General features: G+C 42.6%; 2 protein-coding genes across 2 annotated transcripts; one reads left to right on the top strand and one right to left on the bottom strand.

The window, feature by feature from the left end:
- Nucleotides 1–25,905: 25,905 nt before the first annotated feature.
- Nucleotides 25,906–29,061, bottom strand: tpbgb (trophoblast glycoprotein b). The gene has a single exon (XM_021596277.2). The coding sequence runs from the start codon at nt 28,499–28,501 to the stop codon at nt 27,365–27,367; it is 1,137 nt and encodes a 378-aa protein (XP_021451952.2). The 5' UTR covers nt 28,502–29,061; the 3' UTR covers nt 25,906–27,364.
- Nucleotides 29,062–33,186: 4,125 nt separating this feature from the next.
- On the top strand, nt 33,187–69,313 carry LOC110518895 (inhibitor of Bruton tyrosine kinase). Its single transcript, XM_021596266.2, has 26 exons — nt 33,187–33,365; nt 34,528–35,475; nt 37,059–37,155; nt 37,999–38,123; nt 42,399–42,509; nt 43,116–43,286; nt 43,572–43,689; nt 43,830–44,010; nt 45,737–45,860; nt 46,157–46,334; nt 46,662–46,815; nt 47,035–47,670; nt 49,029–49,115; nt 49,315–49,397; nt 49,689–49,726; nt 49,972–50,068; nt 50,371–50,472; nt 50,652–50,769; nt 56,419–56,479; nt 56,701–56,822; nt 57,026–57,138; nt 57,238–57,517; nt 57,593–57,847; nt 58,103–58,297; nt 67,767–67,899; nt 68,208–69,313. The coding sequence occupies exons 2-26, from the start codon at nt 35,146–35,148 to the stop codon at nt 68,331–68,333; spliced, it is 4,035 nt and encodes a 1,344-aa protein (XP_021451941.2). The 5' UTR covers nt 33,187–33,365; nt 34,528–35,145; the 3' UTR covers nt 68,334–69,313.
- Nucleotides 69,314–72,089: the final 2,776 nt, after the last annotated feature.

Here is a 72,089-nt window from a genome sequence, read left to right as displayed (position 1 = left end):
CTGCGGCCATTGTTTTAGAAGATTTCCTCCCCAGATCTTGGCATATTTGTTTTTTGTGATGTGATTAAAATGATTCATCTGAATTCAGCATTGTTCAAGTTGCTCTGGGGAAAGAGAGAAGAAAGAGAGAGACAGAAAACATAAGAGGGATATAAAGTAAGTTTTAGACCAGCCTAAATTCATTTTCAGTGGCAGAGAGCATACACAGCAGATTATTGGAATTACGTATTCCTGATTCTTATAGCTTATAACAGTATCCACAATATACAGTACAAGTTAAAAGTTAGGACACACCTACTCATTCAAGGGTTTTTCTTTATTTTTTTTACTATTTTCTACATTGTAGAATAATAGTGAAGACATCAAAACTATGAAATAACACATATGGAATCATGTAGTAACCAAAAAAGTGTTAAACAAATCAAAATATGTTTTCGATTTTATATTCTTCAAAGTAGCCACGCCTTAATGACAGCTTTGCACACTCTTGGCATTCTATCAACCAGCTTCACCTGGAATGCTTTTTCAACAGTCTTGAAGAAGTTCCCACATATGCCAACTCATCCCAAACCTTGGCTACTTTGAAGAATCTCAAATATAAAATATATTTTGATTTGTTTAACACATTTTTGGTTACTACATGGTTCCATATGTGTTGTTTCATAGTTGTGATGATCTTCACTATTATTCTACAATGTAGAAAATAGTACAAATAAAGAAAAAGCGTGGAATGAGTAGGTGTGTCCAAACTTTTGACTGGTACTGTACTTGTTATTGTTTAAGCTACAGATGCCAGTTAAGTTGGTGAATGACAGCATAACAATGATTGAAACCTATAGGCACAGATTCCTAAATACCCACTCAAGTACCATTAAAACCTCTTAGATGTCAAGTCTCCTATTTGGGGGACTTAGACCGGTTCCGGACTGGTTCCGACTGACATTTTGGTGTACAAAGTGCTCTGTGAACATAGTATGGTCCCGTGTCCTATATTGCAAGATAGCCCTCCCAAAATATTCATTTGTTTGGGGGAAATAAATTATTTAATGAAAAGGGAGAATCTGGCAGATGCAACAAAACTAGTTTAATCTCGCTGTGGATTTAGAGCTCTCAACATGAAGCAAATAGTCAATCATTTCATAGAATGAAATTAAGACCACTTTCTCTTGGTCACAGATAGATGAAACCCTTCATGCTTGAAGCTGAAGTTGTAATGAGTCTGGCCACATTTGAACGGTGTCTATGTGCAGTTCAGTGGACGTTTAGGAGAAAATTATTTTCCGGCGGTGATAAGAAATACTGCCAATTTGTACTGCCACTAATTTTACAGTTATAAGAAATGTGGAATCTTATAGTAAGTTGTATTGTTACTATATTTAGAAAGCATTCCAGTCATTTCAAGCACTATTGCCCTACTTTTGTTAAATAAGAATATTCATGTTTTCATCATATTTGTACTATGTACTTGAGCTTGGGTCCTCAAAAGTGAGTACACCTCAGCAATTTACTATTTTAGTTCCAGAAAGATTGATTGTTTATGGCCATCTCTTGGGGAAAAAAATACTTTTGGGGTGTCTATTTAGGTAGAAATAAAAATGTTGCCCTATCATTAAACTTTTTCTTTAATTTATTGAGTTTTTACAGGTACAGTGCACATGAATCAATGTTTCAGTAAAAGTGCCTGGTTTTAGCCAGCCGGCTAATTTTCAACTGCAGTCCCTGGACAGGTTATTGAATGAGGTTGGCTCATTCACCCCCCTCTTCTCTCCTGTAATTGTTCCCCAGGTCGTTGCTGTTTAGGGAGTTTTTCCTAGCCACCGTGCTTCTACACATGCATTGCTTGCTGTTTGGGGTTTTAGGCTGGGTTTCTGCACAGCACTTTGTGACATCAGGTGATGTAAGTAGGGCTTTATAAAAACATTTGATTGATTGATTGACTGTAAATGAGAATGTGTTCTCAGTCAACTTACCTGGTAAAATAAGGGTTAAATAAAATACATGTAAAAACTCAAGGCTAAGTTGTCGTATCGGGTTTAAAAAGAAACAGTTTAACCGTCTATTGGTCTATTCACCGTTTATTTTCACATAGTTAAGGGGATTTGTTGGAGAGCACAAGAGATTAATCCTCTCTACAGCTCTGCTCTACTCCAGCGGATTTCAGGAATTTGCTTTTATCAGGACAATTTGGATTTCCATTTTGAAATCACGAGTCGTGAGTACAACAGTCAACCCTTGCAACTGGAGAGCACTTATGTCAGTATTTGAAACAACAAAGTACCTGGGTGTGGTCTGTGGTTAGACATGGGCTGGCACAAGGGAGATAGGCAAGTCCCGGCAAACCTAAATTAGCTTTAATCCTTGTCATCTCCTCTGAGCTCATAGACTTTTATTTTGTATTTATTTACTTAACCCTTATTTTACCAGGTAAGTTGACTGACAACACATTCTCATTTACAGCAACGACCTGGGGAATAGTTACAGGGGAGAGGAGGGGGGAAGAATGAGCCAATTGGAAGGGGTTAGTAAGTGGAGAGGGGCATAATTGCACAAAACGTTGGATTGTAGACTATAGCGGGAGGTCTAGTCAAGTGCCACATAATTGATCTGATATCTACATGTAATACTCAGATTACACAGCACTTTAAGAATATTGCATTACATCTGTCGCGACTCGGGAGGCGGTCTGTGTCTGTGTCTCACTGTCCCAGGCCTATTTCATTATTCCCCGTGTCGACTGCCAGTAAGCTTCCCTGGTGAGGCGACTCGTCTCATTTCATAAAGAGAATGGAAAATGACAAGATGGAGATCAGGCGGGCGGAACGACGATGCAGTTGACAACAGGGAGCTGATATTGTAACCAGAGAAATGTAGTATGGGAGTGTTTCCACTAGCACTCAGGTTCCATGGATGGACTCGGGGGTTGTCATGAATGTGCAAGTGCATAAATGCATACACCACACACACAAAGATACACACCCACACACACACAAATGCACGTAAGTGGTGAATGGCATGGTATGTCGTTTCATGTCATTTCAGACATAGAACACTCCACACCTCTCAGATTCAGGCGGGAACTCGTTGGCACCTAAATAGAGAATAAGATCCGTGTTAATATATTCAACCGGGCTTACAAGTATGAGCCATAACGCCTTTGGGATAAGTGCATTTGAGTTGAATCAATTCGCACAGCATCTGTGTAGGACCAGTGTGTAACACTGTAAAACATCATAGTGTATCTCAAATAGAATATCACAGAGCCAGATTTCCGTAAGTAGCTTTAACCGTTCTCCAACATCCAGACAGACAGATCAATGGCAGGGACACAGCTTTTGTATTCAGGAGGGACTGCCGCATTGCCTCTTCAAGGTCTGTTGAGTATTTTAATTTGGAAGAAATACATTTTTTTAATATGATTGCCTCCATCTGGCCTTGGTAGCGGCTCCGCTGTGCCGTGCGGCGTGGTAGAGCTTCCTCCCTCTGACGCTCTAGCCTCCACCGCCATGCCTCTGTGGTGGTGATGTCATTATTCACTGTGACATGCACTGGTTTGCATCATATTACCAGAAGTTTAATAATACGTTTAATAACCTTTACTGGTTGAATAAACATTGTTTCAACGTAATTTGTCAATGTATTGCGACGTGGAATCAACGTGGGAATTGGATTTGAAAAAAGTAATCAATACTGTTCATCTAATTTCATCCAGTGTGGATGAAGGTAAAACGTGTATAAGTGTTGAACGGTGCACCTAATCAAAAAACATCAACCAGATCACAAAACAAAATGGTGCTTGTGGAGAGAGAGAAAGCCAGGACTGGGAAAGCCAGGATTGCCAAGGTAAATCCAGATGAAAGCTATGATCCCTTATTGATGTCACCTGTTAAATCCACTTCAATCAGTGTCGACGATGGGGAGGAGACAGGTTAAAGTAGGATTTTTAAGCGTTGAGACATGCTATGTCTATGTGTGCCATGCAAAGGGTGAATGGGCAAGACAAAAGATTTAAGTGCATTTGAACGGTGTATCTGAACATGCAAAATAGAGAAGACCAGCAAGGGGGCCATCATCAGCATTATGAAGACATGCCCTCGCTGTGAGCATTCCTATGAATGGAACAGTCAGCCACATGTTGGCAAGTATCCGGCCAGCAACCTTCACCCGTCAGTGGCAACAGCTTTCACAGACTCATAATTTGTACAAATACGAAAGGTAACCCACTTCATTACTTTCATACATTTAATAACCCAATTATGAAGCATAATTTATGTAATCTGACATTATTTGCTGCTTATTTTAGATGCAAAATGGTGCCGATATACATTTTTGTGTGTTATTTCTTACATTATTAGTCCAGAAAGTTTTTTTGCGTTATTACATACAGCCAGAAATAACTTTTGGATATCAGAGCGGCAGTAACTCACTAGCATTCCAACCAGAAATACGACTTTCACGAATTGGATTCTTTGTTCATAACCTCCAAGGCAATTTAACTTATCCCTAAGGTTGCTCCAAGACGCCACCGGAGAAGAAGAGGTATTTGGCTGTAAACTTCTACTTTGACTCAGGAGGCGTGCACACCATCTACGGCTTCCGAGTATATTACTCACTAATGTTAAAGTCCCTGGACAATAAAGTAGATGAGCTCAGGGCGAGAATCTCCTTCCAGAGAGACATCAGGGACTGTAACATAATCTGTTTCAAGGAATCATGGCCTTCTCTGGATATACTGTCCCCGTCTATACAGCCATTGGATTCTCAGTAAATGCAGATAGGAATAAAGAACTCTCTGCGAAAAAGAAAGGGGGAGGTATATGTTTCATGATTAACTGCTCATGGTGTATTTGTATTTATTATGGATCCCCATTAGCTGCTGCCAAGGCAGGTATTCTTCCCAGGGTCCAGCAAAATTACGTCAGTTATAACATTTTAAAAACATTATGATACATTCACAACAGATTTCACAACACATTAAGTTTGTACCCTCAGGCCCCTACTCTTCTACAACACAAAATCCAAAAGGTACGTGTGTGTATAGTGTGAATGTTAATTATACCCAATTGGTAGCTACAGTCCTATCCCATCGCTGCAACTCCCATACGGAGTTACAGGAGAGGCGAACATCAGGAGAGGCGAAGGTCGAGAGCCGTGCGTCCCCCAAAACAACCCAGCCAACAACTCAGCTTCTTGACACAACACCCACTTACCCCAGAAGCACCAATGCTTCGGAGGAAACACCGTACACCTGGCAACCGTTTCAGCGTGCATTGCGCCCATCCCGCCACAGGAGTTGCTAGTGCACAATGGGACAGGAACATCCCAACCAGCCAAAGCCTCCCCTAACCCAGACGATGCTGGGCCAATTGTGCGCCGCCCCATGGGTCTCCTGATCATGGCCGGCTGCAACAGAGCCTGGACCTCTAGTGGCGCAGCTAGCACTGAGATGCAGTGCCTTAGATCACTGCACCACTCGAGAGGAACTTGTCTGTGTAAATGTTTGTGTTGCTTCACAGTCCCCGCAGTTCCATAAGGTGTATTTTTATCTGTTTTTTAAATCTAATTTTACTGCTTGCATGTGTTACTTGATGTGGAATAGAGTTTCATGTAGTCATGGTTCTATGTAGTACTGTGCACCTCACATAGTCTGATCTGGACTTGAGGACTGTGAAGAGACCTCCGGTGGCGTGTCTTGTGGGGTATGCATGGCTGTCTGAGCTGTGTGCCAGGAGTTCAAACAGACAGCTCGGTGCACTCAACATGTCAATACCTCTCACAAATACAAGTAGTGATGAAGTCATGTCTCTCTTCCACTTTGAGCCAGGAGTGATTGACATGTATATTATTAACGTTACCTCTGTGTGTACATCTAAGGGCCAGCCAAACTACCATTTTCTGAGCCAATATACATTTTCCTAAGTCCCTCTTTGTGGCACCTGACAACATGACTGAACAGTAGTCCAGGTGCAACAAAACTAGGGCCTGTAGGACCTGCCTTATTGATAGTGATGTGAAGAAGGCAGAACAGCACTTTATTATGGACAGACTTCTCCGCTTCTCAACTACTGTATCAATATGTTTTGACCATAAGTTTACAATCTAGGGTTACTCCAAGAAGTTTAGTCTCCTCAACTTGCTCAATTTCCATATTATTAATTACAAGATTTAGTTGAGGATTAGTGAAATATTTGTCCTATATCGACATAACCTGAAAAGCCGCTCAGAAAGGAGGAAGCCACTGCTCCAAAACCGCCATAACAAAGCCAGACTACGGTTTGCAATTCCACATGGGGACAAAGATCATACTTTAAGAAATGTCCTCTGGTCTGATGAAACCAAAATAGAACTGTTTGGCTATAATGACCATCGTTATATTTGTAGGAAAAAGGGGGAGGCTTGCAAGCCGAAGAACACCATCCCAACTGTGAAGCACGGGGGTGCTTTGCTGCAGGAGGGACTGGTGCACTTCACAAAATAGATGACATCATGAGGATGGATAATTATGTGGATATATTGAAGCAACATCTCAAGACATCAGTCAGGAAGTTAAAGGTTGGTCGCAAATGGGTTTTTCCAAATGGACAATGACCCCAAACATACTTCCAAAGTTGTGGCAAAATGGCTTAAGGACAACAAAGTCAAGGTATTGGAATGGCCATCACAAAGCCCTGACCTCAATCCTAAAGAAAATTTGTGGGCAGAACTGAAAAAGTGTGTGTGAGCAAGGAAGCCTACAAACCTGACTCAGTTACACCAGCTCTGTCAGGAGAAATTCACCCAAGTTATTGTGGGAAGTTTGTGGAAGGCTTCCCAAAACATTTGACCCAAAGTTAAACAATTTAAAGGCAATGCTACCAAATACTAATTGAGTGTATGTAAACGTCTGACTCACTGGGAATGTGATGAAAGAAATAAAAGCTTAAATAAATCATTCTCTCTACTAATATTCTGACATTTCACATTCTTAAAATAAAGCGGTCATCATAACTGACCTAAGACAGGGAATTTTTACTAGGATTAAATGTCAGCAATTGTGAAAAACTGAGTTTAAATGTATTTGGCTAAGGTGTATGTAAACTTCCGACTTCAACTGTAGACACTTTGCTCAAAGCCAGTGACATGTCGTTAGTAAAGATTGAAATGAGTAAGGGTCCTAAACAGCTGCCCAGGGGAATTCCTGATTCAACCGGGATTATGTTGGATAGTCTTCCATTAAAGAACACCCCCTGTGTTCTGTTAAACAGGTAACTCTTTATCCACAATATTGCAGGGGGTGTAAAGCCATAACACTTTCATTTTTCCAGCAGCAGACTATGATCGATAATGTCAAAAGCCGCACTGAAGTCTAACAAAATAGCCCCCACAATCCTTTTTATCATCAGTTTCTCTCAGCCAATCATCAGTCATTTGTGTAAGTGCTGTGCTTTTTGAATGTCCTTCCCTATAAGCGTGCTGAAAGTCTTCTGTCAATTATTTTTACTGTAAAATAGCATTGTATCTGGTCAAACACATTAAGGGTTGGTAACAGGCTGATTGGTCAGCTATTTTATGTAACTAGGCTAGTCAGTTAAGAACAAATTCTTATTTTCAATGACGGCCTAGGCTTGTTCAGGGGCAGAATGACCGATTTTTACCTCGTCAGCTCAGGGATTCGATCTTGCAACCTTTCAGTTACTAGTCCAAAACTCTAACCACGAGGCTACCTGCCACCAGTAAAGGGGCTAGACAATTCTTAGGTAGGGGAATTACTTTTGCATCACTTCAAGCCTGAGAGCACACACTTTCTAGTAAGCCGAAATTGAAGATATGGCATATAGGAGTGGCAATATCGTCCATTATTATCATCAGTCATTTTCCATCCATGTTGTCATGGTGGCTTGTCATTGTTGATAGACAACAATTATTTTTTCACCTCTTCCACACTCACTTTATGGAATTCAAATTACAATGCTTGTATTTCATAATTTGGTCAGATATACTTGGATGTGTAGTGTCAGCATTTGTTGCTGGCATGACATGCCAAAGTTTGCTAATCTTGCAAATGAAGAAATCATTCATGTAGTTGGCAATATCAGTGGGTTTTGTGTGTTTGCTTATCGGTTGGGCAGCCAGACTTATTTGCTATTTCTTTTGCATCATCCCTCTCAACCATACACTTTTTAAATTCCTCATCAATCCACAGGGATTTAACCGTTTTTACAGTCATTTTTTAATGGGGGCATGCTTATTAGTAACTGGGTTAAGACATTTCTTAAAATGTGTAAAGTGCAGTAGCCGGTTGCTTCTCATAACACACTACTGCCCAACAAATATTCTTTACATCAACAACATAGGAATCACTACAAAACGTATTGTATGACCTCTTATACACTATATTAGGGCCAGCCTTTGGAACCTTGGTTTTCCTAGATATGGCTACTATATTGTGATCACTACATCCAATGGATTTGGATACTGCTTTCAAGCTAATTTCTGCAGCATTAGTAAAGATGTGATCAATACATGTGCTGTTTGTAACTACCCTGGTAGGTTGACTGATAACCTGATCTATGTTGCCGGCACTAGTTACAGTTTGAAGCTTTCTCTTGAGTGGGCAGCATGATGAAAGCCAGTCAATATTTAAATAATCCAGAAAATATACCCCTCTGTTGATATCACATACATTATCAAGCATTTGATTGTGGTAATGTACATCAACTCGAGTCCTTTTGTTCGCCCGACCTAAAATACCTCACAATCAAATGCCGACCGCATTACCTCCCAAGATAATTCTCTTCGGTTATTGTCACAGCCGTGTATATTCCCCCTCCAGCCGATACCACGAAGGCCCTCAAGAAACTACACTGAACTTTGGGCAAACTGGAAACCACATATCCTGAGGCCACATTTATTGTAGCAGGGGATTTTAACAAAGCAATTCTGAGAAAAACGCTAGCAAAGTTCTATCAACACGTTGCCTGTAGTACTCGCGCTTCAAAAACTCTCGACCATAGTTACTCTCCCTTCCGGGATGGCTACCAGGCCCTCCCCCGCCCTCCCTTCAGCAAATCAGATCATAACTCCATTCTGCTCTTCCCTTCCTATAGGCAAAAACTCAGACAGGAAGTACCAATGCTAAGGCTTATTCAATGCTGGTCTGACCAATTGGAATCCTGCTTCAAGATTGTTTTGATCACACAGACTGGGATATGGTCCAGGTTGCCTCTGAGAATAACATTGACATATACACTGACACGGTGACTGAGTTCATAGGGAAGTGTATCGGGGGTGTTGTTAGCCCTGTGACGACTACCCAAACCGTGGATTCACACAAAACTGAAAGCTCGAACCACCGCATTTAACCATGGCAAGGTGACTAGGAATATGGTTGAATACAAACAGTCTAGTTATGCCCTCCATAAGGCAATCAAACAGGCAAAACGTCAGTACAGAGTCAAAGTGGAGTCGTAATTTAGCGGCTCAGACACAAGACGTATGAGGCTGGGACTCCAGACAATCACGGATTACAAATGGAAAACCAGCCACATCACGGACACCGAAGTCTTGCTCCCAAAGAAGCTAAACACCTTTTTCGGCCACTGAGGATAACACTGTGCCATCGATACGGGCTGCTCCCAAGGACTGTGGGCCCTCGTTCTCCGTAGCAGACGTAAGACATTTAAGTGTGTTAACCCTCGCAAAGTTGCATGCCCAGGCGGCCTCCCTAGCCGCGTCCTCAGAGCATGCACAGACTAGCTGACTGGAGTGTTTACGGACATATTCAATCTCTCCATATCTCAGTCTGCTGTCCTCACTTGCTTCAAGATGTCCACCATTGTTCCTACAGTGCCTTGCAAAAGTGTTCATCCCCTTTGGCGTTTTTCCTATTTTGTTGCATTACAACCTGTAATTTAAATTGATTTTTATTTGGATTTCATGTAAAGCAACACTCAAGTGGTTAAGGAGAAACATTTAAATGTCTTTGAATGGCCTAGTCAAATCCCAGAATCTATGGTATGACATACACAAAATAGTCCACATTTGTGAAGTGAAATTTAAAAAATAACTTGTTTTAAAACAATTCACAAAAAAAAAAACATGAGAAAGGGGTGCATGCATGTGAGGCCCCTAAATAAGATCTGGTGCAACCAATTACCTTCAGACGTCGCATAATTAGTTATATTGCACACAGGTGGACTTTATTTAAGTGTCACATGATCTCAGTATATATACACCTGTTCTGAAAGGCCCAGAGTCTGCAACACCACTAAGCAAGGGGTACCAGCAAGCAAGCGGCACCATGAAGACCAATGAACTCTCCAAACAGGTCAGGGACAAAGTTGTGGGGCAGTACAGATCAGAGTTAGGTTGTAAAAAAATATCAGAAACTTTGAACATCTCAAAGAGCACCATTAAATCTCTTATTAGAAAAACAGAAATGGCACCACAACAAACCTGCAAAGAGAGGGCCGCCCACCAAAACTCATGGACCAGGCAAGGAGGGCATTAATCAGAGGCAACACAGAGAGCGAGGATAACCCTGAAGGAGCTGTAAAGCTCCACAGAGGAGGATGGAGTATCTGTCCATGGGACCACTTTAAGCCGTACTCTCCACAGAGCTGGGCTTTACGGAAGAGTGGCCAGAAAAAAAGCCATTGCTTAAAGAAAAAAATAAGCAAACATGTTTGGTGTTCGCCAAAAGGCATGTGGGAGACTCTCCAAACATATGGAAGAAGGTACTCGGGTCAAATGGGACAAAAATGTAGCTTTTTGTCCTTCCAGGAAACCGCTGTGTCTGGCGCAAACCCAACACCTCTCATCACCCCGAGAAACCCATCCCAGTGAAGCATGGTGGTGGCAGCATCATGCTGTGGGGATGTTGTGGGGACTGGGAAACTGGTCAGAATTGAAGGAATGATGGATGTTGCTAAATACAAGGAAATTCTTGAGGGAAACCTGTTTCAGTCTTCCAAAGATTTGAGACTGGGACGGAGGTTCACCTTCCAGCAGGACAGTGACCCTAAGCATACTGCTAAAGCAACACTCGAGTGGTTAAGGAGAAACATTTAAATGTCTTTGAATGGCCTAGTCAAATCCCATAATCTATGGTATGACTTAAAGATTGCTCTACACCAGTGGAACCCATCCAACTTGAAGGAGCTGGAGTAGATTTGCCTTAAAGAATGGGCAAAAATCACATTGGCTAGATGTGCCAAGCTTATAGAGACATACCCCAAGAGACTTGCATCTGTAATTGCTACAAAAGGTGGCTCCACAAAGTATTGACTTTGGTGAGGTGAATAGTTATGCACGCTCAAATGTTCTGTTTTTTTTGTGTTATTTCTTGTTTGTTTCACAATTTTAAAAAATGCATCTTCAAAGTGGTAGGCATGTCGTGTAAATCAAATGATACAACCCCCCCAAAAATCTATTTTAATTCCAGGTTGTAAAGCAACAAAATAGGGTAAATGCCAAGGGGGGTGAATACTTTCGCAAGCCACTGTATACCAAAGAAAGCAAAGGTGTCACACCCTGACCTTAGTAATCTTTGTTATTTTGGTTAGGTCAGGGTGTGACATGGGTGATGTATGTGTTTTAGTGTTGTCTAGGGGTTTTGTATGTTTATGGGGTTGTTTCCTATCTCTGTTTTTGTAAGTCTATGGTTGCCTAGATTGGTTCTCAATTAGAGGCAGCTGTCTATCGTTTGTCTCTGATTGGGAACCATATTTAGGCAGCCATATTCTTTGAGTATTTTGTGGGTGATTGTTCTTGTTCCAGTGTTCACGTTACGGGACTGTTTCGTCTTCGTTGCTTTTGTCGGTTTGTTGTTTTTGTTCTTTGTTTAAGTATTCCCATTAATATATGGATTATCATCACGCTGCATCTTGGTCCTCTTCACTTTCACCCAAAGACATTCGTTACAAAAGGTCACTGAACAAAATGACTATCGCCCGTACCACTCACTTCTGTCATCATGAAGTGCTTTGAGAGGCTAGTTAAGGATCATATCACCTCCACCTTACCTGACACCATAGACCCACTGCAATTTGCATACCGCCCCAATAGATCCACGGACAATGCAATCGCCATGGCACTGCACTCTGCCCTATCCCATCTGGACAAGAGGAATACCTTTGTAAGAATGCTGTTCATTGACATACAGCTCAGCCTTCAACCCCATAGATTGGGCGCAAGCACAAGGAGACTTGAAAGATGTGATGAAATCGAAAATGACAGACGGACTTGATACTGATGTCTCTGAATGGAGAGAGACCTGGCACTCGGCATAACAATTTTACTAGACACACCTTTTAATTGTATTGTCTAATTTTATTATTGAATTGAATGTTATCAGTTAATATGGGGAGGGAGAAACCCTGTGTATTCTGCGCCAGGATCAGGGAACTCCTGTTGAATACGGGACACCACGCAGGAAGGTATGACCACTCTGACATGTTTACCAAGTTAGCCCCAGTACCACCAGACAAAATGCCAATATGCACAGTATCTGATGAAAGGTGCACATTGTTATATTAGCAGAACACTGATTCTATGGTTTTATGTAAAGGGTTGTTTATTCTACATGGAACTGTTACAACATTTGCAAGTTATCAAAACACTTAGTTTAGAATATCTACATAAATTCAGCAATTGCAGTCTTCTCATATTACTCTGTAGGCTACTGACCTATTCAAAACTTCCTCCGGCATCAATACATGTGCCTGTAGTTATTGAACTCAACCTGCAGAAGTTTTTTTTGGTTGGGACTGAGTTGGGGGAAACAGCCTCAAGGTTCTGACAGATGGGTGTGTCTTGGTCGTGGCAGGGACACACCCAAGAAACATCCACATCAAACTGCACACCCAAGCCAACTCACGTTTGGTTTCTGTCACGAACCCCAGCATTTCTTGAGGAGCACACCCAAAAACAAGGCTAAATCAGCAGGTGCAGTTCTCCTTTAACCCATTTGACCTCTTTACCACTCCTGTTGTAAATAACTCCTAGCTTCCCCAGGCTTCAAAGCCATTAAATCGGTCACTGCTTATTTGGATTATTATTATTTTTGTTTAAATACAGTTGAGGTTCACTTAATCAGTCTTTCTCCCCTCTCTCTCTCTCTCTCTCTCTCTCTCTCTCTCTCTCTCTCTCTCTCTCTCTCTCTCTCTTCCCCTCTCTCTCTGTATTTCTTTCGCTTGCTGCTGTGTCCCTGTATTGACAAGACACTGGGGAAGGAAGGTGTGTGTGGGAGTGAAGTCCCTCCGCGGTTTCCTTCCCCTCCGGCAACTGAGTTAGGAAGGACACCTGCATGTAGTGACTGGGTGTATTGATACACCATCCAAAGTATAATTAATAACTTCACCATTTCTCAAAGGGATATTCAATGTCTGCTTTTTTTTACCCATCTAACAATAGGTGTCCTTCCTTGTGAGTCATTGGAAAAGCTCCCTGGTCTTTGTATTTGAATCTGTAAGGGACCTTACAGATAATTGTATGCGTGTGGGGTACAGAGATTAGGTAATTCAAAAATCATGTTAAACACTATTGCACACAGAGTGAGTCCATGCAACTTATGTCACTCGGCTCCCGAGTGGCGCAGTCTAAGGTACTGCATCTCAGTGCTAAAGGCGTCACTACAGACACCCTGGTTCAAATCCAGGCTGATTTTTAAAACTTTTTAAAAAACGTTTTTTTATTTTTTACTTTAGATTATTTAGTAAATATTTTCTTAAACTGTATTGTTGGTTAAGGGCTTGTAAGTAAACATTTCACGGTAAAGGTCTACACCTGTTGTATTCAGCGCATGTGACAAATACAATTTGATTAGATTTTTATTGAACAGTATTGAAAACAAGGGTGTCACTAGTTTTGACCCCTACTTTTTGAGAAAATAGATTATTACTTGTTAAACCAAATCTCTTTCTCTGAGCAATTGCAATAGTATAATACAATTTCCCAATTTTGGGGGGGCATACAATACCCACTGGGCAAAAACAGGTTGGAATCAATGTTTTTCGATGTCATTTCTACAACCACAAAAAATGTGATGTTGAATCAATGTGGAAAACTGATTGGATTTGTAAACAATCATTGACGTAAGGGAATTTAGTATTTTCACCCATCTTTTAAACTAAATTCAATGACACGATTAATTATTTAGTTGATTTCATGTTAAATTCACCTTATTTGATAAATAAAAACTAGACATTGAAATGTCTCAATGTGCCCTGTGGGTATAGCTAATTATTTGAGTTATTTATTTTATACAGTCATTTTTGCTAATCTTTATCAAGGGTTGCAATAATTTTGGACCCCACACTTACAGTACGTCTGACAGGAATCACATAACACAAGTATTTATGAGCTATTACATGGTAGGCCTACACTAATAAATTAGGCTACACTACCAAGATTTAAAAGCATGCTCTAAATGACATGTTGAAGTTAAATCAACAAGTGGTACATGCATGCAAAGTGGTACATGCATGTAACACTAATGTAGCTGATGCTGTTTTTACACAATGTCATAAAGTTTTGTGAGTTTTGTGAGAAAATGTCTTCCCCCTCAGCACTGGCACTAATTTCTGTTCTCTCCCCGCTCAGCTCTCTTCTTTCCTGGCTGGCAGGTGCTCAGTGGTGGCCTGGCAGGCCTGGGTCAGCGAGGCAGGGATGTCAGATCAAATTTGTCTTCATTTGGGAGGATGCATCTTTAATAAAGCCCAGCATGGCCCAACAGGAGGCTGCTGCCACAGCCCGCTAATGTGTGGCACCATAAATTCCCTTTTAGAATGGAAAGAATCATCCCATGTGGAGGGAGAGGCGTATTACAGAGAGGGGCTGGCTGGGGGTGACACCCATCATGGACTAGACCAGACACAACAACACCCAGCTAGAGAGAAGGCCAAAGTCAGAGGAGCTGCTACAGCCAGGGGCATTATGACCATTGAAAATGTGGGGGAGGGGGGACAAGGCCCCCTCAGTTTGATCAGAGCCCCTTCAAAGAAATGAGGTGTGTGACACCTCTGGCTGTAGCGACTAAACAAAATCAAATCTATTGTTCTAAGACTATTGTGTTTTGTTATCGTGTCACATGGCAATATTAATCCTGATTCCACCTAACTCAGTGTGTGTGCGCTCTGTGCATTCAAATTGCCATTAATAAAATGCAATTGTGTTAGTTGTTTGTAATTTATGCCTGCCCATACCATAACCCCACCGCACTCTGTTCAATACGTTGACATCAGCAAACTGCTCCCTCACACGATGCCATCTGCCCGGTACAGTTGAAACCAGGATTCATCTCCAGTGTGCCAGTGCCCATCGAAGGTGAGTATTTGCCCACTGAAGTCAGTTATGATGCCAAACTGCAGTCAGGTCAAGACCCTGTTGAGGACGATGAGCTGCCCTGAGACGGTTTCTGACAGTTTGTGCAGAATTATTTTGGCTGTGCAAACCCAGTTTCATTAGCTGTCCACGCGGCTGGTCTCAGATAATCCCGCAGGTAAGGCAGCAGAATGTGGAGGTCCTGGGCTGGCGTGGTTACACGAGGCCGGTTGGGCGGACTGCCAAATTCTCTCAAATTACACAGAGAGTTATGGTAGAGAAATTAACATTGGATTATCTGGCAACAGCTCTGGTGGACATTCCTGCAGTCAGCATGACAATTGCAAGCTCCCTCAAAACTTGTGACATCTGTGGCATTATGTTGTGTGACAAAACTGCACATTTTAGAAGTGGCCTTTTGTTGTCCTCTGCACAAGGTGCACCTGTGTAATGATCATGCTGTTTAATCAGCTTCGTGATATGCCACCCCTGTCAGTTGGATGAATTATCTTGGCAAAGAGAAAATGCTCACTAACAGGGATGTACCAAATTTGTGGACAAAATGTAAGAAAAATAAGCTTTTTGTGCAAATGGGAAATTTCAGGGATCTTTTATTTTAGCTCATGAAACATGGGACCAACACTTTCCATGTTAGGTTTATATTTTTGTTCAGTATAATTAGGGACTCTGACCATCTGATAACTTCAATTTTTCGACACTGGGAGAGAGCACTGGCATGTGAAATGTGGCTTGACAAACATGAGTGTGAGCAGGGCTGTGTGTGTGTGTGTGTTTATATATATATATATATCTTACTGGAAGTACAGTATATGTTCTGTTGAGGAGTGAGTAGACAAGGGGGATTGTATTAGTAGAAAGTGAAGACGAAGAGAGATGGAAATCTGTAGGGAACATATTGGGAAGGAGGATGGCAACAGGAGAGGCAAAAGAAGAAGGAGAATGTCTCACTGTCACTCTCCCTTCACCTAGTGTATCTGTAACAAGGCTTCTAGTCTGTGACAGGAACAACACCAGTCCTGCTTTCTCTGAATGTGAATTGGATTCTGTCAACAGGCTGGTGTTGGTGTGTGGTAATAAAAAACCCAGAGACAGCTTTCTCTTTGTCTGATAGACTCCTGCCTTTCTGGCCTGGCCTCAACAACATAAATCAAGCAGGTGTGATGAGGGACTTGTTGGAGCTGTTTGGAGACCTGTTTTAACAAGCACAAAAGGGGCACTGTCTGTGTGATTGAATCAGAACACTCCCTCTCATCAGTCTCACCTCTCTCCGCCCCCTGCCCCCGTTCAACTCCTCACATTGTCTCCCACGTAATTACACCTGCTCCTCCAAGTATGCCCAGGGGTGCGTAGAATACCCTTATTATAAAAAATAAGCAGAGTGCTGTTCCTCACAGAAAGTCATTGAGTGGTGTGAGTGAGGGCTGAGATGGTCGCTGTGGAAACGTGAGATAGTGTAGTATGGAGTGTGTATTGTGCAGCATACACCTGTATCTCCTCCCGGGACAGAAGGACAGAACACTCCCCAGTTGGGAGGAGAAGGTGGGGCTACTGTACGTGCGCTGGCATTCATTCACTGGTGCCTGCGCTAGGCTCCTCGCCAGTCTCCACATGCGCGCACGCACACACAGGGCTCTCTGCTATTAAAAAGACCCCATCCCAGCTGATTTTGGCGGGGGTTGATTTAGCAGACCCAAAAACCAACAAAGGAACAAGTGAAATCCTTTTCAAATGAGAGGTCAGACTACAATATTTTGGGTAACATAACTGAAATATGTTGACGTAATATTATTCCAATTCTGAGTGCTAACACAGACCAGTCCAGCCACATTAACAAAATACAGTGCCTTCAGAAAGTATTCACACCCCTTGACTTTTTCCAAATTTTGTTGTGTTACAAGGTAGGATTAAAATGGATTTAATTGTAATTTTGTTGTCAACAATCCACACAAAATATCCTGTAACGTCAATTTGGAAGAAAAATTCAAACATTTGTCAAAAAAATATGAAAAGTAAAACACAATTACATTTTGAAGACATGCAGTTGAAGTCGAAAGTTTACATACACCTTAGCCAAATACATTTAAACTCAGTTTCACAATTCCTGACATTTAATCCTAATAAGAATTCCCTGTCTTAGGTCAGTTAGGATCACCACTTTATTTTAAGAATGTGAAATGTCAGAATAATAGTAGAGATTTATTTCAGCTTTTATTTCTTTCATCACATTCCCAGTGGGTCAGAAGTTCACATACACTCAATTAGTATTTGGTAGCATTGCCTTTAAAATTGTTTAACTTGGGTCAAATGTTTCGGGTAGCCTTCCACCAGCTTCCCACAATAAGTTGGGTGAATTTTGGCCCATTCCACCTGACAGAGCTGGTGTAACCGAGTCAGGTTCGTAGGCCTCCTTACTCGCACACACTTTTTCAGTTCTGCTGTTCTGACTGATGTCTTGAGATGTTGCTTCAATATATCCACATAATTTTCCTTCCTCATGAGGCCATCTCTTTTGAGTAGTGCACTAGTCCCTCCTGCAGCAAAGCACCCCCACAACATGACGCTGCCACCCCCGTGCTTCACGGTTGGGATGGTGGGATAGGCTTGCAACTTTTTCCTCCAAACATAACGATAAGTCATCATGGCCAAACAGTTCTATTTTTGTTTCATCAGACCAGAGGACATTTCTCCAAAAAGTACCATCTTTGTCCCCCCCTGTGCAGTTGCAAACCGTAGTCTGGCTTTTTTATGGCGGTTTTGGAGCAGTGGCTTCTTCCTTGCTGAGCGGCCTTTCAGGTTATGTCAATTTTACTGTGGATATAGATACTTTTGTACCCGTTTCCTCCAGCATCTTCACAAGGTCCTTTGCTGTTGTTCTGGGATTGATTTGCACTTTTCACACCAAAGTGCATTCATCTCTAGGAGACAGAACGCGTCTCCTTCCTGAGCGGTATGGCGGCTGCGTGGTCCCATGGCGTTTACACTAGCGCACTATTGTTTGTACAAATGAACGTGGTGCCTTCACACATTTGGAAATTGCTCCCAAGGATGAACCAGACTTGTGGAGGTCTACAATTAATTGTTCCAAATGTGGCTGAGTTCTTTTGATTTTCCCATGATGTCAAGCAAAGAGGCACTGAGTTTGAAGGTAGGTCTTGACATACATCCACAGGTACACCTCCAATTGACTCAAATGATGTCAATTAGCCTCAGAAGCTTCTAAAGCCATTAAATAATTTTCTAGAATTTTACAAGCTGTTTAAAGGCACACTCACCTTAGTGTATGTAAACTTCTGACCCACTGGAATTGTGATACAGTGAATTATAAGTGAAATAATCTGTCTGTAAACAATTGTTGGAAAAATTACTTGTGTCATGCACAAAGTAGATAGTTACTCACATCTTGCCACAGCTCGCATTGATGTGCCATCCTGGATGAGCTGCACTACCTGAGCCACTTGTGTAGGTTGTAGACTCCGTCTCATGCTACCACTAGAGTGAAAGCACCGCCAGCATTCAAAAGTGACCAAAACATCAGCCAGGAAGCATAGGAACTGAGAAGTGGTCTGTGGTCACCACCTGCAGAACCACTCCTTTATTGGGGGTGTCTTGCTAATTGCCTATAATTTCCACCTGTTGTCTATTCCGTTTGTACAACAGCATGTGAAATTGATTGTCAATCAGTGTTGCTTCCTAAGTGGACAGTTTGATTTCACAGAAGTGTGATTGACTTGGAGTTACATTGTGCTGTTTAAGTGTTCCCTTTATTTTTTTGAGCAATGTATATATAGAGCATACAAATATATTTTGCTGCGAAGGGAGATGTTGCTTCTGGTCACATATTCAGGAATGTCAAAAACAATCACAACATTAATTTAAAATGAACCCTACAAATAGCATTGTTTGGTGATTTGGAAAGCCATAGTCAATCAATCACTTATATAATAATAGTTGTCAAGGTTGTCATCTTCAGCTCGAAATTGGTGGATACCATGCGATTACAAAGATAAAAAAATCATGTAAAACATCACAGCATAGTTGAAAAATATGGCACGATGGTGGTCTACGGTGATAGGTGGAATGCAGGGCCTGTCCTTGTCGTTCTGCCGCCCTTGGCGAAACCAAAAAAGTAAGCAAAATGACGTTGAAAAGATGTTAAACAATATACGTATTTTCCAGACGTTGAAGTTTGTATTCAGAACTTAAATTGAACCAATGTGAAAATGTATTTTCCATCTGTTTAAAATATATTTTACAGGATGTTGAAAAGGCGTCTTTTCCGGACGTTGAAAAATACATATTCTCCAGACATTGAAATCAGGTTCATTTTCAGATCTGAATGAAAGTTGTAAATAGGCTACGTATTTTCCGTATGTTGAAAATATGTATTTTGCAGATGTTGATCTTATCTATTTTGTGGATGCTGAAATCAGGCAAATTTGGGGTTCTGAATAAAAGTTGAAAATAAGTCATTTATAGACGTCTACGTTTGGGCCAAAATCACGGCTGATCCAGACGGACCAAAAACCAATGTCTGTGGATGTGGAAATTAAGTCTGGACTGCACCAAAACAAGCTGTTGGGCAGTACTTACTGAGGTGTCACCGACAGCGTTGCCTGAAATGCAATTTTATGAATGCCCATCCATGTTGTAGGCGCACCGTTTGTAAAACAGGCTGTTGCATTGGCTTTATTGGTCCTGATTCATGTTACTAAGCAATGTCTATTTAAGTTCTGAATATCAGCTACCCAACTTTCAAGCAATATTCGTGAGCCTATTTGCAATGTCTTTACACAGCGGGAAATGCAGGGGTATTTTCTTTTTTGCGATCAGCTTGTCAAAAATTGATGGACACAAACTTGAAACCACTGATCATGACAATGGGGTGAAACTCCTGGACAACAGTTGCGATTGTCTGTTCCATATGGTCCATTTGACTTTGATCTGTCCCGTTGTTAGGATATGTTGTTTGTTAACGTGACAGCACATTTCTTTATTTGATTGAGCGCCATTTAGGTTAGGCTATTTGATCACAGAAACCTGCATGATGTAAAAAAAAGCGTGCGTCTCATTGCATTGTCATACATTTTATCTCCAGCCTGTAGGCTTCAGAAAAGGCCACAATCGTTCTACCATATCCTATATCTGCTACATGATTTATGTTAGATTCTTTTTTTGACACAATGTTGGTGGAACGCCGCAGCGATGCGTATCTACAACAGCACCCTGGAGAGGCGCGCTGGGACTGGACAAACAAAATACTTTGCGCCCCTGCCTTTGATGAAGTGGGCACTGCTTGTCACAGAGCGGCATCAACTAAAAATCCCACATGCAACTGGTTAAGAGAAATTGTCATTGTTTTTTTGGCAGGTTGTGTGTTTCTGGAGATGCATCTTGGGTCAGTTTACCGCAGAAAATTCCGCCCTTGTCAATCTACCGCCATAGACGGCGTTCTAATCCTGCCTAATGAGCAGGCCGGACATGGTGGGATGGTCTGAGAGGAGCTGAGGGGTGGGATTAAGGAGCTCATGATCGGTAATGGTATTACTGAAAACACTACATACATTGTATACCAGAGTAACATCTAATGTATGCAGTGGCGACCCGTCATTGTTTTGAGCCCTACTTTTCACATCAGTTTGCAAACAATGTAACAAAAAATGTAACATATCATTGAGTTAATAAAGCTGCATACAAACATGGTATATGTTTTGTTTTCTTGAGTAAGGCATGTGTTTCAGCCTAGCTCGGTGCTTTCTGTGGTGATGGGGGCCAGCCAGCAGAAAATACTGACTTCTAAATAAATCACAGACCGTGTCACCAGCAAAGCACCCCCACGCTTCACGGTGGGAACTACACATGCAGAGATCATCCGTTCACCTACTCTGCATCTCACAAAGACACGGCAGTTTGAACCAAAAATCTCAAATTTGGACTCATCAGACCAAAGGACAGATTTCCCCCGCCCTAATGTCCATTCCTTGCATTTCTTGGCTTAAGCAAGTCTCTTCTTATTATTGATGTCCTTTAGTAGTGGTTTCTTTGCAGAAATTCGACCACGAAGGCCTGATTCACGCAGTCTCCTCTGAACTGTTGATGTTGAGATTTGTCTGTTACTTGAACTCTGTGAAGCATTTATTTGGGCTGCAATCTGAGGTGCAGTTAACTAATGACCTTCCGTTCCTATGGCGGTCCTCATGAGAGCCATTTATCATAGCGCTAGCTGGTTTTTGCGACTGCACTTGAAGAAACTTTCTTGAAATATTCCATATTGAGACTGACCTTCCTGACTTAAAGTATTAATGGACTGTCATTTCTCTTTGTTATTTGTGCTGTTCTTGCCATAATATGGACTTGGTCTTAAACCAAATAGGGCAATCTTCTGTATACCTCCCTACCTTGTCACAACACAACTGATTGGCTCAAACAAATTAAGGAATGAAATTCCACAAATGAACTTAACAAGGCACACCTGTTAATTGAAATGCATTCCAGGTGACTACCTCATGAAGCTGGTTGAGAGAATGCCAAGAGTATGCAAAGCAGTCAAGGCAAAGGGTGCCTACTTTGAAGAATCTCAAATTTAAGCATGAAGGGATTTCATTCATCTGTGACCAAGAAAGTGGTTTTAAATGAATTCTATGAAATGATTTATTATTTAGTTCTAAATCCGTCTGAAAATACCACAGAGATGAAACTAGTATTGTTGCATCTGCCAGATTCTCCCTTTAAATAAACATTTTTAAAAGTAATTTATTCCCCCCCTCAACAAATTAATATTTTTTGGGGGGGCTCTTGCACTATAGGACACGGGACCATACCACGTTCACAGAGCACCTTGTACACCAAAATGTCAGTCAGAACCGGTCAGTCACCCAAATAGGAGAATTGACATCTAAGAGGTTAATGGTACTTGAGCATGAAATAGGTTTTAAATCATTGTTCTGTCATTCACCAATTTAACTGGCATCTGTAGCTTAAACAATAAGTACAATACCAGTCAAATGTTGACACACCTACTCATTACAGGGTTTTATTTTTTACATTGTAAAATGAAAACAAACTATGAAATAACACATGGAATCACATAGTAACCAAAATTGTATTAAGCAAGTCAAAATACATTTTATATATGTAGAAAATAGTAAAAATATAGAAAGTCTGGAATGAGTAGGTGTCCAAACTTTTGACTTAGATATCAAATCACACACACAAATGGCGCTCAAAACGGTGCCCATAAACTGTTCGGGCCTACATAAGCTGTCCCAACACCTTACCACTGCTACACCTGGCTCTTAGTGGCGCCTTGTCTAGCAGCGAAACCGTTCATTCAGCCTCATTTACTGGATTATAAAAAACATATTTAACTTGCTTAAACAAATGTGATTTCTACTGACAATTGAGATGTACAAACTATGCCATAAGGGGATGACAAGCAGATAAGAGGCAATCCGTAATTTCGATTAAAACATGTACGAGTGAGCTAGGACGGACGTAGAGATCCGTATAACCATTTGTTCAGCACTTTTGAAATGTACAGCAACAGAATTCAGAACATGGTTAGTGTTCAACCTGCATACCAAGTCAGAACCGTAGGATAAATAAAAGGGGGCATATAAGCACTTGAGATATCTTTAGATAGTAGAGGCAGCCAGTGACCTCCATGAAACATCACCAGGAAACCAGACAGAAAGATAGTGCTACAAATCACTTCCCATCCCGTTTCAAAGAGGCAGTGCTACAAAACATTTCCCATCCCATTTCAAAAGGGGCACTGAGAAATACTGTCTCCACTAATAAATAAATCAAATATAGATCTCCAGCTGTTCAAAAGCTTGGGGTAAGTTAGAAATGTCATTTTTTTTAAAAGAAAAACTATTTGTCCATTAAAATAACATCAAATTGATCAGAAATAGTGTAGACATTGTTAATGTTGTAAATGACTACTGTAGCTGGAAACAGCTGATTGAATGGAATATGTACATAATGGGCCTCTGTACACCTATCAGCAACCATCACTCCTGTGTTCCAATGACACGTTGTGTTAATGAATCCAAGTTTATCATTTTAAAAAGGCTAATTGATAATTAGAAAACCCTTTTGCAATTACGTTTGCACAGCTAAAAACTGTTGTTCTGATTAAATAAGCAATAAAAACGGCCTTCTTTAGGCTCTTAAGTATTCACTCCTTTTTTTCAATTTTCGCCTAAAAAGACACACCCAAATCTAACTGCCTGAAGCTCGGGCCCTGAAGCAAGGATAAGCATATTCTTGGTACCATTTGAAAAGGAAACACTTACGTTTGTGGACATGTGAAAGGAAGGTAGAAGAATATAAAACAGATCTGGTAAAAAAACAAAAAAAAAAACATTGTTTCATCTTTTTTTGTACAATCATCTTTGAAATGCAAGACAAAGGACATAATGTATTTTCCACCACAGGAGCCATTTAGATTTTGGCCACTAGATGGCAGCAGTGTGTGCAAAGTGCAAAGTTTTAGACTGATCCAGTGAACCATTGCATTTCTGTTAAAAGTGATGCATCAAGCCTGCCCAAATGTGCCTAATTTGTTTATTAATAACTTTTCATGTTCAAAACTGTGCACTCTCAAACACTAGCATGGAATTATTTCACTGTAATAGCTACTGTAAATTGGACAGTTATTTGAACAAGAATTTAAGCTTTCGGCCAATATCAGATTTGTCTATGTCCTGGGAAATTCTCTTGTTACTTACAACCTCATGCTAATTGCATTAGCCTACGTTAGCTTAACTATCCCAAAGAAGTTAGACTAGCTGAGTATCTGGAGCATCAGCATGTGGGTTCGATTACAGGCTCAAAATGGCCAGAAACAAAATACCTTTCTTCTGAAACAGTCTATTTTTGTTCTGAGAAATGATGGCTATTCCATGCGAGAAATTGCCAACAAACTGAAGATCTCATACAACACCGTGTACTACTCCCTTCACAGAACAGCGCAAACGGTCTCTACCCAGAATAGAAAGAGGAGTGGGAGGCACCGGTGCACAACTGAGCAAGAGGACAAATACATTAGTGTGTAGTTTGAGAAACAGACACCTCAAGTCCTCAACTGGCAGCTTCATTAAATAGTACCAGCAAAACACCAGTCTCAACGTCGACAGTGAAGAGGCGACTCCGGGATGCTGGCCTTCTAGGCAGAGTTGCAAAGAAAAAGCAAAATCTCAGACTGGCCAATAAAAAGAAAAGATTAAGATGGGCAAAATAACACAGACAGTGGACAGACGAACTCTGCCTAGAAGGCTAGCATCCCGGAGTCATCTCTTTACTGTTGACGTTGAGACTGGTGTTGTGCAGCTGTGCTAACAATTGCAAAAGGGTTTTCTAATGATCAATTAGCCTTTTAAAGTGATAAACTTGGATTAGCTGACACAACATGCCATTGGAACACAAGAGTGATGGTTTTGCTGATAATGGGCCTCTGTACGTCTATGTAGATATTCCATTTTTTTTTTTTCATTCTTTTTTTTCTCATTCTGCCGTTTCCAGCTACAATAGTCATTTACAACACTAACAATGTCTACACTGTGCTTCTGATCAATTTGATGTTATTTTAAAATGGACAAAAAAAGTGTTTTTCTTTCAAATCATTTCTAAGTGACACCAAACTTTTGAACGGTAGTGTGTGTGTGTGTATCTCTCAACAGTGGTTGGCTGGAAACTAATTAAGATGACAAAACAATGTTTCCTGAAATGGATAGCTAGCCTCTACTCCTGATACCTTATTGGCTTATTTAAAAGGGACAGCAGGGTGGTTAGAGTGTTGGACTAGTAACCGGAAGGTTGCAAGTTCAAACCCCCGAGCTGACAAGGTACAAATCTGTCGTTCTGCCCCTGAACAGGCAGTTAACCCACTGTTCCAAGGCCGTCATTGAAAATAAGAATTTGTTCTTAACTGACGTGCCTGGTAAAAAGGTAAAGGTAAAATAAAAAGCAAACAATGCCTTGGGAAGATTGATTGCAGACATAAGAAATACGTGATAGGCCTACATATTTTAAACTCATCTCCATAAGTCAATCCGGGGTTAAAATGAATCTACTGTGTAATGGTTATAGTGCATTATCCTTGTTGGACCCTGCAAACAGACTGTCTTTATATTGAGAGTGAAGGACAAAGAAACATGGTTAACACCCACACACTGCATTCATTTGGACAATCGCTATGATCACAAACCTGGGAAATAAATAAAAAAATGTTTACACAAGAGCCACTTTAACATTCAAACACATTTCCCGAAAAGCACATACCACCAGTGACTGAATGAGGGATGTCTGGGCATTGTTATGGTAAGAGGATTTGTACAGTAGCTCGGGGCTATGCAAAGGTAGTAGTTAGTTGTGCACAGAGACTTAGTGCGTTTCTGTTTGTGCTCGTTAGCTCACACTACCTCCCGGGTGGTCTTCAATGTGCATGGTGAGGTAATGGCCAGGTGTTTTACTCAAACGTTCACCAACTCCGCAGTTACTTTATAATCCAGATTATGAACACTTGTCCTGTAAAATAATGTTCCACATTTGATATTTACTCGTACATACTTAACGACCAGAAAGAAAAAAAGAAGAGCACAGCATTTAGTTAGCAGGAAAGTAAACAATGCTTGAAAAACAAGATACTTTAAAACGCCACACACCTAAAACACTGCAGATTAAAGCAGATTATGAACTCATTTCCATACCATACTGCCTGTAGAGTGCCCTCCTGGTAACAACCTTGGGTACTGTGCACCTTCATTAGCATTTGTCAGGAAAGACAACCCTCAACTTTCCCCCTTTGGGCTCACAACGTCAGAATGCTTTGAATGGGTGCCAATCCTGTAACTGGTGTAGTTGGACCAAAGAGGATTTGGATAGAAATCCACTGACCATGGGCTACACCTCAAAATATTATTTTGGATGGTTCTGAGGTATGCAATCACTTGACTATCGCGCCAGGGATTTCTATCCGAATCCTAGTAGGGATTTAATTGGACAGGAACATTCAGTCACGTCTCGCTTCCCAAATAGAATGGAAGTTGACTTAACTTTAATTGGAAAGTAATTCAAATCAATTCATCTTCAAGGTCAATTCTGCCACCTTCAGAAGTCCCAGTTAGCCTTCTCACCTCTTCAGAGTAAAAATTGGAAAGTCAACAACGGCTGCTGCCTGTAAATGTCTCATCTGCACGAGCTGACAGAGAACGAGTTAATGTATAAAGGTGACATGTGAAGTCTTGCCTGTGTGGTATGGTCGGTGCTGGCTGTGGCATGATGACCTCTGTCTGCATGCATGTGTTTGAACCTGCAACGAGGGAGTGGGAACTTCTCCATTTCGTGACCGGGAATCTCTCTGGTGCCCAAATACCTGCACATTCCTCAGTCACTGGAGTTTAAAGGACCTCAGCCGAGAAAGGAAAACAGCAATGCAAGACATTTTATTCAGCTGTACATCATGAAAAATGTTGATAATGTCCACCTAACAAGTGCAATACTAGTGAGAGAAATTAGCAAGTGCTTTAATAATTATATTAAAAAGGAATAAATACAACCAAACAAGCATAGCAATACAAAAAAACAAAAAAGTGTTTAAAATATAACCAGCAGAAAGGATATATATATATCCTATGTATATAGCCTAGTTACTACCAGTCAAAATAAGTCTGTTTAGTTGGGAGTTTTACATACCATCCTCTTTTGCTCAAGGAAGGGAAAATGTTATATTACATAGAGCCCTCTCACAAACCCCATCTGAGTCATGATTCTCAGTCCATGGATCGTTGATCTACATGAAAAGGTGAAAAAACAAATAGACACTGCATTGCAGGGGCCAAGGGCATGCGTGGTGGCAGATTGTGGGTCGTCATGACTGAGGATACTAAGAGTCATGACTGGTGTAGAAGTCTGGACAGTACTATGGGGGGGGGGGTTGCAGGCCGGAGCCCCCCGGAACTACAGAGATACTCATGCATATCCTGCTCTTGACAAGTCATAATGCCTCAGTCACTGTGGGGCCCTGGCTCACATAGCGGTCCTCTTAAATGTCGGAGTTGAGACTGAGGTTGGCCAACCTGGGGTCCGAGCTGATCTCATACCTGTAATGGTAGCCCTCCATGTGGTCCCTGCACGCGTCCCGAATATTATATATCCAACGCTTTATCCCCTTCCTGTTGAGGTAGAGGACCAGCAGAAATATCACTCCGATCAAGGCCAGCACCATGCCCAGGAAGACATACGAGGTCTCCAGCACACTTTTCATTTCACCTGAAAAGGTACACTCCAACTCCAAGTCCTCTATCTGGAGCAACGGTAACTGCCGCAGAACCTCAGGGTCAGAACAGGTCATATTCTGCTTGTCTGTGACCTGCTCGGAGCTCCTCAGCCAGGCCACAAGGTCCTCAATATTGCAGTCACAGAGCCAAGGGTTCCCTGCCAGATGCACCTGAAGCCCAGGCTTGAGGCTGAAGTCCATCAGTGTAGTGTTGGGTAGTTGCCTCAGGGTATTGTCCCTCAAGTCTAGCTCACGGAGCGGAGGAACACTCAGCGTCCCGTTCCGGATGAAAATGAGGGAGTTGTTTTGTAGGTTGAGGATGGTGAGGTTGGGGAGGTGGGAGAACATGCCCTCAGGGAGGACAACCAGGTCATTGTTAGACAGGTCTAAGCGGGTAAGTTGAAGGGCTCCGCCACTCCGTAGCAGGCTGAAGAGCTCATCCATGAAAGAATGGTTGTAAAAAGCCCTGCTGAGGTTCAGATCCAGCAGTTTGTTGTAATCAGGGAAGGCTTGAGCACTAAAATTCAGAATCCTGTTGTTACTCAAGTCTAGCAGTCTGAGATTTGGCAAGTTGTTTAATACATTGTGGCCCACCAGCTCCACCTGGTTTCCCGTGAGATACAAGTCTGTTAACTGCTCAAGAGGCACAGGGAAAGACCCAGCTGTGAGATGAGAAATGTTGTTCCCAGTAATAAACAGGGTTTTAGTGTTTGCTGGCAATGGTTGCGGAACCATGAATAAGCCCTGGTTCACACATTTTACCGTGGATGTGAAACAGACGCATTTGTCAGGACAGGCTGAATCTGAAACAAGGATGGCAAAGAAAAACCACAAACGAAGCAGAGTCGTATTTTCCCGGGATTCTTCAAGTTTACAACATAACAATGAGCTCACAAAACGCATTTTTTCACCTGTGGTTCCAATGAATCTGATAGATGAAACGAAGCACAGTGCTTATTACAGTGCACAAATGTTTTTTTTTTCCCGAGTCAATCCACGTTCAAGTTCCTGTCCTCCACGTGGAAAAGGCTACTTTTCAACCTTTTTCCGGGAAATAGCTCTACTTCCGATTGAAACTGGGAGGCAGCGGTTACATTCATTAGCTAAACAGCATCCTCGCAATACATTTACACGCAGAGAAAAGTTTCGGTTGCCAATCAAGTCTCTCACCATGATCCTCGTGTTAGTGGGGGCTTTCAAATCCGCTTGCAGTTCGTTTGATCGCACCGTTCTCCCTCAAATATATTCGAGTCAACCTTTGAAGTGAAGTGCGTAAACAGCCATTAGATTTCGAGGAGATTTCCCAATAACGCCCAGAACACACGATACAACAAAAGCATCTGTGCACACACTTGGTCCAACACTGCTTCCCTCGAATCAACTGAATACACTCTTCTCCAAGTGGAGTATGAGAAAATTAGTCCGCGGCGGCACAAACCACTGCGAGGGCTATACCATGTTAAATTACAACGGGTGAGCAAGGAAACTTCAGTAAACGGATGTTGTAGTCCAACAAATGAAACATTAGTTATATATCCTTGTTATTGCTCACATTTCTTGTTTCCTTTATTTATTTAAATGCATACACAATCACAATATGCGCAGTTTCTATTGGGCATTTCACTGTGGTCAAGGAAATGACATGGGTGTGCGCCAAAATAAACCACAGCTTCATAGCTGAAGTAGCCTGGTCTAATCTAATGACAGGTATTCGATCCAAAATCAAATGCATCATCAACTGTACTCAATTATTAGGAAACTGTAAACAAGTATTGCATATGATTTAATATCGTAAATTACATCTCAGATACATTGTAGATATCAGGGCCACTCAGCCAATGTGCTGGAGAGCTAAGGGAATGCAATTTTAAACCTCAGAACACAAGAACCCATTAGTCTCAGACTTTATGTTTCGATTGAAAGATTATTGTCAAATGAAAATCCATCACTTGTTGTGTAATGCACTTCCTCACTTAGGCTATTATGTGCTTTTAGAGGGGAATGACAATCGAAAGCTAATGTGGGTGGTTTAATGTACTATATAGCCTACTGGGCTGCAATTTTTTTTAATAGCCAGCAGTAACATGTACGCATAGCCATGGGAAATAGGGGTGCTGATGGTGCTGCAGATAAATAAACAAAAAATATATAATAATTTATAAAATATTACTATATTTTTTGTCCCACAAAATGAGTGTACTAGATCCCCCTCACCCGACAGCACGGCCATACAGTACATGTGTTAATTTAGACAGTTATCATTAATTTAGATTAGTTAACAGCCGATATATAATCCTAATTGATTGAAGAGGAGCACATAGTCCCCTGGGTCCAGGGCATAACACTGATGAAGTTCTGGGTTGGAGAGAAACCAAGCACTGCTGTTAGTGTGAAGAAGCCTGCGTGTGTGTGTGTTTGAGAGAGACAGTACATAGGTTTACACAGTCAATTTCATGTTCTTATACATGTAGTTACATGTACGTCATTTAGCAGACGCTCTTATCCAAAGCGACTTACTGTAGCAATTAGGGCTAAGTGCCTTGATCAAGGGCACATCAACAGATTTTTCACCTAGTCAGCTAAAGGATTCAAACCAGTGACCTCTTGGTTACTGGCCCAACGCTCTTAACCGTTAGGCTACCTGCACTGTAATTACTCTTGTAACAACATTCTATTAAAATGTTAATTGATAATCATCTATTAACATAATTTTTAGTGATCCACTGTAATGTTTTTGTAATTACATAAGAGAAACGTATCCCCTTTTAAGATAGCTAAACTGCTGGTCACCAGGATCTTCCGGTTCCATGTCCGAACTTAATCTGGTCCAAATAAAGGAGAGCAGCATGAAAATAGTTTTTTTCCAAAACGGTTCAATATCCACCAATTTTTCCACATTTGTGTTTTTTCATCAGAAATAAATGCTTATGTGTACCTTTATGTGTGTGACAAATTTGACTGATTTTTAATTCATAGATTTTAGATGTGTATTAAAATGTTGTTGTTTTTTGTTGCAAAATGCTATATATATCCCATTGTTTAACTGGAATAGAATGTTTTTATCCTGTATATTTAATATGTAAATTCTATCCATAATAAATGTAGCCTCATGCTATAGCGTTTAGTTGGCCTCGTCCCAAGTAGCACCCTATTCGCTGTATTGTACACTACATGTGACCAGAGCCCAGATCTCATATGACTGTTAAATATAGGCAATTTTTTTCTGGGAAGGATTTCCACTAGATGTTGGAACATTGCTGCAGGGACTTCCTTCCGTTCAGCCACAAGAGCATTAGTGAGGTCGGGCACGGAAGTTGGGCGATTTGGCCTGGCTCGCAGTCGACATTCCAATTCATCCCAAAGGTGTTTGATGGGGTTGAGGTCAGTGCTCTGTGCAGGCCAGTCAAGTTATTCCACACCAATCTCGACTGACCATTTCTGTATGGACCTCGCTTTGTGCACGGGGGCATTGTCATGCTAAAACTGGAAAGGGCCTTTCGCAAACTGTTGCCACAAAGATAGAAGACACAGAATCGTCTAGAATATAATTTTATGCTGTAGCATTTAGATTTCCCTTCACTCAAATTAAGGGGCATAGCCCGAACCTTGAAAAACACCCCCAGACCATTATTCCTCCTCCACCAAACATTCGGGCATTCTCTTAGCATCAGCCAAACCCAGATTCGTCCGTCGGACTGCCAGGTGGTAAAGCGTGATTTATCACCCCAGAGAACGCATTTCCACTGCTCCAGAGTCCACGTGGGGCATTGCACATGGTGATGTTAGGCTTGTGTGTGGATGCTCGGCCATGTAAACCCATTTCATGAATCTCTTGACGAACAGTTCTTGTGCTGACATTGCTTTCAGAAGCAGTTTGGAAATCGGTAGTGAGTGTCACGACTGAGGAAAGATTATTTTTTACATGCTTTATGCTTCAGTACTTGTCGGTCCCGTTCTGTGAGCTTGTGTGTCCTACCACTTCGCGGCTGAACCTTTGTTGCTCCTAGAAGTTTCCACTTCACAATAACAGGACTTACAGTTAACCAGGGCAGTCTAGCAGGGCAGAAACTTGAGGAACTGACTTGTTGGAAAGCTGGAATCCTATGGCGGTGCCACATTCAAAGTCACTAATCTCTTCAGTAAAGCCATTCCACTGCTAATGTTTGTCTATAGAGATTGCATGGCTGTGTGCTCAATTTTATACACCTGTCAGCAACGAGTATGGCTGAAATAGCCAAATTCATTCATTTGAAAGGTTGTCCACATACTTTTGGACATGTATTGTATCTCATTTTGCAACAAAATGTGATTGTTTGTCTCTATGAAATAAAATCATCTAGTGATAGATTTAAAACAAATACATGTCTGTCCTTAAAAAACAACAACATTTATTTAACCAGACAAGTCAGTTAAGAACAAATTATTATTTACAATGACGGCCTACCAGGGAACAGTGGGTTAACTGCCTTGTTCAGGGACAGAACGACACATTTTTATCACGTCAGCTCAGGGATTCGATCCAGCAACCTTTTGGTCATTGGCCCAGCACTCTAACCACTAAGCTACTTGCTGCCCCATTTAGCAATCCCATAACATGATAAGATTCTGAAAAAACACACCAATCTCCTTCCTACATTCTTTAAACTTAAAAAGCCTATTTACCAACATTTCTGAAAATTGATATATAGCGTTTTGCATTGAAACTATTCTTAACTACACAGGCATAGGCACTGAAGAATAACCTAATGTGAAGTTTTACCAAAGTATTGTACCAAAGTCTTTCTGGCTGCACTCTTTCCTCATTAGTGGTGGTTTCTGAGGACTGGCCTCCTGATCTTAGTCAGTAGCAGAACTGTTCTCCTGGGATTATGCAGGATAATGCTGCTATTGTAGCAAAAAAAGAGAAGGAAATATTCATCCATATATAATCATGTGTCAAGCCCTGGTGGGAACCAAATTTATAACCCTAGCTCTACCCTTGACCCCTTACATATTCTTAACTGGAGCCCACATGACCATCAATTGAAACTAAGAGATGTGGAGGAGAAATAATTTTTCCTTTTCAGTAACCTTCATGCATTTATTAATTAAAGTCATTATTTATTATTTTCAAGTTGAAAACCAGTGGCCCAAGGGTAGGCAAACCTGGACCTACTCTGCCCCCCCCAATCAATACATTAATGTAACTAGTCTACTCCCAGCTCTTAACTCAGAATATGTGTCACTTTTCATTTATTTAAAGACAGCCAATTTCTCCAAAGCAGTGACGTTAATCAATCGAGTGGAATGATTTTGACGGTGTGCCAATCATCTGTGACAGGGGGCGCTATCAAGGACCTACATGTGTGTCTAGAAGATATACGCTCTCCCGTGACTGCTGCACATATCGGTGTTAATATTTTTAATGCAGTCATTCAGTACATGTGCCGAGTTTACCATTTAAAGTGCTTAATCAACTCGACATTGGCAAATGCAACCAGACCTCTGAGGTCTCGATCAGACTTTCGTATGGTAATTTCACTATGACGCAATGACACTGTCCAATTGAAAACGGGATTGCAAGATCTCTCAACCAATCGGAAATCTCCGTGTTACCCAGCCACCCTCCTTTTTTGGATCCTTACATAACTGCGGAGTAGGTTTGTTCTGGCCAAATATCCAGGTTTAATAAGAGCTTTTAGCGATGTATATTTTTGAAAAGATGACACAGTCGGTGTGTACCTTTGGAGCAAGCTTCATCACCACTTTCTTCTTCATCTAGCGGCAGGTGAGAAAGCGAAATGTGATCGTGGCAATCTATTTTCACTGCAACTCGCTAGCATTGGTAATTTAACTGAGTTTAGCGATGATGTGTCAGTAGCATCATTCAGATCTCGATGGTCACATCAGGGTAACAAGCCAACAATACGCATATAACAAGTTTTAATTTAGTTTAAAGTATTTGAGATTGTCCAATATGTTAATGGTTTGTAGCTAATTTACAGTTAGCCAAGTTCAAATGCTCGCTAGCTGTCAATGTAGTAGGTAACTAGCCAGGATTTAGAGAATGAACGCTTCATTCGCTTGTAGGAAACTGTTAAATCATGGTGTACATGCATATAACTAGTTGTAATACCACTGGATTACATTGTAGCTAGCTGCCCAGTGAGTAAAAAAATTGTAGGCCTAATGTCTGGTGCTAGTCTCCTAAGAGGCTTAACGTCAGCTAACTAGTTAATAACATAGTTGTACTAAGTAGCAAGTATGCTAGATGGAAGCAGCAACGACTGGATCCGCTACTTACTTCGCTACGTAGCTAATCAACATATGTTAGCTATGTTAACTACACCGTGGACATCTAATGCACACCATACAGCTGACAAGTATTTGGCAGACCAATGCATCTTTATTTAAATACCCTTTTTATTATATCTAAAAACATGTTTTTCACTTTCACAACTCCAAGCTGTGCATGTTGTGAAAACAGTCAGTTTCAAACTGTTGTATGTTACTATTTTGATTCCCTTAATTGTTTTTTTTCGTGTTAATAAAACTTTTGTGCATTATTTTTGGCCTGGAGTCAATAGACATAGCTTAGCTGGACTACTATTATAGGTATAGTAGGGTCAAGTCAATTGATCCTTGCTGGCTGTCCCTGCCTATCTGGGGTGCTGAACTGCACTCTGACCTCTGTTGACCTTTCAACATAGATTAAACGGTTAAAACCTAGCAAGCCATATAGCATAGTACAGTTAAAGAGCAAGATGGGTACGTTGGATTTTCCAGAGCATGCATTTGTTCTTGGCACTTTGAATAGGCCTGTTCTGTGGCATTGTGGACAGACATTTAGTACATGCCAGGTTTATGTTGTGAATCCAGTTGTTTTCTCTACCTTGCATGTGCTTCCAGTGTTTTACAACTAATGACTTTGTCCACCCTTTATTCCCCAGGTTCCCAATACAATTATGGAGTTTTGAGAAGGGTTTTGTGTGTTTTTGGGGGGGAAAGGGGGTCTTTCCCCTCAATTTTGATGGACTATTTGAAGGGACTTTCTGGAGGGTTATTGAACCTGCCTTTTGTAAAATATTGTGTATATATTTTTTGAAGTTGGAAAAGGAGAGAATATTTTTTTGTAATATATTTATAGTATATTTGTATTTTATTTTATATAAGTGTAGAATTTATATATACGTTTATTGAATTCCTGATGCCATTGTATGTTTCTAACACATTTGGTTGTGTTGAGCTTTTGGGTCTACATGGTGGACTAAGATGACCTAAAACAAGGCCATGGGGTTGCTAGGGTGCGGTGGAATCTCAACACAAGCACAATTCTAGCACCCCATAACAATATCCCACCCTTTTCTATTTTCTTCAGAGAGCAGCTACTTACAAAACATTATAATTTCAAAGTCACATTGACTTGACCTAAAGCATTCTCTTAGGGTTTGTTGCTGTGTTCAGTGTTTGTTTTAGAGTTGGTAGTGGGGGGAGCAGGGTCTCTGTGACTGGGTAAGCTTGCTGCTTTAGAGCAGGGAGTTTACTGCAAAGTTTAGAAGTCTCTCAGGATGAGCGTGGTGATGGCAAACCCGGACTGCACACCAAAATGCCGCTCCGTGCGGCATGCAGATGAAGTGGTGGCGGCGCTGACGCGGGGTTCAGAGGGGAGCCTGCGGGCCTTCCTCAACGCCCACTGCCACAACGCGGCCACACTGAGGGACGCCTTCGGTCGCACGGCCCTGCACCTGGCCGCCTCACTGGGCAAGAGGGCCCTGCTGGAGTGGATGCTGGAGAGCAAGAGCCCTGACCTCATGGTGAAGGACAAGGAGTCTGGCTGGACCGCCCTGCACCGCAGTGCCTTCTACGGACACATTCACTGCCTCATGTCACTCATTAAGGTGAGTCTTCCTCTGATTCAGAACTAATGTTTAGATGACTGGGCCTCTTTTGGCCTCTACGTACAGTGGCAAGAAAAAGTATGTGAACCCTTTTTGTATTTCCTGGAATTCTGAAAAAGTATGTGAAACCTTGGATTTTATAACTGGTTGACCCTCCTTTGCCAGCAATAACCTCAACCAAATGTTTTCTGTAGTTGCGGATCAGACCTGCACAACGGTCAGGAGGAATTTTGGACATTTCCTCTTAACAAAACCGTTTCAGTTCAGAAATGTTCTTGGGATGTCTGGTGTGAACCGCTCTCTTGAGGCCATGCCACAGCATCTCAATCAGGTTGAGGTCAGTATTTTGTTGTTTGTTTTGTGTCGTTGTCCTGTTGTATCACCCAATTCTATTGAGCTTCAATTGGCAGACAGATGGCCCTGCAAAATGTCTTGATAAACTTGGGAATTCATTTTTCTGTTGACGATAGCAAGCTGTCCAGGCCCTGAGGCAGCAAAGCAGTCCCAAACCATGATGCTCCCTCCACCGTACTTTAGTAACTTTACAGTTGGGGAATGGTTCTGGTATTGGTGTGCTGTGCTCTTTTTTTTTTTTTTTTTTTCTTCTTCCCACACAATGCTGTGTGTTCCTTCCAAACAACTCAACTTTAGTTTCATCTGGCCATAAAATATTTTGCCAGTAGCGCTGTGGAACATCCAGGTACTTTTTTGCAAACGTCGGATGTGCAGCAATGTTTTTTTTGGACAGCAGTGGCTTCTTCCATGGTGTCCTCCCATGAACACCATTCTTGTTTAGTGTTTTGCATATTGTGGACTCATCAACAGAGATGGTATTATGTTCCAGAGACTTCTGTAAGTCTTTTGCTGAAACAAGGATTCTTCTTAACCTCATTGAGCATTCTGTGTTGTGCTCTTGCAGTCATCTTTGCAGGACGGCCACTCCTAATTAGAGTAGCAACAGTGCTGAACTTTCTCCATTTATAGACTATTTTTCTAACCGTGGACTGATGAACATCAAGGCTTTGAGATACTTTTGTAACCCTTTACAGCTTTATGCAAGTCAATAATTCTTAGGTCTTCTGAGATCTCTTTTGTTCGAGGCATGGTTCACATCAGGCAATGCCTCTTGTAAATCGCAAACTCAAATGTTGTCTGTTTTTTTACAGGGCAGGGCAGCTCTAACCAACATCTCTAATCTCGTCTCATTGATTGTGCTCCAGGTTAGCTGACTCGTGACTCCAATTAGCTTTTGGAGAAGTCATTCGCCTAGGATTTCACATACTCTTTCCAACCTGTTTAAATGTTTAAATTATGTTTTCAATATAGACAAGGCATACAATAATGTGTGTTATTAGTTTTAGCACATTGTGTTTGCATATTGTTGTGACTTAGATGAAAATCGGATCAAATTTTAGTACCAATTTATGCAGAAATCCAGGTAATTCCAAAGGGTTCACATACTTTTTCTTGCCACTTTAAATGATTGCTACTCTATTCTTAACCGCTACATCACTTACAGCTAGATGTAGTTATAGGGAAATAGTATACTGGCCCTAGTCTAGAATGGTGCTTCTGTGTTGCAGCATGGTGGCATTCTCTCCACCCAGGATAAGGAGGGCCTCTCTGTCCTGGACTTAACCATGAAGGACAGGCCAGCACATGTGGTGTTTACGAAGACTGGTGAGGATCGCTTATCGTTTCATATCCATCTCTCATTTAGACAATGCATGACTAAAAAGTGAAAAGGCAGATGTTTCTTTAAAGCACTTAGTAAAGACGGCTGTCAATCGTTGTCGTTTACCTGTAGAAAATAGTGTTGGAACTCTTGGCTAGGGGTGCACAATATATCGGTGAACATATCGGAATCGGACGATATTAGCTAAAAATGCCAACATCGGTATCGGCCGACGCTAGCTAACTATAGCTACTGAAACAGATTGTCGTTATGTGACGTGTATCTTTTTTGATACGCAAAGACCCAAACGACGTTCTGTAGAAATCCTGGTGGAGAATGAAACGACTGAATAAATGAACAACAAAATGGCACAGCAAGTAAGTGAAAGAAATAGGTTTTGATTATGTTTTACTGGTAATGGGGACATCCGTAAATGCCAACAAATACACTTTTTGGTCAGTGTGGTGTGTGTAACCTTTATTTAACTATGCAAGTCAGTTAAGAACAAATTCTGATTTACAATGACGGCCTGGACAACGCTGGGCTAATTTTGCGCAACCCGATGGGACTCCCAATCACGGCCAGATGTGATACAGCCTGGATTTGAACCAGGGACTGTAGTGAAGCTTCTTGCACTGAGATACAGTGCCTTAGACCGCTGCTTCCGTGTGTGTGTGTTAACTATTTAACTGTACTAGAATGCTTAAGGCCGCTAAAATTTTAAATATCGGTATCGGGTTTTGTTGGCAAGGAAAATATCGGTATTGGCCAAAAAATGTGATATTGGTGCATCACTAGACTTGGCTGTGACAAACATTGTTTTGTAACTTTTGTTTTCTCTCTCTCAGACCCCACTGAGGTTTATACCTGGGGGAACAACACCAATTTCAGTCTGGGGCACGGGAACCAGGAGAGCAGGCATCACCCGGAGATTGTGGATCTGTTTGCCCGTACCAGGGTTTACGTCAAACAGGTAAACAAACGGACTACTATAGAGATCCAATAACTGTTCTCTTTAATTATTTTCAGTCTACGCTCTGTTCCTTTCCTCTTAAAGGGGAGGTGTTCTGCCTCTGTTTGCCACCAGCTATTAGATAGTCACATGAGTCATGATAGGGCTTCCCCACCTTTAACATCCTAGTCTCCTGGGGCCTCCTCCCTCCACACAGACTTGGCCTCAATATATGGCTCACCAGGGGGATCCATCACAACAATGCTTATGTAAACACGGTTGTCCCGTTTGGGTCTCCTGGATAACAGCCCCCCTCCTGGGATATTCCCTCACTACAGGCTGTTCTCCTGGGAACAACGGGCATGGGTAGGAACTAGGAAACAAAGGTGTTCGTATAAGTTGGCATTGTTCTTATTGGGTGGTTGTGTACGGTATAAGGGGTAAAATCACAGCAATGGTAACTGGCTATTATGTAGCTCTCTTGTAACGAAGCTAAAATCACATCAGGAGACCACTTTTGAAGTCTGTCTTATGTGTAGTTACCTTTTAATTCAAGTGCACATGCACCTAGCACTGTTTTAGTTTGCAGTGTTTTTCTGTAGCACACGTGATGGAGTTGGCAAAACAAATGCCCACTGGATTGACGCAAATAATCATGAAATCATTCTACCAGGTAGGCATAGGCTACTTTTAACTTAACATATAGTTGAGTATGTTTTGGGGAAAGCCTTTACATCTACCAGAAGACAGTTATCACTAGCATCGCTATATATATATATATATTTTTACTGTCCCTTTTTTTTGTTGCTGTGGTGGCAACAGTTTAGAGGCAATGCGCCGCTGCTGAATGAATACCGGGGAAACACTGACTGACATCATTGTCCTCCTATCACTATGGATTTGGGGGTTTTAGAAATTGAAATATAAATTCTAAGCTCCTTTTTAGTGAGAGGGTGAATGACAGAGGAGTAGGACAGGTGCACTGGGCTTGGGTTCTGTGTCTGGCTTTGTCTAGCCCAGCTCTGCATGGTTAAACCCACGTTGGCCTTATGTGCGGTCCCCTCTACAGTGTCCCTAATGGCCATGTGGAGGCCCTTAGTGTGATTAAGGCTATTGGCACCATACAACACCTGTGTTACTGCCCAGTCTCTCTTTCTTTAGTACAGAGCAGGGTTCCCCAACTTGTGGCCCATTGTCTCATTTGGCCCCCAAGTTTTTGGAGAAAAATATATTTTCATTGTTGGGCATAAGACTGTAAAAAAAGCAGGAAATCAGCTCCAAGTGATTTTAATAAATCTGTTCCAAGTATTCCTGTGCATAATAGAGAGATGTGATCGTATACAAATGTAAACAAGGTTTGAAATGATTGTTTTAGTCAAACATTATCTGTTTGGGCTTCTTGCGGTCAATTTGCGGTCTACATATTATTTTGAATTAGCTTCCGGCCCCTGAACATCTGCTCAAAAACATATCGGGCCGCGGCTGAATCTAGTTGACGATCCCCAGTGTTCTAATTATCAGCGTAAGAACACTATGAAAGCTACAGTGCCTTGTGAAAGTATTTGGCCCCCTTGAACTTTGTGACCTTTTGCCACATTTCAGGCTTCAAACATAAAGATATAAAACTGTATTTTTTTGTGAAGAATCAACAACAAGTGGGACACAATCATGAAGTGGAACGACGTTTATTGGATATTTCAAACTTTTTTAACAAATCAAAAACTGAAAAATTGGGCGTGCAAAATTATTCAGCCCCCTTAAGTTAATACTTTGTAGCGCCACCTTTTGCTGCGATTACAGCTGTAAGTCGCTTGGGGTATGTCTCTATCAGTTTTGCACATCGAGAGACTGACATTTTTTCCCATTCCTCCTTGCAAAACAGCTCGAGCTCAGTGAGGTTGGATGGAGAGCATTTGTGAACAGCAGTTTTCAGTTCTTTCCACAGATTCTCGATTGGATTCAGGTCTGGCCTTTGACTTGGCCATTCTAACACCTGGATATGTTTATTTTTGAACCATTCCATTGTAGATTTTGCTCTATGTTTTGGATCATTGTCTTGTTGGAAGACAAATCTCCGTCCCAGTCTCAGGTCTTTTGCAGACTCCATCAGGTTTTCTTCCAGAATGGTCCTGTATTTGGCTCCATCCATCTTCCCATCAATTTTAACCATCTTCCCTGTCCCTGCTGAAGAAAAGCAGGCCCAAACCATGATGCTGCTATCACCATGTTTGACAGTGGGGATGGTGTGTTCAGCTGTGTTGCTTTTACGCCAAACATAACGTTTTGCATTGTTGCCAAAAAGTTCAATTTTGGTTTCATCTGACCAGAGCACTTTCTTCCACATGTTTGGTGTGTCTCTCAGGTGGCTTGTGGCAAACTTTAAACAACACTTTTTATGGATATCTTTAAGAAATGGCTTTCTTCTTGCCATTCTTCCATAAAGGCCAGATTTGTGCAATATACGACTGATTGTTGTCCTATGGACAGTCTCCCACCTCAGCTGTAGATCTCTGCAGTTCATCCAGAGTGATCATGGGCCTCTTGGCTGCATCTCTGATCAGTCTTCACCTTGTATGAGCTGAAAGTTTAGAGGGACGGCCAGGTCTTGGTAGATTTGCAGTGGTCTGATACTCCTTCCATTTCAATATTATCGCTTGCACAGTGCTCCTTGGGAGGTTTAAAGCTTGGGAAATCTTTTTGTATCCAAATCCGGCTTTAAACTTCTTCACAACAGTATCTCGGACCTGCCTGGTGTGTTCCTTGTTCTTCATGATGCTCTCTGCGCTTTTAACGGACCTCTGAGACTATCACAGTGCAGGTGCATTTATACGGAGACTTGATTACACACAGGTGGATTGTATTTATCATCATTAGTCATTTAGGTCAACATTGGATCATTCAGAGATCCTCACTGAACTTCTGGAGAGAGTTTGCTGCACTGAAAGTAAAGGGGCTGAATAATTTTGCACGCCCAATTTTTCAGTTTTTGATTTGTTAAAAAAGTTTGAAATATCCAATAAATGACGTTCCACTTCATGATTGTGTCCCACTTGTTGTTGATTCTTCACAAAAAAATACAGTTTTATATCTTTATGTTTGAAGCCTGAAATGTGGCAAAAGGTCGCAAAGTTCAAGGGGGCCGAATACTTTCGCAAGGCACTGTATATCAGTGCTGCCACGTGATCGTTTCCCCTGTACTCGGTACATTCCAAGATTAATTGCACCCCTCCTACATCTTCCTCCTACAGATAACCATTAACTTCTGGTGTAGACCCTCTAAACCTAAGCACTCAATATTTCAATATGATACCTGATAATTAACCCTATTCCAAGTTTAGGAGTTAGAACCCAGAATCCATCACTGGTATAGATGGTGCTGAGAGGTCTGAGGAAGAAACCTTGTAAGATAACTTTGTGTTTTTTAGGTAATGTTGTAGAGATCTATGAGGTCATTTTGTGGAAATGTAGACCCTGACTATGGTTAGAACTGTTTTCCAGCGGTTATTTAGACTCTTGACAGGAAGGACCTTTTCACAGGGAGCTATGCTAGAGAATTCATTCCTATGACATCATCAGCTCTCGTGCTCTGCTACAGCTCATGATGTCATAGGGTGGCATGCATTCCTAGTTAAGTACAGATTTTGACTAAAGTCTTTGGGTTAGATACGTTATAGCTATATCCGATGTAATATTGAAAGGTAATGGCCCAACTTTTGAGTTGATCTAAGTTTCATTATTGTCGTATGGCAGGTTGCTGTTTAGCGTCTACATTTTATACACATTTTCATGACCTGTGCATTTTCATGACCTTTGCTCAGTGGGGAGCAGATCCCATTTCAAGACCTCTCAGTGACCTACTGGTACCCCTACATGGAGTCAGAGCCTTTGTCCTCAGTGCAACCTGCCCACAGTCCAACAGGTGCTAGGGGTTAAATATTTATCCCAGTATGACATGCTTTAATTAAATGAGCCGGGTATGTGTGTGGGGCTGTCTCGTTATCAATGTGATACATCGGGGAAACATCCCCTTCGCCCTATTGAGAGCTGGAGGGGACAATGCATTAGTAATGATGTTTACTTTTCCACTTGTGCCCCGGCCTATAGTACCACCACTATTTGACTATTACTACGAGAGGGCTTAGTTTGGCCACGGAAATCAATCAACAATCAATCAAACATGCTGCGGTCTTTTTCTTTGAGTTCTTGTGATGAGAATTTGACAGTGGAGCAAAATTGTCTCACTGAATAGACCTACATTATTGATTACCCCCAAAAATGTGTTTCCTTTCCTCTCAGGTGGTGCTGTGTAAGTTCCACTCCGTGTTCCTGTCTCAGAAGGGGCAGGTGTATACATGTGGACACGGGCAGGGAGGTCGGCTGGGACACGGGGACGAACAGACATATCTGGTGAGAATACTATAATGTATCTGACATATCACATTTTATTGGTCACATAAAGTGTATTTTCTACCCATGTGTGAATTGGATTTTTATTTTGTATTTTTATTTTGCATATCCCACTCCCCCTGAGACACCCTTCGAGAGGGGGTCATGACCAGGGATCAGCCATTATTGACAGCGACCCAGGAGCAATTAGGGTTAAGTGCCTTTCTCAAGGGCACATTGACAGTTTTTTCACCCAATTGGCTCTGTGATTCGAACCAGCAACCTTTTGGTTACTGGACCAGCACTCTTAACTGCTAGGCTACTTCCTGTATGGCTGTTTAACTCTGTTCACCTGCTTCTAGCTTGATGAGCTGTAACCACTCTACCCTGAGTGTACCTGGGGTTGATTTGCACACCTGTGCTAAACCTGTGTTAACCTGGTTTGAAATACTTTTTTTGAAATGTGTTTGAGCTTGTCTGGCGCAATGTAACCAGTGGAATCGTCCCAAAAGTGTCAACTTTAATATATATTGAACGAAGCAAACGTTCAAAGTATTTGATATATAAATAAAAAAATAACATACTATTCAAAGTGAAATAGGGCTGTGGATTTTTATCATCGGTCAGGTTCCTCGGATGGTGGAGGGGCTCCTGTCTCATCACTGCTCCCAGGTGGCTGCAGCCAAGGACCACACGGTGGTGCTGACCGAGGAGGGCTATGTCTACACCTTCGGCCTCAACACCTTCCACCAGCTGGGACTGGCTCCCCCGCCCGCCTCCAGCCACCTGCCCAAACAGGTAAGAGAGACACCTGGCCAGGCATGGTGCCCACATAGAGACTACATAGCTAGGCAGCTAGATGGGGCGTTGTCCCTAACCACGTTAGCGGAGTAGGACAAGCTGAGGAAAAAACTCCCGGGGCCTCATTTAGCAATATATGTGTGTGTTTGTTATGACAATTGCATGAACAAATCCAATGCATCAGAAGACAAACATGTACACAGCAGACACTTGAATCTGAGGGAAGCTGAATTAGTGTGGATTGGTTGTTGACTGACGTTGGTCTTGTCCAATGGGATGTAGGTATTCTCCAAGACCCTTAAAGGCAGGACTGTTATTGGTGTAGCAGCGGGGAGATTCCACACAGTTCTGTGGACCAGGGAGGCTGTCTACACAGTGGGACTGAACGGAGGGCAGCTGGGTAAGTCATGATGACTGGCACACCATAGCATAACATTGGTTTCCAATGACTTTGAAGTTAAGCCAAGGTAACTAATTATATGCTCTATCATTCCCCTACCTTGACTTTATATGTGGTGATGGTTGACTTTTGACCTTTAGGCTACCTGTTGGACCCCAACGGGGAGAGGTGTGTGACCGCGCCTCGCCAGGTGTCTGCCCTCTACCACAAGGACGTCACCATCGCCATGGCAGTGGCCAGTAATGGGGCAACGTTGGTGGTGACAGAGAAGGGAGATGTCTACCTGCTAGCTGACTATCAGTGTAAGAAGTTGGCATCCAGGTGACTATACCGATAGTGGAGAAGTGACTATCAGGTTCACGGTTAATTCCATTTCATCTCAGGAAGTCAACTGCAATTCCAGTTTCTCATTGAGGAGAATTGGAATCACATTTCAGTTTACTTCCTGAATTGACCGAATTCCAAATAACATTTTCTTTATGAGAGAGAGATGACATTAACCTAAGGTTGATCGAATTAGCATAATACAAAAATCCCCATTTAAAAATAATTCTCTTTTAAGCTAGAGAGATCTGTTTTGCATTGGATGTGTCTCAATCCACCGCATCCGCCTATTTAACACTTCTGCATTTGCGGTGAAAGGTGACAGAGCTAGAGCGAAGTTTGTCAGACCATGAGACATCCTGAGTATCGGTCTGGAGCACCCGACCGGTTTGGCCTACAAACTATTATGACCACTCGATGGAGATATGAGTCTCACGAACGCGATGGTGTTTACTCTGCGACCCACACAAGCGTCGTCTGAAGTCGGTACAGCCGAACTCCCAACTTCTGTCTGTAGCGTCAGAACAGTTTGGGCTACATACTAATATGACCCCTCTGTGTCAAGGTGAGACTCTCATGAACACGTACATGTTGGTTGTTTTGCTCTCATTTATGAAAGTACACTACATGACCAAACGTATGTGGACACCTGCTCGTCCAACATCTCATTCCAAAACCATTGGTATTAATATGGAGTTGGTCCCTGCTAAAACAGCCTCCGCTCTTCTGGGAAGGCTTTCCACTAGATGTTGCTGCGGGGACTTGCTTCCATTCAGCCATAAACATTAGTGTGGTCGAGCACTGATGTTGGGCGATTAGGCCTGGCTCACGTTTGGTGTTCTAATTCATCCCAAAGGTGTCCAATGGGGTTGAGGTCAGGGCTCTCTGCAGGCCAGTCAAGTTCTTCCACACCGATCCCGACAAACCATTTCTGTATGGACCTCGTTTTGTGCACGGAGTCATTGTCATGCTGAAGCAGGAATGGGCCTTTCGCAAAATGTTGCCACAAAGTTGGAAGCACAGAATCGTCTAGAATGTCATTGTATGCTGTAGCGTTAAGATTTCCCTTCACTGGAACTAAGGGGTCTAGCCCGAACCATGAAAAACAGCCCCAGACCATTATTCCTCCCCCACCTATCTTTACAGTTGGCATCCTATGATGGTGGCACGTTGAGTCACTGCGCATTTCAGTAAGGCCAATGTTTGTCATTGATGATTGCATGTCTGTATGCTCAACTCTGTACACCTGTCAGCAACGGGTGGTTCTGAAATGGCGGAGTCCACTAATTTGTATGTGTGTCTACATACATACACAAAAGTATGTATATGTATAGTGCCATTAGAAAATTATTCTAACCCTTGACTTTTTCCACCTTTTTTGTTACGTTACAGCCTTATTCTAAAATGGATGTAACCTTTTTTTATCTCTGCAATCTATAGACTACCCTATAATATGAAAGGTTTTTAGAAAGTTTAGCAATTTTTTTTTATTTTTTATACTTCAAGGGGTCTTAAATCAAATAGTAAAATGATCCTTGGTATGACCTTCTTAAAACAATTCCATATAGCTTAGTAGTTACCCCCCTCCTGGCTTAAACAGGGCATAGGCAATAAAGGGTTAACAGGAGAGAGAGAGCGAGAGATACGTGATGATCATTCTACTGTCACTCGCTCTTTAAAAAAAAAATATATGTAAAAAAGAAAATTGTTGTTTCTCTTTCAGACAACTGAACATCCGGAAGGTCCTTGTGAGCGGAGGCAGCCTGGACCATCGTGTGGACCCCCAGATCCTGAATGAGAGAGGGGGAGAGAAGGTGGCCATCCTGGCCCTGGATGAAGCTGGGAGGGTAAGGACCAGCTGGGTCCAACACATTGAAAAATAACAAATACTTCATTTTGTTGGTGGATTCTTCATTTTCAAACGATTCACTCCATATGATCACCCCTCAAGCTGATGTATTTGAGCCATTGATTATCTTATCCCGTTCTTTATTACTTAGTTTTTTCTGTTTGGATGATGATGTGTGTTGATCTGTGTGATCTATGTTTATTCTATGCATTTGTTGTCACCACAGACTGACAATGCCTTTAATTGTCCCTCTGGATTACTAAAGTGCTATTGCGATTTCTCGCTCTCCGTCAGGTTTTCTGCTGGCGCTCAGTGGGCGGTTCGGTGAGACAATGCAGGTGGGCATATGGGCGCCAGGTGTTCATTACAGACATCGCCCTGAGCAGGAACAACATGATGTTTGTCACACAGGAAGGGGAGGGCTTCAGCGGACAGTGGCACGGAGAGTACAGGAAGAGCGTGGAGAAGAAAGGTGAGTTGAGAAAATGGTTTACTCTCATAGCTCAGTGACGACACAATGATACTTCTGAGGACAACCAGTGTTCTTTCACTTTCCTCATTTACATGTATGGTGGATGATGAACTTCATGAAGTATGGAAAAATAGTAAACCAGACTTAGATTCAAAAGTACTCTTTTGCACCCTTGAATGTAAGTAATGTGTACTATTTATCTGTTTTTCAGGATGTTTATCATCCCAGCATAAATCAGAAGTTGTTTGGATTTGAATCATTGGGAAGTAAGTTAGAATCACTGCGTTTTGTCATTTTACTAAAGCATTTCTCCCTTGTGTGCTTTAGATGGGAGTGTGGAGGTGTGTGGTTACCCAGAGGGTGGAACTGTGTACGAGCGAATCCGCTTGGAGAAGCTCCCCTATGTCCACCGTGCGGTCAGCATCACCATGGACTCCAAGGGACGCAACTTTGGAGTGCTGCAGTCTGACCCTAAAACCAGGTACCGTTCCTCTGTGTTGTCGCACCTTTTTAAAACATTTTAACTGTGTCTTTATTTGGCCACACTGTAACAAAACGTTTTTGAAATGGACAATAAGTGTTTGTTGGGAAGTTCAGATAGTACATCCCTGTTTAACTACGTTTTGGAGCATTTCGTGCCTAGTGAACATGACCCTGATTCGTGAACAAAATGTCTGATCTCTGTCCTTCCCCCGCCCAGCCTGTTTGAGATTCCCAGCGTATCTCCCTCCTCCTTCTCCCAACACTTCCGGGGCCTGCTGGAGGAAGCGGACGAGACGGACAGCATCCACGACTTGACCCTGCAGGCTGGAGACCGCACCTTCCCCGCCCACAAGTACCTCCTGTCCATGAGGTCCGAGTTCTTCAGGAAGCAGCTGGTGCCGGACGGGGGGGAGGGAGACGGGGAGGTGAGGAGGAGCGAGGATGCGGTGGGCTGTGACCTGCTGGTGGTGGAGACGGTGAGCCCTGAGATGCTGGAGCACGTCCTGAAGTTCATCTACACCGACTCCTGTGATCTGCTGGTGCAGGGCCACCGGCCTCGAGTCTTCGGTCAGAACCAGAATCAACAGGACCCGGAGCAGGAGCAGCTGATCAGCAGCCTGCAGGACCTGGGCTTCCATGAGGGCAACCTGAGGGACCGCTTGGCCCTGGAAGTGTACCGCTCGCTGACCCCATCGGCCCGAGGGGACGGAGACAAGCCCAAAAGCAAGGGCACCAAGCCTGGGAAAAAAGGCAAGGGAGGCAAGGCTGGAGCTGGAGAGGGAGGAAGAGTCAACCCGGTCAAGACCTTACAGGGCGTGGCCAAGAAGCTCGGCATGGGGAGTCTGTCGGCACGGTGAATAATGAGTTGGTTATGATTGTTGTCCCCCACGATGAAATCGGGTAGTGGACTGTGGGTTGGTCCGTTCGTATGTTTGTCACACGCGATATATCTCAGACCGCAGTGGCCCGGTTTTGACAACTTGAATGATGCATCTTACCATTGAGAGCTGGCATTTACAAAATTATATTGATTGGCCAGATGGTGGCGCTATAACATGTGATTGAAAATGCAAACTTTGAAAGGTCATGCACCTCACGTTATTTTTTAATTTTGTGGAAAAACGCTGCTCTTCTGGCACCGAGTGACTGATCTGACGATGTGATAACTATGGGAAAAGGTCTCTCGACGCAATACTTTTAAACTAGTACCTGAAACATGACCAATAAAAATTCACGTGGGTGTGGTTTGGCACATAGATTTATATAAATCAATCAAGGATATTTGTATTTTAACAAAGTTGTACACATTTTGCAAACACTGTCAAGACTCATGTGCAAGAACATTCATATTGACCACACGGTGGCGCCGTTACAGGGACATGTTATATATCTTGATCTGTTTGACTCGTGGTGATGAAATTTGGCACAAATACTCAGGGTAATGAGTCTAGCTAACACGTGATACCTCGGTCAACACTGGCTGATTTTGACGAAATTTAGGTGAATGATGCGCCTTGCCATAGAGATCCGGTGCTTACAAAATTACACATTATTAATCAACTATACGTACAGTATAGTATGTAAGTCACATGCGATATCTCAGACACCACTTGCGCTGTTTTTCACATTTGTGGAGGACGACATGTTTATTGTTATTTGTCTTGCTTTTAACCCCTGGGGGGGGGGGGTTGTTAATATCTAGAATAGTTTTTTAAGATGGTCATACCATGGGTCATTTAGCTATCTGATTTGGGATTTTAGGACCCCTGTAGGTGTATATTTTTTCAAATATTTGATGAAGCATTGAATTTGGGCTTCTGCTATTAGCCTTAAACGCATTGAATAACATGTTCATACGTGGCACAACCGAATGTCCAACAATGTATCAAAAAAATGGCCCATTAAAATCCTATTCATTTAAAAAAAAAATGTTTTACCGGGTTACCTTGAGACGAGTCTTGTGACGCTTGTGGGCGTCATAGAGTAAAACGGAGAACACGTTTGTAAGAGTCTCAGAATTTTGATGGTGGGGTCCTTTTAGTTTGTAGCTCAAACAGTTCGGACTTGACAGAAGTGTTTGGGTTTGAGACATGAGACTAGTCCTGTGAAGCTTGTGGGTGTTGTAGAGTAAAACCATTACCATTGTAGAGTAAAACCATTATTAACATGTTATAACCCGTAGTGTATTTTGTTAAAAACATTTTATTACAGTTTGGATGGAGTGCAGTATGACAACGGGAAGATCAATGTAGTGCTTAAGATGACGGCCAACAAGCCACGATATAACCAGAAAAAGTGGTGAGTAAATTGCCACGTGGCAATTTAAACTGAGACAATGTTGTGTTCATAGAAAGGTAATTACTAGAATGGACATTCCTATTCAAGTCAATGTTCTGTGACTCTATTCAGTTGTGTGTGTCGTCAGAAAACCAGGGTAGTAAAATATCAAAGCGGAGATATTGTTCCCCGTCTAAGCTGTATCTCTGTCTCCCCCAAGCTCCTACCTTTGTGATGTCACTCTGAGGTCTGAGGATGGCAAGGAGTTCCCCTGTCACAAGTGTGTGCTGTGTGCCAGACTTGGTGAGCTACCATGTGTCAACATATGGTTGCGTTTCTTGGAGTTTGTAGGGTGAACTGTGGGTTTAGGTTATTCAAGGTTGTAGACATCTGACACTAGATTGGCCAGTCATTTGTTAAAGCCGTGGGACCAGTTTTCGGTACACAGATTAAACCTAGCCCTGGACTAAAAGCATGCTCAATGGAGAATCTCAATTGAAAATGATTTTTTATTAAGGAGTAAGATGTGTCTGGGGGATGATTTTTGGATATTTCTTAGTGGCAGTTCTATTGTAAACATGTCATGTGTTTCAGAGTACTTCCACAGTATGCTGGGGAACCCCTGGATAGAGGTATGTTATGTTTTGTCTTTGATTTTATTTCATGTTTATCAATCCATATTAGTTTTTACAATTGATAAAATATCTGTTTTAGTTGCTGGCAATTGGAGGTCTTGCTCATTGTACACTAAAGCTTAATTTTAATATTGCCAGAAGTAACCGTTGGCTCTGAAAACATTGTCTCACATTGTGCTTGAGTAAGTGTGCTGCTACTTGTGATCAGTGATGGTGATGTAGTTGTTGTGTGCCCCCCACAGGCCACTTCTTGTAGTGCCCTAGAGATGCCCACCAGCTCAGAGATACTGCAGGTCATCCTAGAATATGTCTACACTGACGAGTCTCCCACTATCAAAGGTACAGGACACACCAGATCATGCATATACAACCTGTAGACACACACACACACACTCAGTGAAAAATGCTTTGGAACTATGGATGGAAATGAGCTCTTTTGCTAACTTGGGTACATACACATTGACTCTGTAATGTTGCTAAATGTGCACTGTCCCTGTCAAATAAGTAAATTAAATAAATATTGAGTTAAAAATAAGTCTACCACGTGGCTACCCCTAATAATATTTACGAACCTCATGTTGACTTTGATCTTGATGCACAAGGTAGTTGGAAGCTAAAAGTCTGTCTCTATCCACTTCCAGAGTCTCTCAATGTGGAGTTTGTCTGCAACGTGTTGGTGGTGGCCGATCAGCTTCTCATCACCCGACTGAAGGAGATGTGTGAGGTGGCCATCACTGAGAACCGTATGTCCTCTCATCTTCCCTCTGTCCTCTTAGCCCTCTCTGCTCTCCTCCCATGCCTCTGTCTTCCTCTCTTTCTCTCCTGCCTGTCAACATGTCAAACAGCTTTGTCTTGAAAATCACCCGTGTGAGAGCACTGTCCTGTTTGTTTTAAAAAATGGCTTCCTCTTCCGTCTCCTCAGTGACGCTGAAGAACGCTGCGGAGCTGCTGCAGTTTTCTGCCATGTACAACGCTGAGCAGCTCAAACTGTCGTGCATCCAGTTCATCGTGCACAACATGGCTGCCCTGCTCGAGTCCAAGTGAGTGTGTGTATTAAGTACATTCGGAAAGTATTTGGACCACTTTACCTTTTCCCCATTTTATTATGTTACAGCCTTATTTTATTTTTTTAAGCAACACTGAAGCATGCGCGAGAGCACCAGCTGTTCTGGATGACTGTGATAACGCTCTCTGTAGCAGATGCGATCAAAACCTTTAAACAGGTCAACATTCACACAGCCGCTGGGCCAGGCGGATTACCAGGACTTGTACTGAAAGCATGCGCGGACCAACTGGCAAGTGTCTTCACTGACATTTTCAACCTCTCCCTGACCGAGTCTGTAATGCCTAAATGTTTCAAGCAGACAAACATAGTCCCTGTGCCCAAGGAAGCGAAGGTAACCTGCCTAAATGATTACCGCCCTGTGGCACTCACATCGGTAGCCATGAAGTGCTTTGAAAGGCTGGTCATGGCTCACAACATCCACCCTTGACCCACTCCAATTTGCATACCGCCCCAACAGATCCACAGATGACGCAATTTCAATTGCACTCCACACTGTCCTTTCTCACCTGGACAAAAGGAACACCTATGTGAGAATGCTGTTCATTGACTACAGCTTAGCGTTCAACACCACTAAGCTAAGGACTCTGGGACTAAACACCTCCCTCTGCAACTGGATCCTGGACTTCCTGATGTGCCGCCCCCAGGTGGTAACGATGAGACTGCCTATAGGGAGGAGGTCAGAGAACTGGCAGTGTGGTGCCAGGACAACAACCTCTCCCTCAATGTGAGCAAGACAAAGGAGCTGATTGTGGACTACAGGAATGGCGGGCCAAACAGGCCCCCATTCAACATCGACGGGGCTGTAGTGAAGCAGGTCGAGTTTCAAGTTCCTTGGTGTCCACATCACCAATGCACTATCATGGTCCAAACATACCAAGACAGTCGTGAAGAGGGCACGACAACCTTTTACCCCTCGGGAGACTGAAAAGATTTGGCATGGGCCCCCAGATCCTCAAAAGGTTCTACAGCTGCACCATTGGGAGCGTCCTTACCGGTTGTATCACCGACTTGTATGGCAACTGCTCGGCATCTGACCATAAGACGCTACAGAGGGTGGCGCGAACATCCCAGTTCATCACTGGGGCCAAGCTTTCTGCCGTCCAGGACCTATATAATTGGCTGTGTCAGAGGAAAGCCCATTAAAATTGTCAGAGACTTCAGTCACTTAAGTCGCACTGTTTTCTCTGCCACCACACGGCAAGTGGTTCCAGAGCACCAAGTGTAGGACCAAAAGGCTCCTCGACAGCTTCTAACCCCCCAAGCCAGTAGGCTGCTGAACAATTCATAAAAATGGCCACCGGACAATATACATTGACATCCCCTCTTGTACACTGCTGCTACTCGCTGTTTGTTTACCTATGCATAGTCACTTCGCCCCCACCTACATATACAGATTACCTCAACTAGCCTGTACCCCCGCACACTGACTCGGTACCGGTGCCCCCTGCATATAGTCTCGTTATTATCATTCTTACTGTGTTTTTATTATTACTTTTTATCTTAGCCTACTGGGAAAATATTTTCTTCTTGAACTGCACTGTTGGTTAAGGGCTTGTAACTAAGCATTTCATGGTAAAATCAACACTTGTTGTATTCGGCGCATGTGGCAAATGGTTTGATTTAGATTTTTAATGCAAATTTTATTACAAATAAAATAACTGAAATCACATTTGCATAATTATTCAGACCCTTTACTTAGTACTTTGTTGAAGCAACTTTGGCAGTGATTACAGCCTCGTCTTGGGTATGACACTGCAAGCTTGGCACATCTGTATTTGGAGTTTCTTCCATCGTTCTCTGCAGATCCTCTCAAGCTCTGTCAGGTTGGATGGGGAGCTGTTTTCAAATCAAATAATTTTGTTGGTCACACACACATGGTTAGTAGATGTTGTTGCGAGTGTTGCAATGCTTGTGCTTCTAGTTCCGACAGTGCAGCAATATCTAACAAGTAATCTTAACAATTCCACCACTACCTAATACACAATGGAATAAGAATATATGGATGAGCAATGACAGAGCGGCATAGGCAAGATGCAATAAAATACTGTACATATGAGATGAGTAATGTAAGATGTGTAAACATCATTATTAATAAAGTTAATAAATTCATAATTAATTAATAAAGATCCATTTGTTAGTGGCCAATGATTTCAATACCATGTAGGCAGCAACCTCTGTTAGTGATGGCTGTTCAACAATCTGATGGCCTTGAGACAGAAGCTATTTTCAGTCTCTCGGTCCCAGCTTTGATGTGCCTGTACTAACCTCACCTTCTGGATGGTAGCTTGGTGAACAGGCAATGGCTCGGGTGGTTGTTCTTGATGGTCTTTTTGACCTTCCTGTGACATCGGGTGCTGTAGGTGTCCCGGAGGGCAGGTAGTTTGCCCTCGGTGATGTGTTGTGTAAACTGCACCACCCTCTGGAGAGCCCTGCGGTTGAGGGCGGTGCAGTTGCTGTACCAGGTGGTGATACAGCCCGACAGGATGCTCTCAATTGTGCATCTGTAAAAGTTAGTCAGGCTTTTAGGTGCCTAGCCAAATTTATTCAGCCTCCTGAGATTGAGGTGATGTTGCCCCTTCACCACACTGTCTGTGTGGGTGGACCATTTCAGTTTGTCTGCTGTTCCTTCGATGTGGATAAGGGGGTGCTCCCTCTGCTGTTTCCTGAAGTCCACGATCATCTCCTTTGTTTTGTTGGCGTTGAGTGAGAGGTTTTCCTAACACAAAACTCCGAAGGCCCTCACCTCTCTGTAGGCTGTCTCGTCTTTGTTGGAAATCAAGCCCACTACTGTTGTCTTCAAACTTGATGATTGAGTTGGAGGCATGTGTGGTCGTGGGTGAACAGGGAGCACAGGAGGGGGATGAGGACGCACTGTTGTGGGGCCCCATTGTAGAGGATCAGCGAAGTGGAGATGTTGTTTTCTACCTTCACCACCTGGGGTCAGCCTGTCAGGAAGTCCAGGACACTATCACACAGGGTGGGGTTGAGACCCAGAGCATCAAGCATAATGATGAGTTTGGAGGGTACTATGGTATTGAATGCTGAGCTGTAGTCAATGAACAGCATACTTAAATAGGTATTCCTATTGTCCAGAAGGGATAGGGCAGTGTGATGGCGATTGCATAGTCTGTGGACTATTGCGGTGGGTCTCGGTTGACTGGTAAAGTGGAGGTGATATGATCCTTGACTAGTCTCAATCACTTCATTTCTCTCCAGAGATGTTCAAGTCCAGGCTCTGGTTGGGCTACTCGAGGACATTAAGACTTGTCCCGAAGCCACTCCTGCGTTGTCTGAGAACATGCTCCAGAGCGCTCAGGACTAAACCAAGGATCTCTCTCTACTTTGCTCTGTTTATCTTTCCCTTTATCCTAACTAGTCCCCCAGTCCCTGCCGCTGAAAAACATCCCCACAGCATGATGCTGCCACCACCATGCTTCACCAGATGGATGGTGCCAGGTTTCCTCCAGATGTGACACTTGGTATTCAGGCCAAAGAGTTCAATTTAGGTTTCATCAGACCAGAGGATCTTGTTTCTCATGGCCTGAGTCCTTTTGGCTCCAAGCAGGCTGTCTTGTGCCTTTTTATTGTGGGGTGGCCACTCTACCATAAAGGTCTGATTGGTGGAGTGCTGCAGAGATAGTTGCCCATCTGGAAGGTTCTCCAATCTCCACTCTGAACTCTGAGGCTCTGTCAGAGTGACCATTGGGTTCTTGGTCACCTGCCTGACCAAGGCTTTTCTCCCCTGATTGCTCAGTTGGGCTGGGCGGCCAGCTCTAGGACGAGTCTTGGTGGTCCCAAACTTCTTCCATTTTAAGAATGATGGAGGCCACTGTGTTCTTGGGGACCTTCAATGCTGCATGAATATTTTTGTATCCTTCCCCATATCTGTTCTTCAATACAATCTTGTCTTGAGCTCTACTGACAATTCCTTTGACCTCATGGCTTGGTTTTTGCTCTGACATGCACTGTCAACTGTGGGACCTTAAATAGACAAATTCTTTGGATCTGTGTTAGGAAGGTTAGCTCAGTTTACGATTCGTTTTGTGGGCAGTGTGCACATAGCCTGTCTTCTCTTGAGAGCCAGGTATGCCTACGGTGTCCTTCCTCAATAGCTATGCTCACCGACTCTGTACATAGTCAAAGCATTCCTTAAGTTTGGGTCAGTCACAGTGGTCAGGTAATCTGCCACTGTGTACTCTATTTAGGGCCAAATGGCATTCTAGTTTGCTCTCGGTCAAGTGTCTTTTTTTGTCTCAATTGTTTGGGTCTAATTGCTGTCCAGCTTGCTTAGGGGACTCTTCTCCAGGTTCCTCTCTTTGTAGGTGGTGGCCTTGTTTTGGAAGGTTCTGGAATCGCTTCCTTTTAGGTGGTTGTAGAATTTAACGTCTCTTTTCTGGATTTTGATTATTAGTGGGTATCGGCCTAATTCTGCTCTGCGTGCATTATTTGGTGTTTTACATTGTACACAGAGGTTATTTTTGAATAAGCGATTCAAATATTTTTAGCCAGATCCTAATTGGTATGTTGAATTTTATGTGGAGGTCTACAATTGTTTTTCTGAGGTCTTGGCTGATTTCTTTTGATTTTCCCATGATGTCAAGTAAAGAGACACTGAGTTTGAAGGTAGGCCTTGAAATACATCCACAGATACACCTCCAATTGACTCAAATTATGTCAATTAGCCTAATCAGAAGCCATGACATCATTTTCTGGAATTTTCCAAGCTGTTTAAAGTCAGTCAACTTAGTGTATGTAAACTTCTGACCCACTGGAATTGTGATACAGTGAAATAATCTGTCTGTAAACAATTGTTGGAAAAATTACTTGTCATGCACAAAGTAGATGTCCTAACCGACTTGCCAAAACTATAGTTTGTTAACAAGAAATTTGTGGAGTGGTTGAAAAACGAGTTTTAATGACTCCAACCTAAGTGTATGTTAACTTCCGACTTCAACTGTGTGTGTGTGTTGAGGTTGGGGCTTAAGCTGCATCCCTGTCTCACCCCATGGCTCTGTGGATAGAAATGTTTTATTTTTTTTACCAAATTTGAATCCACGCTTGTTTGTGTACATGGATTTCATAATGTGTATTTTTTTTTCCCCAACACCACCTTCCATCAGTTTCTATAGCAGACCCTTATGTCAAATTGAGTCAAGTTTTAATTAACAAAGCATGAGAAGACTTTGCTTTTGTTTTGCTTCCAAATATTAGGGAAGATGCCATAGCTAAGGATGTTAGAGTTTAAGTATAAACAATTGGAATTTGTGGTCTTTATGTTTTATCATTGAGGATACCATCTACACCACAGGTCTTTTTTGGGGTGGAGGGTTTATTTAGTACTGTAGTTCATTCAATGTAATTGGAGAATCCAGTGGGTTCTGGTAGTCTTTTAATAGTTGATTTATAAGATTTGTATTTGATCATGTATATGTTTTTGCTGGTTCTTTGTTATAGGGCCAAAAAGATTGGAGAAGTGGTTTACCCATACATCTCCATTTTGGATAGATAACACTAAACAAACAACAAGAGTTTTCGAATTTTTCCCAGATGAGGCAAAACTATGGATTCTTCTTTGAGTCTCTCTCTCTCTCTGTGTTTTATATATCCATATCTCTCTCTTCAGAGCGCTGGATATCCTGAGTGATGACGTGCTGGTGGAGCTCTCTGCCTCCTACAGGAGGATGGTGAGTCATTTCCCCTTTGAGCCGTGACCGTACCTGCATCATCTGTATAGTGCGATACCTGGCATATGTTCAGTAGGGGAACTCAACGGAAAATGAAAATAGGGTTTGTTATTGGAGGGTTTCTCAGATAGTCCCTCCCTGTTTCACTTGTTTTCTTCCATGTGATTCTTACTGAACATGACTGTTGGTTCTGATTAACTGACCTGTTACCATCCTGTCAGATTCCGGCCATGCAGAAGCGACTGATCACGCCTTACCCAGACGCCCCGGACCTCACTGTGTACGAGGACATGGACTCTTCATTCAGCGCTAAAGCTGACGCTGAACTAGACTACTCCTGCAGGTACTATACCATCTATCAAACTACTGTACAACACTGTGGCTGCATCTCATTCCAGAAGTTGCTCGTTCACTCCCTGGCATGAATGAGATGGGACTGAATTGGTGCTGAAAGTAGGTTCCAATGTTTTGGATTGAAATGCATCCAGCCAGTAACCTCCCTAACACTTGAACCGTGGCCAAATGTGTTTCTCTTCCTCCTCTCAGGGAGACTCTGTTGAAGAAGGCTAAGTTGAAGGCCAAAAGAAAACCTAGGCGACGCTCCGACAGCTCAGGGGGTTACACCCTTTCTGACATCATCCAGAGCCCACCTGCTGCAGGTAGAACACACACACACACTCTTTATCACGGCACACAATAATTATTTCCTTTAGTTGGAGTTGGGCTGATATGGATTATGATACACCGTCTCTTCTCAGTCCTCTCTCCCAGCCTGGTCAAGTCAGGAAAGACCAACTCCATGGAGTCTCTGCAGGAGCTGATGACATCTGACTCTGAGGGCAGCTACAAGGATGTGCGCAGCCCCCGAAACCTCCAGAGTCCCGTGTTCCACGACAGGCCCGAGGAGGGGAGGGCTGAAGGAGGTCCCAGGTTGAAGACGCCCCCCAGCACCCCCACCACCGCCACCATGCGGAACGGCCTCTCCGCCGAACCCCCAAAGAGTTCTGTTCCAGAGCACATCCCCAAGGTCAAAGCCAGGTGAGCCAGGTCACTGTGGACCAGGACAGGGTTCAGGGGTGGAACTGTATGTGACCTTGTGTCTTCTCTCTCCAGTCCTGCTCTGTCACGTCCTGTCTTAGATATCAGGGCCATCATGGATATGGAAGCCAGCTCAAAGACTCAAAGTCTCAGAGCCACTCCCAAAAGTCCTGTCAGTGTTGGCAGCAGTAGCAAGCAGTCCCCTCTCCCAGCCAAGCTCTCCCAGAAGCAGAGGAAGATGATCGCCATGGCAACCAAGGAGGGCAGTGCGGAGTGTGCCCTATCCAAATCGCCACCAGTCATTACTCCCTCAAAGAATGTGAAAGCATGGTAAGCCCCCCTCCATAAGGAATGCTCCTAATATCAGAGCCAGCAAAGAAGGTGGTGGGTTGGTGAGATAATCCCTATGTAATAGAGTAGGTCCTCTCCCGGTCTCATTTGTGTTGAATGTTGTTTCATGTACAAATACAGAATCTGCGTATTCCCTCAGCTTTTAGTGAAAGTAGTGCTTTTTAATGCGCTGAAGTAGTACTTTTGATTCATCAAATGTTGTTGAATATGGTTCCACCTCCCTTCTCTCCTCAGGGCCACTCCGGTCCAGACAACCCCTTCGTCTCGAGCATTCCGGGACCTCCTGGTGGAGGAGGAGAGCCGGGTCAGGAACGGGAGGCCAGGGTCCCCGGAAAGGCCAGTTGCTCAGGGGCCTCTGGTCTCTGTTGCCAGGAGGGTCAACTTCAAATGTACTGCTAAGCTCCCCAGCGAGCCAGAGAGACCCGCTGGGTAAGACTGTGTGCACACATAGGCAGTCGGTCATATTTTATGTTAATTGTCACCAACACACATACAGAAGTGTGTGTGTGTGTGTGTACACACACACAAACACACACACACACAATATAGAGGAGTACACTAGCATGTATGGCCAAGGGATGAATGCCCTTATGGCCGATGAATCAATGACCTATCACTCTACCCTAAAGTAGCAGTGTTGTCCACTAGATGTCTCTAGTGTGTCGCCATGCTCACGCAGATTCTTGTTTCTATCAAAGACAGGAATCCGACATGCACTAACAGCTCTACTAGCATCATTGTCAGTTGGTTACCTTGGTGATGCACAACTTCATTGTAGTAAGAAGATAGTGAAGCTTGTATCTATGGTTGTTGTGCCATAATTAGGCCTATGTTATAGCTGATGGTTTAACCATACAGGATTTAGTTCAGTCTGTGTGATGTATCTCTTTAGAATAAACATAGTCACTAAGAAAGTGGCAAGTGACTGGCAGAGTTTCTCTGGTGATTCCCAGTTATTCCAAAGGGAAGCAGACGAAAGAAAGAATAAGGATTTGGAGGACTATGTTAATCTTCCCGGCTAGTCCGGGAAACCAGTCCTGAGAGTCTGGTTTGCTTGAGCAGGTGCATCGGAAATGTTCAAATGTCATTGGAAGGTAAGAAGCTCCTGCACACTTGGCGTGCAATGCATCACCTTTATTGATGTCTAAAAGCTCTGACGAGATTGCAACAACAATAAGCATAGCCTTCTCTACACACACTCTCGTGAAACTCCTGCCAACATGGGTGCAAAGTGATCTATGCAGATGCACAGATGGCACAAAAAAAAACGCTGTTTTAGCGAGAGGAAAATATCGCCCGAACTCCCTTCGCTAAGCACTCCTCTTAATTTTGGGCAACCAATCGCAGCACTCCAATGGATAGCAACTGTCTGAGTCTGACACCTCAGACAAGCTCATGAACACATGAAAGCCAGTGGGGAAAAACTGAGATTTATATAAAAAAAATATATGTTTTGAATGGCTAAATAATTTAACAGTATACCAGGGGTACTTGCCACTGTGTTTCCTGAAATGCAGAGGCTCTTGGAATATTTTGCTAATACGAAATTATACTTTGTTAGTATAACAGTATAGCTTCCGTCCCTCTCCTCACCCCAACTTGGGCTCGAACCAGGGACCCTCTGCACACATCAACAGTCACCCTCGAAGCATCGTTACCCATCGCTCCACAAAAGCCACGGCCCTTGCAGAGCAAGGGGAACCAGTACTTTAAGGTCTCAGAGCGAGTGACGTCACCGATCGAAACGCTATTAGCGTGCACCACCGGTAACTAGCTAGCCATTTCACATCGGTTACATTAGCTCAACTGGTTAGCTACGGGCTCTCTCATTGAGCACCAAACTTTGCTAACGCTGCCTAGCTTGCTAACTACTTAACTTTCTCATAGTTAGCTTGCTAAATTGGCTATATTAGGCTATATTAGGAATATAATTTATCTGCTGTCGACATCAGCTAAATATTTCAGTACTTATGAGTAGGGATGCACGGTATATCGGTGAACATATTGGAATTGGACGATATTAGCTAAAAATGCCAACATTGGTATTGGCTGATGTCTAGTTTAACGCCCCAATGTGCAAAACTGATGTGAAAGCTGACGTGCATACCTACATGATGTAATGACGCCACGTAAAAGGTTGCTCTATACGTGCAACACGGCATTCCTAAACTAGCCCACAATATCTGCTGTGTGGTTTGAGCAGTCATTTGAAAAAGTAACACACTTTCAGCGAGGCAACTCAAAAGGTGAAATCCATTAAAGCCAAGATAATGAAATTCATTGCCCTTGACAATCAACCGTTCTGTCGTGGGTGATGTTGGCTTTCGCCGACTGGTCGAGCACCGGTACACACTACCAAGTGCGCTATTTTTCAGATGTTGCCATACCGGAGTTACACAGTAATAGCGTCACCACATAATACTATGGAATGCCATTTGGGTCTTTGCATGTTTAAAAAATATACAGTAGCACTGTCAAAGATGTACAAAAAAGTCTGCAAACGCTTCCCAAGAATGTTGTGCTTAAAATACTGCGTTGGTAATAAAGCATAATTTGTTCGACCGCAACTTCTGGGGTATCTAACTTTTAGATTTGTACCTAGCTAGCACCAATACAACCAGCCTGAAAAACAAGGAACAGTAGAACCTGAAGTCACTTTCATTATTCTTTGCAATGATTTAGGAATCCTTGTAAGTATTAGCTAGGTAGCCACTTGTTGTTCGCCTATTGAAATTGAACTTCAGTTCATGAAAATAAATAGCTAGTCAGCAACTTAGCTTTGGGCAACAGTGTTACCGTTTTCAGCCGCCAGCTAGCTTCATCTGGCTAGTGAGGCTTGACCGCACTGGGTTATGTGTTGTGAAGCTAGCCACAATAAGGATTAGGCACAATAGTGGAATTTTCAGTTTGCCTTCAAATAAAAAGTATATTTGACAGTACTGCAAATGGTAATCGCAAAGTCCACTATTGTGGCTAGCTTCACATAGATGGATCCGACCACCATTAATCAAATAAGAACTGTCTTATACATTAGGGTTATTTTAGATGACACCTAGCTATATAGTTTGCTAGCTAACTATAGCCACTGAAACAGATTGTCATTTTGCTATATTTTTGTTGAAGAACATTGTTTGCATTCATGCACTAGCTAGCTTTTTAAAATGTATATGACCAGCACTGTAGGTGCGCGAGACGACTTTACCAGCATTATAGCATACGTATTGATGAATTGTTGTGACAAATGAAATAAGAGTGACCGTGTAATCAATGTGTAATAACTACTTAAAAAATTTACGAATCCGTTAAATTATTGTGATGTGCAGTCATATTCAGGTCCTGATTGGTCAACAAGCTTATTTGACACGTTAAGTAGTATATTTCTTGACACCCAAAGACCCAAACGGCGTTCCATAGAAATCCTGGTTGAGAATGAAACGACTAAACAAGCAAGTAAGTGAAATAAATAGGTTTTTGATTGTTTTATTGGTAATGGGGGACACACAAATGCCAACCAAAACTTTTTGATCAGTGATGTGTGTAACCGTTATTTAACTAAGCATGTCGGTTAAGAACAAATTCTTATTTACAATGATGGCCAAACCCGGACGACGCTGGGCCAATTGTGCGCCGCCCTATGGGACTCCCAATCTCGGCCGGATATGATACAGCCTGGATTCGAACCAGGGACTGTAGTGATGCCTCTTACACTACGATGCAGTGTCTTAGACTGCTGTGTCTGTCTGTTTTAACTATTTAACTGTATTAGAATTCTTAAAACACCGCTAAAATGTTAATTATTGGGTATTTTGGCAAGGGAAATATTGGCCAAAAATGTAATATCGGTGCATCACTACATATTATCCCCCAAAGTGGTTAGTACCTTTGACTGCATGCACAGAGCCATTCAGTGGCTAGCGATACTACAAAAAATGTTTTCAAGTTTCCCGTACGGCTGGGCGATATGGCCAAAATATCATATTACGGTATTTGAAAATAATTGGTATGGTATTTGACCGTATTATTTATTATTATTTTTTAATTTTACAATACAAGATCTAGATTTGCTATGACTGCTAGACTGTCAAATCTAAGTGATTTCAATGGGTCTTCCTCCTTTCTGATTTGTTTTATACTGTTCAATTCAACCAAAAATAATTTCACTTTCATCAATGTCAACATTTCCTCCACTCATTTCAGATCGTTTCCACACCTGTAGGCATTATTTTTAACAATGTTGCAAATGAAATTTGACTTGTGATTTGGAGCAAAACACTTGGGTGAACTGTTGGCATCATTGAAATATGATTAATCTAGTTCTATAGTTAGAATATAGTGGTGGGCACTTTGAGTACAGTGTTTGACACGACGACAATTTAAAAATGCCAAGGAGGCGTTATTGTGACAGGGTAGGAACCAAAATTGTTAAGGGTTACCTAGGGGACGCAATAATCTTTGGCTACATTGAATGTTTTCTCTTAGCTACTTCATGTAGTTAACATATTCATTCTTTGTGTATTCCTCTCTGATTTAGAAGATACTGTTACAAACATTCTGATTTAGGTCTACACTGTCACTGGTATGTGTGTAAAAACTCACCAAAAAAAGAAACGTCCTGTCTTACAAAGATAATTCAGTAGAAATCCAAATAACTTCACAGATCTTAATGGTAAAGGGTTTAAACACTGTTTCCCATGCTTGTTCAATGAACCATAAACAATTAATCAACATGCACCTGTGGAACGGTCGTTAAGACACTAACAGCTTACAGATTGGTAGGCAATTAAGGTCACAGTTAATTGAAAAATTAGGACACCTAGGAGGCCTTTCTACAGACTCTAAAGAACAGCAAAAGAAAAATGCCCAGGGTCCCTGCTCATCTGCGTGAACCCGCCTTAGGCATGCTGCAAGAAGGCATGAGGATTGCAAAGGTGGCCAGGGCAATCAATTGTGATGTCTTTACTGTGAGACACCTAAGACAGCGCTACAGGGAGACAGGACGGACAGCTGATTGTCCTTGTAGTGGCAGACCACGTGTAACAGCACCTGCACAGGATCGGTACATGCGAACATCACACCTGCAGGACAGGTACAGGATGGCAACAACAACTGCCCGAGTTACACCAGGAACGCACAATCCCTCCATCAGTGCCCAGACTTTCCGCAATAGGCTGAGAGAGCCTGGACTGAGGGCTTGTAGGTCTGTTGTAAGGCAGGTCCTCACCAGACATCACTGGCAAGAACGTCGCCTATGGGCACAAACCCACCATCACTGGACCAGACAGGACTGGCAAAAAGTGCTCTTCACTGACGAGTCTCGGTTTTGTGTCACCAGGGGTGATGGTCGGATTTGCATTTATCGTCGAAGGCATGAGCGTTACACCTCGGCCTGTCCTCTGGAGCGGGATCGAGGTGGAGGGTCCGTCATGGTCTGTGGCAGTGTGTCACAGCTTCATTGGACTGAGCTTGTCATTGCAGGCAATCTCAACGCTGTGCGTTACAGGGAAGACATCCTCCCTCATGTGGTACCCTTCCTGCAGGCTCATCGTGACATGACCCTCCGGCATGACAATGCCATACTGCTCATTCTGTGTGCGATTTCCTGCAAGACAGGAATATCAGTGTTCTCCCATGGCCAGCGAAGAACTAGGATCTCAGTCCATTGAGCACGTCTGGGACCTGTTGGATCGGCGGGTGAGGGTTAGGGCCATTCCCCCCCCAGAAATGTCCAGGAACTTGCAGGTGCCTTGGTTGAACAGTGGGGTAACCTCTCACAGCAAGAACTGGCAAATCTGGTGCAGTCCATGAGGAGGTGCTCTGCAGTACTTAATGCAGCTGGTGGCCACACCAGATACTGACTGTTACTTTTGATTTTGACCCCCCCTTTTGGTCAGGGACACATAATACAATTTCTGTTAGTCACATGTCTGTGGAACTTGTTCAGTTTCTCAGTTGTTGAATCTTGTTATGTTCATACAAATATTTACATGATCAGTTTGCTGAAAATAAACGCAATTGACAGTGTGAGGATGTTCATTCTTTTGCTATGTATGTAGCTAATTGTTTGACTACATTTATTAACTAGCTAGTGATTAGTGGCTAACAAGATTTTAAAAGAAAATATTTGCAAAGAAAATACAAACTAGCTGTTTGCAGATGTAAGAAAAACAAACTAGGGGAATTTAAATTAAGATTTGAAGTGAAAACCACATCCTTGTCAACATTGTTGCATGTGCTGCATGCAGACTGAACGCAAGTGTCTCGTGGTTGAGGAATAACACATGAGCTCCTTGAGTGACGGGTGGTGCTAGGTCTGTGTGGGTATCAGTATGGAGAGAGACCGGAGACTGATGACTCGAGCAGCGAAATAAACTATGAAAATGTATGTAACACACGGCCTATCACATTTTCTAAAAACCCAACTTTCAAATACTGTTAAAGAATTTAATGTACAATTCAATACCGGTATATGGTCAAATACGGTATACCACCCAGCCCTATGTTCCTGTGAAGCAATTGTAATGACAGTCCACCACAACATACCCAAGAGTTTCCTGATTAGTTAGGGGTAGTCTGTTTTTTAATTTCATTGTGTTTTAAGATCAGGGGATTTCGTCAGTGGTTGGAAGGGGAATTTGGCTTCCTGGGTTAATGTTGTCTGAGGTTCCAACAGTAACCAAGTGGGGCGGGGCTTAGTGAAGGGTCAATGTACTGAACGGGAAGCCGATGCCTGAAGCAGGATGTAACTCATTGCTCGGCCATCAGCCACCAGGCTGATGGTCACAATGACCTTTTCACTTCCCATTCAACAAGACTGACATGTCTAGTGAACTACTCCCTGGTTGGAACAGATCATATGATCAGCCCCCCCCCCCCCACCCCCAATCCTAACCTTAACTATTAGTGGGGAAAATGCTAAACTGACCCAAGATCAGCGTCTAGGGGCAACTTCACCCTGCACAGTGAACTACACCTCAGACACCAGCTGGATTGGTAGAGCTTTAGATGCCGAAAGAGCTGAATATTTGCCTGGTCCCAGATCTTTGTTTGTGCGAAGATTAACAAAAATAACCACAGGAGTTGGCAAGACAGCACAAAATGAGACCAGGGTAACTGAATACTGCGTACTCCTGATTTGAAACGACAGTAAACGGTACGATTTCAGCGTAATAGATTTTGGGGTGTTTTTACATAACATTTGGAAGAGATTGTTCATGTGCTGTATCCTGTAACGTTGACATCTAAATTAACACATAATATGGGCGGAGGTGTTTTAGGAATGCTTGTGAAAACATTGTGGCTGTTTTAACTTAAACTTTGGTAGCAATGTTTTTTGAATTGTGAATTGTCTCAAATCATATCAGGCCAATGAATTACAGGAAGTGGGTGCGCTTGTGTGACCCAAGGGTGTCAAACTCTGTTTTTGCAGAAGCTCTTGACTTTTGCTTACTTCCTCTTCTATCAGAGTCATTCAGGGACTCTGTCTTCCAGACGTAGATCTTTTCTCACTGCCCAGAGCCAAGATGGATTAAAGACCACAGACTGGGAACGCTCTCTTTCCGGTCTGTGAAGTCCGCTCCCACTCTGTGCAGTCTCTAATGGCACCCTATTCCGTATGTAGTGCACTACATTTGCGCTCCCCAGTGGCGCAGCATCTCAGGGCAAGAGGTGTCACTACAGTCCCTGGTTCGAATACAGGCTGTATCACAGCCGGCCGTGATAGGGTGACCCAGCACACACACACACACACACACAGTTGAAGTTTACATACACCTTTGCCAAATACATTTATTTAAAATTCCCTGTCTTAGGTCAGTTAGGATCACTTATTTTAAGAATGTGAAATGTCAGAATAATAGTAGTGATTTTTATTTCAGCTTTTATTTCTTTCATCACATTCCCAGTGGGTCAGAAGTTTACATACACGCAACTAGTATTTGGTAGCATTGCCTTTCAATTGTTTAACTTGGGTCAAATGTTTTGGGTGGCCTTCCACAAGCTTCCCACAAGTTGGGTGAATTTTCCTCCTGACAGCTTGTAGTAACTGAGTCAGGTTTGTAGGCCTCCTTGCTCGCACATGTTTTCACACATTTTCTATAGGATTGAGGTCAGGGCTTTGATGTCCACTCCAATACCTTCTTTGTTGTCCTTAAGCCAATTTGCCTCAACTTTGGAAGTATGCTTGGGGTCATTGTCCATTTGGAAGACCCATTTGCAACCAAGCTTTAAAACTTCCTGACTGATGTCTTGAGATGTTGCTTCAATATATCCAGATCATTTTCCCTCATGATGCCATCTATTTTATGAAGTGCACCAGTCCCTCCTGCAGCAAAGCCCCCCACAACATGATGCTGCCACCCCCATGCTTCACGGTTAAGTTGGTGTTCTTCGGCTTGCAAGCATCACCCTTTCTCCTCCGAACATAACGATGGTCATTATGGCCAAACAGTTCTATTCTTGTTTCATCAGACCAGAGGACATTTCTCCAATAAGTACGATATTTGTCCCTATGTGCAATTGCAAACCGTAGTCTGGCTTTTTTTATGGCAGTTTTGGAGCAGTGGCTTCTTCCTTGCTGAGGGGCCTTTCAGGTTATGTCGATATAGGACTCGTTTTACTGTGGATATAGATACTTTTGTACCTGTTTCCTCCAGCATCTTCACAGGGTCCTTTGCTGTTGTTCTGGATTGATTTGCACTTTTCACATCAAAGTACGTTCATCTCTAGGAGACAGAACAGCGGTATGACGGCTGCGTGGTCCCATGGTGTTTACACTTGCGAACTATTGTTTGTACAGATGAACGTGGTACCTTCAGGCTTGATGTCAAGCAAAGAGGCACTGGGTTTGAAGGTAGGCCTTGAAATGCATACACAGGTACAACTCCAATTGACTCAAATGATGGCAATTCGCTTATCAGAAGCTTCCTAAAGCCATGACATCATTTTCTGGAATTTTACAAGCTTTTTAAAGGCACACTCACCTTAGTGTATGTAAAATACTGACCCACTGGAATTGTGATTAAGTGAAATAATCTGTCTGTAAACAATTGTTGGATAATGACTTGTCATGCAGAAAGTAGATGTCCTAACCGACTTGCCAAAACTGTAGTTGGTTAACAATAATTGTGTTTAGTGGTTGAAACACTTGACACAAGTCGTTGATGTAAACTTCTGACTTCAACTGTATGTTTGACCATAGCCCACAGGACTCTGGTCAAAAGTAGTTCACTATGTAGAGAAAATGGTGTGATTTGGGATGTAACCTGGTAGTGGGCCCTGAATATGAATCAGCCAGTGCGTCTGTGGTGTAGTGATGGCTTTTGATCCTAATCGGCATTTGAGATGACTTCCATGTCACAAGTGATCACTCAGAACAGGAAGTAGGATCCAGTTTCTAATCTACTCCTCATGCTTATGGATGAGCACGGAGGGAGGGAGATTTCAGGGCTGGGGAAAAGTGTAATATCCATATTTGTAGTTTTTTTTACAAGTAGTGTCAACATTATTTGTCAATGTTTTCTCTATTGCCTTACAAGGAAGATCAGCATTTCATTGGCGTTTTCTTTCGCGCGCGCACACACACACACACACACACACACACACACACACACACACACACACACACACACTGTCAGTTGGAATTCACACACCCCTTGTCCTCTTGGGTAGCCTGTGGTCATCCTTGGTCACATAGGATATATCCAGTTCAGATCTCTCTCTCTCTCTGGTTCTCTGTCTCAGATCAGTGTCAGAATTGTTACAGGATGTACCTAACACATGTCACCCTGTCCCAACCTTGAAAAAAAACCTGAACAACCACAGGGGGGGGGGGGACACAATTGTTTGAGGGGAAGAATGTTCAACCTGTCACAAACTGAAGGTCATTTTCTTTACTGACCAGCCCCTGGATGCTGGGAGTGGCAGGCAGCCCCCCTACAGCCTCCATGGTAACCTTTGCTTCTATCGTGGAGGAGGAGAAACAGCAGGAGGCTGCACTGATCCGCAGCCGAGAGAAACTTCTGGCACTCATTCAGGTAACGCGTGTGTGTGCAGAAATTTGTAGCAGATGTTTATTTTGCACACTGTGCTTTTCCTTTCACTGTGAGCTTGTCAGTTCGAACTCACATACTCAACATAATGATTCAGTACCTTGATAAATGTCTCTAAGAGGAAATCTGAAGGACTTAGTGTAGATCAGCTGTTGATATTCAACCCCCCCCCCCCCCCCCCCCCCCCGCCCATCACCTCTGTCGAACTCATGTCTGTAGGACAGCTGCCTTGACTTGGCTATGGCTTTAAAGCACTCCAACTGTGTTTGTGTCTCCCGTCCCTCTCCTCGCAGATTGAGGAGGCAGCGATCCAAGAGCTTTTGTATCACTACGGCACCCGCAACAACCCCGACGAGATGATTGTGGTGGAGAGGTGTGTCCAGGGGCCCATCGCCATCCCCTTCTGGAATAAACACTGAGACGTCGCACGTCACATACCCATCTCCTTATCCACCCGATGACCATATGTATCTCCTGTCAGTCATTGTTACGATATACCTCAGGCCTAGTTGTGCCAGTGGGCTGGGTCTGACGCAGGTCTTTTTATGCTTGACTCCAGTGTTCCTTAGGTTTGGTCACGGCTCTTCTTTTTTCGTGTTTACCTTTTTTTGAGTGTGTCCCTGAGCAAGGAACAGTGGGTGAGAGAAATATTTGTTGCACCTTGCCATCAAAACATGAGTAGAGATACTCTTCCAAAAAGTTTCAGCTGTTTTAAAATATGTTCACAGTTAAGTAGTTGCCAAAGACGTATGTAAGGAAATGGAGCTGTCCAAACTACAAATTGGATCCCGAACTACATTAACAAAGGAGGATTTGGTCTGTTTCAGCACTTTTTACGTGAATAAGCTGTGCCAATTAGGAAAAGTACTATAGCACAAGTTCCTCTGAGAAGAACTAAGCCTAAAGCCAGGGCTTGGAGTTCAGAGGCCAGCTTGATCTGGTTGCTACCTAGTTCTACTTTATGAGTTGGGAAATGCGTTGTGTTCTGAATATATATTGTGTGATGCAGGGTAGTTTAATCATGGAAGGAGGTGGTCGGGAGTGACTGTGTCATGCAGCCTGCCGTTTTCTAATGTGAGCTAATTGTATATGAGTATTCGCTGGTTTCCCTTTATCAGAGTTATAGGGCAGGCTGTTGGGTTTGTGCCTTGCTTTCACCCTGACGATCCTCTGATGTGTACACACACACACACACACACACACACACACTAATAATTTCACTACTTTCTGGATGGCTGTATTTGAGTTGTTTTACTTTATTTTGTGTTCTGGAGCTGGATGTGTTGGCTTGGTGACCCAGACCATGTAAACCCAGTCTTTTTTCCATGCAGAACCCTTCGTTTGAGACTTTTGGATGTGAGAAAATGGCATGCAATAAAACAACTCACCTGTCCAATGACCATGTTTCCTGGTTCTATTACTCTTTATTGTGGAATGGGTCTTATAATTATTTGTGCAATATTACAATAGGCCCATCTTGTGTTATGTGAAACCGAAGAGTGTGAATGTCCAAGGCTCATGATAGTCTGTCTAGTGTTGCTACAAGATTGGAGGCAATCGCCCTCAAACTCCCTGACCGATTCAGTTAGAGCTACATTTATCTCGATGGAAACAGTGCCTCTCTCCACTCTAACATCTGTGCTCTGCATAAATAAACACCTACCTGTGATAACCCTGCCATAAAAAAAGAGAGGGAAGGGTGGTGATTTAATGGGTCCTAATAGTTCTACGTCGATACAGTATGACATCAGGAGTCCGCCAGAGACCTGAGTTCCCAGTGATTATTCCATTAAGCTCAATTAGTCAGGACGGAGATGATGCCGTTACACAGAAAGGCTCTCAGAAAAGAAAAAAGGCTCCATGTCAGGTCGGAATGGTCCAGCTAGGTCACTGACAGCAGGTCACCTCCTGCTAAAAAATGTTTACCTCCGATGTGACGTAAGTGTTTACCTCGGTAGACGTTTACCTCCTGCTAATGAGCGTGACATAGTCCAGAGATGCTCACCACCTCAGAATTTAACTATATGAATGTGGATATCTCCTGAAATTCTCCTTGTTCATAGAATGTAACAGCTGAATTTCCATTTAATGGGGATTTTTTTTTACGTAACTTTTACAAATGAATCAATTTACTTGAGTTCCAACTTTGAGCATGTACAATCGTGTCATCCCTGAGCGTTTTCATATCTGTGAAGCTGGAGTAAAATGCCTCTCAAAGCACTAAGCCAATCTCTCCTACCGCTGGCCAGAGCCACGATAGTGACATCTGCCCCCGCTGTTTTCAGTCTTTTTAAGGATGTGTCCCAGGTGGCACCCTATTCTTTAAGTAGTGCACTACTTTTGACCAGGGCTCTGGTCAAAAAGTAGTTTACTATTTAGGGAACAGGATGTGACTTGGGACATAGCCTAGTAGTGGGGCCTGAATTGTAATCAGCCAGTGCGTCTGTGATGGGGTGTAGTTAAAAATAAATAAAAAAACAGCCTGTATTTGAACCAGGGTCTGTAGTGACTCTTCTAGCACTGAGAAGAGCCTTAGACCGCTGCCATTGATAACTTGCGACATGTAAGTCTTCTCTTATCACTCAGAACAGGGAGTAGGTTCCAGGTCCTAGTCTACTCATGCTTATGGATGAGGGAGAGTGTTTTCTCTATTGCTGTACAGGGACCATCAGCGTTTCATCTTGAAGTTCGAGCCTTGAGTGTTTCCACATCTCTTCCCCCAATCTCCCTCATTTATTTCACAGACAACACACACACACACTGCGTGTCAGTTGTAATTCACCCACCTTGTCCTCTTGGGTAGCCTTTGGTCATCCTTGGTTACCACTGTAACACAGCATATATCCAGCTCAGACCTCCCTCTCTCACGGTCCTCTGTTCCTTAGTTTCCCCTTACCCAGAACAGCCACTGACGAAACCAAATCCATCTAGTAATTTCCTTACAACCAGAGGGTAGGCGGTCAACAGTAGGTGGTTTGAGTAAAATAAATCTTGTTTCCCCTCTTTGGGAGTCACTTCATTTTTAGGTGGTTATAGAATTGAACTGCTCTTTTCTGGATTTTGATAGTGGATTTTGTCCTAATTCTATTCTGCATGCATTATTTTGGGTTTTATGTTTTACAGAGAGGATGTTTTTAGCAGAATTCTGCATGTAGAATTTGGTGTTTCTATTTTGTGAATTCTCAGTTGGTCAGAATTCTGCATGCACTCTCAATTTGGTGTTCCTATTTTGTGAATTCTCGGTTGGTGAGTGGACCCCAGATCTCCATAAAGGGCAATGGGTTCTATAACTGATTCAAGTATATTTAGCCAGATCCTTATTGGGATGCTGAATTGTATGTTTTGATGGCATAGAAGGCCCTTCTTGCTTTGTTGAAGTTACTTGTGATTCGGATGTTTAGGTCGAGGTAGATATAGTTCCGTGTGCTCTAAGGCAACAGTGGCTAGATGGAATTTGTAGTTCTGGCAACTGGACCTTTTTTTGGGACATCATTTTTGTCTTACTGAGATTCACTGTCAAGGCCCAGGTTTAGTATTCTGTGCAGAAGATATAGGCGCTGCTGTAGGCCCTCCTTGGTTGGGGACATAAGCACCAGATCACCTGCAAAAAGTAGATTTTGACTTCAGATACTAGTATGGTGAGGCCAGGTGGTGCAGACTGTTCGAGTGCCCTCGCCAGTTCGTTGATATACAGTGGGGCAAAAAAGTATTTAGTCAGCCACAAATTGTGCAAGTTCTCCCACTTAAAAAGATGAGAGAGGCCTGTACTTTTCATCATAGGTACACTTCAACTATGACAGACAAAATGAGAAAAGAAATCCAGAAAATCACATTGTAGGATTTTAAAATAATTTATTTGCAAATTATGGTGGAAAATAAGTATTTGGTAACCTACAAACAAGCAAGATTTCTGGCTCTCACAGACCTGTAACTTCTTCTTTAAGAGGCTCCTCTGTCCTCCACTCGTTACCTGTATTAATGGCACCTGTTTGAACTTGTTATCAGTATAAAAGACACCTGTCCACAACAGTCACACTCCAAACTCCACTATGGCCAAGACCAAAGAGCTGCCAAAGAACACCAGAAACAACATTTTAGACCTACACCAGGCTGGGAAGACTGAATCTGCAATAGGTAAGCAGCTTGGTTTGAAGAAATCAACTGAGAGCAATTAT

The sequence above is a fragment of the Oncorhynchus mykiss genome, chromosome 3 (assembly GCF_013265735.2).
Source record: "Oncorhynchus mykiss isolate Arlee chromosome 3, USDA_OmykA_1.1, whole genome shotgun sequence".
Lineage (NCBI taxonomy): Eukaryota > Metazoa > Chordata > Actinopteri > Salmoniformes > Salmonidae > Oncorhynchus > Oncorhynchus mykiss.
The sequence above is the reverse complement of the archived record's forward strand: the minus strand, read 5'-3'. Positions and strand labels throughout refer to the sequence as shown.

What these genes read in the sequence shown, in the direction of transcription:
- LOC110518895 (XM_021596266.2), top strand. Translation starts at nt 35,146, where the DNA reads ATGAGCGTGGTGATGGCAAACCCGGACTGCACACCAAAATGCCGCTCC. An exon ending in GAACTAGACTACTCCTGCAG is followed by an intron (nt 56,823 to 57,025) that starts GTACTATACCAT and finishes TCCTCCTCTCAG; the next exon opens with GGAGACTCTGTTGAAGAAGG. An exon ending in TCAAAGAATGTGAAAGCATG is followed by an intron (nt 57,848 to 58,102) that starts GTAAGCCCCCCT and finishes TTCTCTCCTCAG; the next exon opens with GGCCACTCCGGTCCAGACAA.
- tpbgb (XM_021596277.2), bottom strand. Translation starts at nt 28,501, where the DNA reads ATGCGTTTTGTGAGCTCATTGTTATGTTGTAAACTTGAAGAATCCCGG.